Source organism: Amblyomma mixtum, chromosome 7 (genome assembly GCF_055824585.1).
Source record: "Amblyomma mixtum isolate Tamu chromosome 7, ASM5582458v1, whole genome shotgun sequence".
NCBI classification, from domain to species: domain Eukaryota; kingdom Metazoa; phylum Arthropoda; class Arachnida; order Ixodida; family Ixodidae; genus Amblyomma; species Amblyomma mixtum.
The window spans coordinates 103753442-103825530 of NC_143018.1; the positions used below are offsets into that span (position 1 = coordinate 103753442).

Below are 72089 nucleotides of genomic sequence, written 5' to 3' on the forward strand. Positions count from 1 at the left end.
GGAACAAAGTACGCTGAAGAAAAAACTGTAGTTGTTGAAACATGAGTGATTAAGGTGTTCGAACTTATTTAGGTCAGATTTTGTGGCGATGTCTGTTGGTAAAGCGTTCCATTTGGTTATTGTGGGCGGTAAAAAAGAATAATCATAAAGGGACGACTGGCAGTCAATGCGTTTAACTTTGTAAGGATGATTACGACATGGAAAGATAACTGGCGGTGGCTAAAAGAATTCACCATGAAGAGGAGGATGGGGATAAAGCTTATGGAAAAGTGATAGGCGGGAAATTTTACGGCGTAGTGCAAAGCTATCTAACTCTGCTTTAGACTTCAATGAGGTGACGCTGGTGTAACATGAACATGTCGACGAAGACGACGTAACCTAGGGCGACATCCCAACGTCGACATACATGGGAACCATGCCGGCTATGGCCTTGTTGATACACTCCGGAGAACCACTGGTCTGCGGATAGTGGGCAGACAACCTCCGGTGGCTTGTTTGACTCGAGCAAAGGACGGCATTCGTCATCTCCGCAATGGAGGCTGCTCCTCCAACCGTGATGAGTACTTCGGGGCGCATTGTCACAGAAGCATGCATTCCATGAAAACCTTGGAGTCTTCCGCTGATGATCCGTTCAGCACGGCTTTTCCTCGGCGTAGCACGTCAGGCATTGAGTCGGTTCGATGATCCCCTTCGGTCCACATGTTCACTTCGGGAAAGGGCTAAGGAGTTCCATACCAATTTGTGAGAAGGGCTTTGACGGAGGTTCAGTAGTGTTCAAGAACGCAAGTATCGGCAGAAAACCTCAAACGCAAGATTAGGACGGCCAAGATCATCAACTGGGACGCTTTCCGCAAGGATTGCCAACAAAGGGAGGGAGGAATAACCTCCATAGATAGCTGGTTCCAACAGCTCAAAGACATCCAGCAAAGGTACACCCAAAAGGTAGAAAGAACGGAAGAGACACCGGAGGTGGACTCACGACTCCTCAGGCTATGGGAGGCAAGAAGGGGGCTCACCAAAAGGTGGAAGAAACAACGATTAAACAGGAAGCTAAAGGGGAAAATAGCGGAGATTACCAAGGAGGCAGAGGAATACGCGACGCAGATCGCAAGACAAAGCTGGCAGCAGTTCAGCACCTCATTGAATGGCACACTTAGCACAGCGAGAACGTGGCGAATCCTCAAGGCCCTAATGGACCCCACCAAAACAAAGGCAGAAGGCAGCAAAGCCATCCAGCGCTGGGTCCACATATATGAAGGCAACAGCGAGGAGCTCCTAGAAAAAGTCAAGACAAAATGCTTTGGAACAGAGAAGCCCGAGGCGTACGCGGACGTGTATAGTGGCCGAGAGAACCCCCACTTGGACAGGCCAATAACCAGGTAGGAGGTTTTCGCGGCGGTCAAGGCATCAACCCGTAACACGGCAGCGGGGGCCGACAGAATCAGAAACGCGCTTATCCGCAACCTAAGCGATGAGGCGATCACGCAGCTGACAGAGTTCCTCAACACGCATTGGGCGGCGGGCACGGTGCCAGAAGAATGGAAACATGCAGAGGTCGCCGAAGCCCGGGAAGAAGCTACAAGTGGAAAACTTACGACAAAAATCGCTTACATCCTGCCTAGGAAAGCTGTACGAGCGAGTGGTTACGAAGAGATTACAGCAATACATGGAAGACGAAGACCTGCAGCCACATAGCATGTTCGGCTTTCGAGCGAAGCTGTCCACCCAAGACGTTCTCCTACAGATCAAGGAAGAGGTCCTCAGTAACATCCCGTACAACGGAGAAAACGTACTCCTGGCGCTGGACGTCAAAGGGGCCTTCGACAACGTAAGCCACGAAGCCATCATGAAGGAGCTAAACGACCTCAACAGCGGTGACAGAATACACAGCTATGTTAAGGCCTTTCTATCCAACCGCACGGCCAAGGTGGGACTGGGCGACCTGCGCAGCGACAAGTTCCATACCCCCAACAAAGGAACGCCGCAGGGATCGGCCATCTCACCCATACTTTTTAACATCGCTATGATCGGACTGGCCCGCAAGCTTGAAAAAATCGAAGGCATCCAACACGCCATCTACACCGACGACATCACAGTCTGGACCAGTCAGGGCTCGCTCAGTCAAAAGGAACAATGCTTGCAGATGGCTGCCACATGCGTGGAAGAATACGTCAGAGAAAGAGACCTCACCTGCTCAACGGAGAAGTCCGAACTTCTGAGAGTAAGGAGAGGAAAGAAGACGGAGGAAAGCCTCAATGCCATCCTCGAGGGACAGAGGATACCGGAGAAAGACCAGATGAGGATCTTGGGAATGTGGGTGCAGAGCAACCAGTAGTGCTCTCACACGCTCAGCCTCCTCAAAAGAGCAACAGCGCAAGTCGCAAGAATGATAACCCGAGTCTCGCAAAAGAGAAGCGGCATGAAGGAGGGAGACACGATCAGGCTGGTCAGGAGCCTCGTGATCAGCCGAGTCACGTACTCCCTTCCGTACCACAACACCAACAAGGGTGAAAGAGATCAAGCCGACACCCTCATAAGAAAAGCGTACAAGACAGCCCTACATCTCCCATCCAATACAGCAACGGAGAAGCTGCTCAACCTCGGGGTTCACAACACCTTCGAATAGCTCAGGGAAGCACATCTGGCAACGCAGCGAGAGAGACTCCAGAAGACTCCCGCTGGCAGAGCGCTCCTATTAAAATTATGGCATCCAGAAATTAAAAGACTAGAACGAAAAACTGCGAGCATACCAGACGATATCCGCTGCACGCTTAAGGTAAGCTCTCTGCCAAAAAACATGGATCCGAACCTACATGAAGCCAGGCGAAACGCGCGAGCAAAATATGTAGAAAAGTACCTGGCAGGCAAGGCGAATACGGTATACACCGACGCCGCGCAATACCCCTACAAAAGGGGGAAGATAGAGCAGAAATCCGTAGCTGTAGTGATAAATTCGGACTATAAGGAAATCACTTGCGCATTGGCATGGAATTGCACGATAACCGAAGGAGAAGAAATGGCTATTGCTCTAGTGGCCGTGGAGAGACAAAGCGCAAACAGACCCCCAGTAATCCTCACAGACTCCAAAGAGGCATGCCGTAACTATATGAACGACAGAATCAATCGGAAAGCACTTCGCATTCTCCTTCGCGCAGACTTTCCCAAAGAACCAGTCAGACACACTATTTTCTGGATACCGGGACACACTGGAATCGAGGGCAACCAGAGGGCCGACGAAGTAGCTCGCGAGCACACGAACCGAGCGCTTCAACACGCGGCCCATGAGGAGTTCTCCCGGGTAGCCCCGGAGTATTCGGAGATATTGAATTATTACAGAGGAATGAGGGCAAAGTATCCTCCCCCACAAAACCTTTTAAATCAACAAGAAGCAGTATACTGGCGGCAACTGCAAACGGGAACCTTTGCGAACTTACACATACTAAGCAAAATGTACCCGGATCAGTACAGGGACATATGCCCATGCTGTGGGGCCAAACCCACCCTATATCATATCACGTGAGAATGCGAAAGAAACGAGGCTTTCCATAGAATACAAAATCCGAGTGCGGAACAGTGGGAGAGTTTGCTCTCCAGCGGTAACCCGGTTCTACAGAGAGAACTGGTCATCCATGCCCAGCGAGCAGCCAAGCTCAGCGGTGCCCTGGAATAGGGGCGCCGACCTCTGCCGACCATAATTCAAATTCAAATTCTTTATTTCTGCCTTGTAAACATACAGACAGCGGAGGCGCAGAAAAAGCTGAGAAACAGCTTGACTAAGCCGCAGCCCCCTTTCGCTTGGCAGCAGCTTGACAGCAAGGCTTTTAATACAAAAGGCAGTTGCAAAGCGTGATAACAAGTATACAATACAAGAGAAAACGAAAGAACATTATACAATATTGACACAATATTCACATTGGGTAGACACAGGTAATGGCAGCAAAGGAGAAAAAAAAAAGAGAAAGAAGAAAAAAAAACACAAAACAAAAATCCTACATGCTAGCATACAAAGCACGCAAAGACCTGTTTGACGAACTGAAAAGGTCAAAATTATTATATATATACGCGTTTAGCAGGGACGGAAGAGTGAACTGCAGGCGTTCTCTACCCGAGTTTAACCGTGGGGTCGGGACTATCCATGTCTCCGCATGCCTTGTTGTGTAGCTTGCATCTCGGGTATGTAGTTCAGCAAGTTTACGTATGTGGTTTACATTTCTACGTGTTTCGAGTTTAAACCGGACACTCAAGCGATATTTATACAAGTTGTGTATTTTTAGCACACCACTTTGTAGAAAGAGATCTTTGCTTGGCGAGTCCCAGGGGACATTGTAAACATGACGAAGGAACTCTTTCTGAAAAATGTAGATACGCTGAAGACAGCTAACCGTAGCTGTGCCCCACACTAGATGGCAGTAGTTTAAATAGGAGTAGAAAAGTGAATTGTAGAGGAGTAACTTTACTGTTCTTGGAATGACGTATCTGAGCCGACTTATGACTCCGGTTATTTGAGCCAGTTTCGTGACAATATGGTCCGTGTGGTGTTCCCAAGACATGCTGGAAGAAAAAACTACTCCAAGGCATTTAAATTGTTCAACTATGTCTATACGTCGCGAGTTTAGTTTAATCTCGATGGGGGAAGGAAGTACTTTGTTTTTAGGACGAAATATGACAGCTTTTGTTTTCTTCTCATTTATACGCATGTATCTGGATTCGGACCACTTTAGTAATTCACTCAAGGTGTCATTTCATTCCCGAACAAGGAGATCAAGATCATTTCCAGTAAAAAAAGATGCTAGTGTCGTCAGCGTAGATAATAAATTTTGCGGCGGAGTTAATGTTGGAGATATCATTTAGGTACATATTAAAAAGTAATGGTCCCAATATACTACCCTGGGGAACGCCAGAAGTAACAAGTTTTAGTTCAGATGTCACATTGTCTATGCTTACAGCCTGTTTTCTATGCGAAAGATATGATTTCAGGATCATTTGAGCCAGTCCACGAATACCAACGCTCCAAGTTTTTCAGGAGTACACTGTGGTTTACTAAATCGAATGCCTTCGAGAAGTCCACGAAGACACCAATAACAAAGGCCTTATTTTCAAACTGTGTTAGTATATATTCCTTTTGTTCGAGTAGTGCTAACTAGGCAGATTTATTTTTACAAAACCCAAATTGATTAGGTGACAAAAGGTCATGTTTATCAATAAAATCAGACAACCGTGTATAGAGAACTTTTTCAAAAGCTTTCGAGAATATTGGGAGTATCGATACTGGTCTATAATTTCCTAAATCATTGCGGTCTCCTTTCTTATACAATCTCCTTTCTTATAATGACTTGTAAAATAGAGCAAATAAAGTTTATCCTATCCTATCCTATCCTATCCTATCCTATCCTATCCTATCCTATCCTATCCTATCCTATCCTATCCTATCCTATCCTATCCTATCCTATCCTATCCTATCCTATCCTATCCTATCCTATCCTATCCTATCCTATCGTATCCTATCCTATCCTATCCTATCCTATCCTATCCTATCCTATCCTATCCTATCCTATCCTATCCTATCCTATCCTATCCTATCCTATCAGTAGCGTTCAGGAATCCTTCTGGTCAAGTGGGAGGCGTCTTCCGTGGCTGACAATTTGAACAGGTTTTTCACATAACCTGCGATATCGGCAGATAGTCGCAACCAGTAATGCCTCGTTTGAATTCGGCAGAGGGTGTGGGCAAAACACAGATGGCGAGCTTTCGGCTTGTCGTGTTCAGCGTCTAGAATCTCTTGCCGAGACTTGCACGTAAAACAAAGACAAGCTGTTTTGTTCGGTGTGAGGCTCTTCACGAGGACATAATTCTGTACGCAGAGCGAAGACAATCATGACTTGAACGAGGCGGGGTGTGAGGAAGCCTTGCCTTACAAATAAATACTCGATGCGGCGTTGGAGCTCAGGGTCCGAGCGTTGCTGCTGTAAATTGATAGGTTCTAGGAAGGCGCCATTATCGTCGTCTTGCGGCGGTACATCTACAGGGGCTTGAGACAGGTAATTACTGTTGGAGTTCTTGCATCCGGACTTGTAAAGGACAGTGATATTCACCTTTGGAGTTGTAAGCTTTATTAAGCAAGGCGGGCAGACGGGTCTTGCAAGTTGCGGCCTTGGGAGAGCCGGTCGTTCCCCTATGAGGTGGAGAGTGTGAACCCATATCCTATGCCCCTAAGTTCGTTGAGAAATGCAATCGTCGTGCCTTTGTATAGGTGCCGTAATTCTTCACCAAAGTTTGTTAGCAGCGCTTCAATTTGGCCATTGCGAAAATTGGCGATGACTATTTCGGCGCCGATTCCTCAGTCTACAAGCACCTCCCTGTTCCCGTCGGTGGCGTCTTCGATGTTCTTGGCTTCCGTTGCACCTACGGTGACCACGACACCTGATCGCAATGGGACACTCACATGTTCATGCAGGACATTCAGGGAAGCGTGACGCTCCAAGGCTCTCATTGAAGGGATGGATTCGTCCGTCGAAAACATGATGAGCTTGGATCGAAGATTAATGATCGCATGATGCTCACTAACGAAGTCCATGACCGATATCACTTCGCGGGAACATTGTTGTAATACTACGAAGGTCGCAGGGTAGGTATGCTCCTCGACGGTTATGCGCGCTGTGCATCGTCCCGATGGTAGAATAAGATGATCCCTTGTAATGCCAACCGCATGCTGCACTTCGTCGCGGACAATTTCCGCGAAGACCGCTATGCGAGCTGGCTGTAAGACGGTAACATGGAACGCAGCTCTTTCTGTACAATGGCACTGATAACATTCAGCAGGTTGCCTCTGAGTCTTGGGCCATTGGAGAGAGTTGTCGAGCTGACTTCGAGCGCACGACTCAAATTACAGGCTCGCGCTTCCAGCGTTTTCTCAATGGCGGCCGCTTTGCTAGGGAGTGATTGCTGGTAAGGCTAGTGAAAAGTGCTCCATGGCACCTTGCATCGAAAGCACCACTTTCTTCTGCTTCCTCATGTCAGGATTGGCACTCGGAAAAGGCTCTTCGTTTCTTCTTCGTGTGTGGTGACTGCCTCATTCTGATATGTAAGCGTGACTGCAGAAGAAGCTGCTCTCTTTCATTCGCGACAATCCGTGTAAATGTCTTGAGGAACTTTCGCTTGAACGACTCGCAAGTCGTCAGTGAAGCTTCGTGGTTTTCGAACCAACATCTTTCTAGGATTTCCAGAGTGAAGAAAACGTGCCTTACTTACGTCTCTTCATTCGCTTTCACGGAATCGGTCTTTTAGGCTAGTTGCAATAGTTTTTGCTCGAGTATTTGCTGTACGACACGAATTGTTCGAACCGAGTCAGGAGGTTCAGCACCTCCTTTTGTCTTGCCTCGTGGGCAATACCCGTATGTTGCCCGTAGGAGACATAAACAAAAAAAAATTCAGTTTTTGTTGCAATTACGCTATTGTGAAAGAACACAACGCGAATAAACAGGATGGAAGACGAACACGCAGACTAGAGCGATGGCTAGGAACTGATTACATATTTTGCACGAGTGCATTAATAAATGTGAAGAAATCTTACGCAAAAGCACAGAGATACGAGGGCAACATCACCAAATGCCCGGGGCTCGACATTGAAGGATTGGAAGTACGCCATCTCGTAGCCGGACAGGGAAAGTGAAGATCTGGTGACGTACAGGATCGGTTCTGAAAGAAGTAGGACTAAATTTTTTTAATAAAATTTATTCGAGAATAGTACAAACGATTAGAATTTTTCAAAGTAGCACCCTTCCGCACCTAAACGCTGCTGCCAATGAGTTTTCCAGTTTTCGTACGCCTCCAGGAACGCCCGGACCGGAATGCTGTTTAGCTCCCTAGTCACGGCATGTTGAACCACCTCTACCGATCTGTGATGTTTCCCCTTGAGCGGCGATTTTATTTTCGGGAATAGAAGAAAGTCTGGCGGGGCCAAGTCAGGGCTGTAGGGGGCTTGAGGCAGCGTTGCCGCCTTGTGCTGGGCAAAAAATCAGGGTCCTCATTCACATGATGAAGAAGATCCTGGCAGATCGCTTTCCGGTTGGCTTTTGCTCCTCTGACAACACTCCCGGCACCAACTTCGCGAACACTTTCCTCATAGCTAAGCTTTCTGTCACGATCTCAAAAACTTGGGTTTGAGGAATGCTCATGCCATCAGCAATCATTCTGATACTCATCCTACGATCACTGTTCAGTAAATGTTTCACTCGCTACACATTTTCGTTGGTCTTGATGGTCGAAGGGTGTCCGGAGCGGTCGACGTCTTCCACTCTTTCCTGACCTTCTCGGAACCGCTTGTTCCACTCAAAAAACACCTGATCTACCCATGGCAGCGTCACAGTAGGCCTCCTTAATCATGTCGTGAGTCTCTTTGCCCGTTTTACCAAGATTTACACAAAATTTGGTCCCGTATCGCTGATCCAGTAAACGATTTTTGCGTGACGAGACGTTTCGACAAGGGTTCACAGTACAAGCGACCTGCTCTCTTCAACGGCCGAGAGCCGACTGCCGATTTTCCCCAGCATTCCCAATATCCCCTTTCAGCGATCCTGCACGCGCAGACCGCCTCTCGTCCGCCCGTTCGAACAGGAAAGAACCAGTCCTACTACTTTCAGAACAGACCCTGTATGATGCCTCTCTGCGCCCTATAATGCGGGGTTCAAAGATTTCCCTTACCAGTCTCAGAGCATGACCTGAGGTTGGTACACCACTGAAAAAGTAGAAAACAGGTCTCGCAGGTTTTGTAATGGAACGGAAAACGCCTGATCTACCCATGCCAGCGGCATCCGTGGACTAAGCATGTTCTGTGAATCGCCTCATTTGATAAACATATCAGCCTCTGCACGAAGGCGGAACTTCATAAACAACATGTGTGCGGCAGACAGCAAAACTCTCTTATCTCAAGCGGCACACCACCCTACGAGGTCCTGAAAAGTTCGCCTTTCTGCGTAAATGATCTAGCTTGCATGGTGAAGAAAACATAACATGTACCTAACCCTGCCAGAAAATAGCTTCAGCTTGCGAGGTACGTATTGTAAATAGGGCACCAGGGAGAGAGGCACATAACTCAATCTCTTTACTGACTGTTTTCTGAAGAGGCGATTCAGTTACAAGAAACGATGATTGCGACAGTTTCCTTCTATACAGATTATACATATCTATTCAATGCAAAACTTGCTGTTGGGCGAGTTGGTTGGTTTGCGTGCTTAGAGGGTAGAGCACGAATGAACGGAACACAAGAACAACCAGTAGCCCTTTGTTCGGTGCTCTCAGTCACGTGTTTATTCCGTCCCCTGTCTTGTGGAAAAAGTACATTGGTCAGAACGGTGCCTGTTTAAATGAGACTGAAGGAACACAACCAGCAGCCCTTTGGTCAGTGCTATTTGGTAAGCTATTTATTCCTTTCCTCTGTCTTGGTGCAGAAAGTACATCGGTCAGACTGGTCGCTGTTTAAATAAGAGACTGAAAGAACACACCTACAATGTGATTGTTCAAAAGTCGCGCCATCTTGGCATTCACTAGACTTCGCGAAAGAAGCTTTGACAGGGAGACATGTTGATAAGCTAACCCGCGAGACTGTGAAAGCTGCCACCATACAAACCTTGAATGTTTAGTCCGTGAGGGTGCCTTCAATTTCGTTGTCAGAAAAAGCAGCCACTCCCACATGAAATTATAGATTTTAGCAACATTTCGTACCAAGCTAGTTTTTACCAGCTTCTAAGCTTTTTTTTTTGTGGATTAAATTCGATCATCGCTTTTTACCTGTTTTTGTCGCTTTTTTTGTTCGGCTTTTATTCTGTTAGTGTTATGCCTACCAGTCATGTTTTTACCCATTCATCGCTGCTTTTACTTTTTCGCCATGTCCTTTGTCTGGCATTCACATGTTTAGTTTTCATACTGTTAACCGGGATTTCATTGCGTTTTTTACAGATTTAAATTTTTTAGCCATCATTGTTTTATCTTTCTCTCCATAAAAAGTTTTGATTGGGTCTTTTTTCAACCTCGAAATATGATCCTGTGCTTTGCTTTGGGGGTCTGTTCTCTTGGCACTGATGCATTCTTGGTGGTGAAATAAAACGTACACTCAGTGGCTCAGTGGCTACGGCACTCGGCTGCTGGCCCGAAAGACGCGGGTTCGATCCCGGCCGCGGCGGCTGAATTTCGATGAAGGCGAAATTCTAGAGTCCCGTGTGCTGTGCGATGTCAGTGCACGTTAAAGAACCCCAGGTGGTCGAAATTTCCGGAGCCCTTCACTACGGCGTCCCTCATAGCCTCAGTTGCTTTGGGACGTTAAACCCCAATAAACCAAACCAAAACGTACACTCGCCAAAAGATGGTTTACGTTTTATTTCACCACTATGCCTCTCCCTCGCCAGACAGGATTCTGTCGAACCCTTGATTATGATGCATTCTTGGTTCTTCTTTAAAGAAAAAAAGAAGTTCGTTTAAAGAAGAAGGTTAAAGAAGTTCGTTTCTGTATGCGGGAGTGTTGGTGGTAGGTCTCGAGCTATCACCGAAGCTGCAGCTTTATCTCTTTTCCTCAGCTTCACCCTGTTAAGATTTTAGTGTACCTGTGGTCATGACATTTTTTTCGCTTCAGTCACGGTTTTTTTTGCAGCTGGGTTTTTGTCTTCATTGTTTGTTGGTTTTCTGGAGCCCATTTGCGTAGTTATGTGGTGTGATACGCACCTCTTAAGTACAGGTGCGCCTTTTCTTCGAAATAAAAGTTGTTCAGCGCTCCATCCTGCCGTCCTCCTTGTTCTTGTGTTCCACTCATTCCTGCGCTGTGTCCTGCAAGCTATGTAATGTTAATTTCAAAGTTACCACTGGGCAAATGCAAAGAGAGCAGAGGAGAGAATACGGACTAGTAATGAGTGCTTTATTGTCTGTTTCCCAAACAAGCCTTGCTTTTTTGCTTATCATTGTAGAGGATACTAAGAATGTTGTGTGTGCAATAATATGTCACTGCACGCACACATGCCCTAAAACCTGCGCTTTTCTAACTCATTGGTGTTAGAATTGCTGCATAGAAGCAGGTTACCGCGGTAAAAGCTTCGGAGACTGAACCGTCCGCTAAGCTGAAGCCCCTGGCGGCAGCGTCCATTGGATCTCCCGAAGGTGTGGCGCAGTTTCAGTACAAAGTGTGCCTTTCGAAAACTGGAAGAAATCATCCATGCACTAAGCAGAAAACAAAAAAAAAACAGAAACAAGAGCGCGATTTTGAATTCCTGAAAGTGAGTGAATACATCGATTAAGTCCACAGGACAGCACAAGCTGGCCTACGATTACAAATAAAACAGCACATGCTTAAGCGCAATTTAATAAAAAGACTGGTTGCATTCAGGACATTTCCGTGTTATATTTGAACACGTTACGTCTGTAGCTGTCACATTGCCTCAGATGGTTTTAAGAGAGTTCGCACATTTCTGCACCTCATGCAACATGGGATTGATCTTCTCGGCAGTTCGCGGATGAAAACTTTTCTGGTGGTATACTTATTTTGCATCCGCTCAATACACAGCCAGATCCCTTCTTTGTATTATGGGGCATGTAGGGTGTAACATCCTTAGAGATGCCTTGTTGGAAGACTTCGGATTAATTGCGACCAAGCAGTAAACTGCGCGAGATCAGTTCACATGTGGACTAGTTCAACAAAGCTATTCACCATCAGTCTCACAAAAAAAGATTCCGTATTAGACAAAACTGACAAGTAGTGTGGTCAGTGAAAGAATTGAAGCATCAACGGATCTCCATTCGTCAAACTACAACGAGAAAAACTTTGAGATCACTGCAGGGACCCGCATTGGAGCAATGCGAAAGCAAAACGTCCGCATACAACATCGACGTACGTAGCTGTTCTCATGTTCAAGTGCTAAATCGATGTCCATGGCTATTTTGACGGCTTAGTGTATTTTCTCGCGTTCCTTTCGCGTTTAATTAATCAACTAATTACATCTCATCCTCATCCACAACAACATTTTATCACACACTCTCTATCAAGGTCACACTTTCACACATTTATCTTAAGAGAACGACGTAATTCTGCGGACGAAATGTGCGGAAACCTTTTGGGACACTTTTTTCTGACGCAACGTAGCCATATAACGCTATCGCATAAATAAGTCATCGCAGGCCACGTAAAAAACTAACTCGGCTGAGTTAAGAAAGTGCTGCACTGAACAGCCTGGGAGTTAGAAAGGAAGGAAGTTGTAATAAGAGAACTAAGAAACACAGTGATCAATCTCGAACTTTAGTCTCGCCGGCTGACTATTGGAGTAAATGGAATTGAGTAGACAGCAATAAAAAGCCTTGTAGCTCGATTGAAGACACCTTCTAATAAGAATCAGAGCTCGAAAAAAAAACTCGCTGAATGTGGAGACGCCGTGCATAGATTGCCGGCTAAAGATGGTAAAGTACTCTTAATAACTGTCAAATTCCAGTTAATAGCTGGTAGCAAATTTTTGTTTTGAAGCCACAACGCACTGAGAGAGAAAAATACGTAAATGGGAACATAAGAGCACACAAAAAAAGATGTCCTGGCTCACCAAAAATGACGCAAAAGCTAAATCGTACAAATATGCTCTGGGAAGAAATGGACAGATGTTCGTGAGGAGAGTTCAGAGCTCTGTTGTGATAAGGATACAGAATGGAAATGATATCGGCAAACTCTCATAACCGTGGGCGATAGAATGAACACGGAGATCCTTTTCTCACAAACTCATGCTCAAAACCTCTACTTGATCTCGTGCACGTAAATAACAGATATTAAGACGCACAAAATTTTGGTAAATGTCCACTTGTGCGAGGAAATAAAAAATTCCGACTTGGTGCTGTTAACTGAAATAAATATAAATGATATAGAATCTAAGAGGTTTATATTGAAGGGTTTACAGTCATTTTCGCAATGTCGTTCCTCGCCTAGAGGTGGCGTCGTTTTTGAGTTCGTTGGAGATTCATTGTTAGTTGACGAAACTTGCACGTTCACGGCAGGAGTGGTTCTTGTGCTTTCTGTTAGTAATCATGCTGAGAAATTTGTACTTATGGCTGTTTTTTGTCCGTCTAATTCTCACATGCAAAAGTTTCATTCTAAACTGACCTGCTTGCTATCAACCATCCTCCTATCAATATTATGCCAGCAGGGATCTTATCGTTAACGTTTCTCAAAACAAAAAAGCGTTGTGGAGAATTATCTTGATTTAGCATCTTGTTATGCTATTGACAATATTATGTGTAGTTATACTTGCGCGGAATATTCAGCTGCCTGGTTTACAAAGACTTGTACTAATCACATTGTTACAAGATATCTTACTAAGAGCACTTGCTGCTGGGATAGTTGGTTTTGGTTCATATTTGAATAGGTTTTAGGCGCAAAAAACAGACAGACACATAGGTAAATAACAGGACGAAGCGCCAACTTCCAACTGATTTTATTGCATGCACGAAACGTACTTATAAAGCTTGCCGTAACATGCGCAGGCGGGTCACCTAAAGATCAAGAACGACTTGATAAGGCGCGCTCCAGGAATTTCTTCTCACAGTTAAACAATACAACTGATGTGTCGCTTACGCACATGTCGCCTTTCTTTTTGATAAAAAACGCTTCTATCAGTTCCCTAGCCGTAGTGTCTTTGCTTTTGCCCAGAATACGCACATCAGTGAAGCATGGCTCACAATTGCGGGACGGGCACTTAATAATGTGTTTAGTTAGATGTGTGCCTTCCTTTTTCTGTTCTACATTTCTCTCATGTTCCCTCGTTCGCTCATTCAGGCACCTGCCTGTCTGACCTATGTAGGGGTGCCCGCAAGACAGGGGGATTTCGTAGACAACCCCTTCAGCACATTTCACCAACGGGCTCCTGTGCTTTGTTCCGCAGCCTCGTTACTTGGTGTTGTCTTTATCAGTACGGGAACAAAGGCCACCCAGCTTTCTTGGTGCCGAGAAGGCGAGCCGTACAGCATGGCGGCTGGCAACTTTCTTCAAATTATGGGCCACACGATGCACGTATGGTACCACCACAGGTCTTACCTCTTCTCGAGGGACCTCTGGCCTAGCTCTACCAGTACTATTCTTTGTCTTGTTAACGAGACTTTCAACCACCGCAGTCACGAGCGAACGGGGGAACCCGGCTGCAAAAAGCCTAGCCAATTGGTGATTGAAACTGTCCCGCATTTTGTGAGGGCATGACTTTTTGAGTGCCGATTCAAGGCAAAGCGAAGCAATACCACGTTTCACAAGTTTAGAATGGCAGGAGTCAAAAGGTAGCAGCTGCTTTTTTGCACGCGGAAAATATGACCAACAGACCCGATCATCACAGAACTCAATTTTCAAGTCTAAAAACTGTAATTCGCTTTGCCTTGAATCGGCACTCAAAAAGTCATGCCCTCACAAAATGCGGGACAGTTTTAATCACCAATTGGCTAGGCTTTTTGCAGCCGGGTTCCCCCGTTCGCTCGTGACTGCGGTGGTTGAAAGTCTAATTAACAAGACAAAGAATAGTACTGGTAGAGCTAGGCCAGAGGTCCCTCGAGAAGAGGTAAGACCTGTGGTGGTGCCATACGTGCATCGTGTGGCCCATAATTTGAAGAAAGTTGCCAGCCGCCATGCTGTACGGCTCGCCTTCTCGGCACCAAGAAAGCTGGGTGGCCTTTGCTCCCGTACTGATAAAGACAACACAGAGGAACGAGGCTGCGGAACAAAGCACAGGAGCCTGTTCGTGAAATGTGCTGAAGGGGTTGTCTACGAAATCCCCCTGTCTTGCGGGCACCCCTACATAGGTCAGACAGGCAGGTGCCTGAATGAGCGAACGAGGGAACATGAGAGAAATGTAGAACAGAAAAAGGAAGGCACACATCTAACTAAACACATTATTAAGTGCCCGTCCCGCAATTGTGAGCCATGCTTGACTGATGTGCGTATTCTGGGCAAAAGCAAAGACACTACTGCTAGGGAACCGATAGAAGCGTTTTTTATCAAAAAGAAAGGCGACATGTGCGTAAGCGACACATCAGTTGTATTGTTTAACTGTGAGAAGAAATTCCTGGAGCGCGCCTTATCAAGTCGTTCTTGATCTTTAGGTGACCCGCCTGCGCATGTGACGACGAGCTTTATAAGTACGTTTCGTGCATGCAATAAAATCAGTTGGAAGTTGGCGCTTCGTCCTGTTACCTACCTATGTGTCTGTCTGTTTTTTGCGCCTAAAACCTATTCAAATATGAAGATATCTTACATTTGGTCAAAAGATAGCAATGATATGAGAGAAAAGAGCAGGTCATTATTTTGAGGCTCTCTGTGTAGTTAACAATGAATCTGAAACATCAAATACAACACGGCAAACAAAGCCATCCTTAATGTGCGACGCGTAAACGGCCCAAGCCTAAACATTGATTGGGGCACTCTAATAGCACTAACGCTTATGTTTGGCTTGTTGTAAAATTCAACGACATTTACTCGAGTTCCATGCGGCAGGTGAAGCAAAGAATAAGATGTGCTTAAAAAAAGTGGATTTCAGATGATAATGTTGCGCTATCACGCGAAAAATGAAGCCATAAATTAGCCCTAAAAATTAAGACTGTAGATCTAATTCATCAGAAGTAGAGTTACGAAAAAAAAAACATCGCACAGTTCGGAATAGACTTACACCAAAGTTGTAATTAGACAAGTGGTGTTTTTCTACCTCAGTCTTCAAAATGTCGTGGCGATATGAAGCAAATAGGACGCTCCCATGAACTAATCGCAAAAAAGAAACAACATTAATACAGATAGTGAATGAACATATATCTCTGTCATGGAAAGCAGTCGATCTACAGCAGACTCGGTCAGTGAACAGTTCACTACATCCATCAAGGAAATAAACGCGCAGTGCCAGGACCCTCCGGTTTTCTATAAGGGGTAAACTTGGCAAACTGTGCCTTCTTACCGAGAGTTGACGACATTGAGGTATGCAATATTACAAAGTTCTCCCAGTGAACAAACTGGTAATGATACGACTGGATATGATAAAGTATGGTAACAAGAACTAAAAAAAATCTGATAGAAGAAAATACCGCGCAATTGTAATATTGTCTGCAGTTACTGGTTCAAAGGTGAAAAGTTATGTCAGAGTGCGGTGTCGTTGTGTGATCATCCACTGTCATCAGTTCCACACAGTATAGGTTATTGCGTGAGCCTACACTGTACATCTCTTTGACTATCGCTGCGACGAGATTAACATGGATGTAGATATAAACGCCACTGTTCTCGAATTATTTTGAGAATTAACCAAGGTTTTCTACATAGTTGGCCATAATTTTTTGCTTGAAAAACTGGGAAAGATCGGAATTCCCGGCCCGCACCAAACTTTTTTCTCTAACTACTTTTCAAATCGTGTCGAGCTTCTGAGGGTCAAAGATGACTTCTGATATTTCAAACTTGTTTTGCATGGCGTTCCAAAAGGTTCTCGTCAAGAAGCCTTCCATTTTAATATTTACGCCTATGATTTAGTGGACTTTACACTTTCTATACTTTACCAGTAGGCTGGTGACACGGCGTTGCTTGTCCTGCGTGAATCACGCAATGAAGCGGCAGAATTGATACGAATGGATATTACCAAAATGGGTGATTGATTTTCATTTAGCCAGATTTATCATCATAATTAAAAGATGGCCATTTTTCTTTCGAAATCCTCACAGAAGCGTTATCAATGCGAACGCATTAGTAGCCGCATTGTTGAGCTTCGGTGGATCTGAATTGGTAGTTACTCCCTTATGGTGAATCATCACAGTTTTCTGAGAGAACACAATTAAGAAAAAATTAGAACCGAAGCCATGTACAAAACCATTAATCACAATGCTGTATATTAGAGAGATTGATTCTGTTTGCTTTTGATAAGTGGCGGCTGCATATTGGTGTGCAGCGTTCCCAGAACGATGCTGGTGGTAAAAGCGACGTGTTTGTCCCAGCATCCGTGGTCCTGCATATATTTGTATGCGGGAACTGTCCTTGTTGAGATTAACTTCCAAGAATTTGCGAAGCCACGTTCGTCACTATGAAAATAGTACGGCATCGACTGATAATGCGTGGTGGTCTTCTAAAGAGCACCAGCAGTGATTGCATGTAAGCAAAGGTGTCGGCGCGTCGCACACTGACAAACCGGAAAAAGGCTTAATTTGTTATCATCGTTATAGCTCGCCCGTCATATGTGGTCCGTCCATCGGCTGCTTGTCAGCGTGCCCGGTGCGAGCAGTTCTGCACCGTTGGATGAGGTTTAAAAATGTTGGAGATCACCGCGGCGACCCGCACTGGAAGAATGCGAAAACACTGATGCCTCCTTCACACTCGTCGCCTGTCTTTGCCTCACTTTAGACTGCTTGCCTCTCTTTTTGGTTCTTCTCCTCTCTTTTGACTGTTTGCCTTTCTTTTTACTTCTTCCAATTTTGGCGTGTACCGCTATTTTCACGTTCTCGCACTATATGCACGGCAGAGGCCGTTTTGGAGTAGAAATTACCTTTTGACCTCTAAATAATTACCTAATTACTCCAGATCAATGAAATTTGGTGTACAACGACATTTTACCATCCTCTGTCACGTGGTTGCGTTTTTTCACAATTTCGACATTTAGTGTTGTTTTTCACGTTCTCGCACTATATCAACGTCCCATACAATTTTGACACCGAAGTAACATTTTTGGCTCTAATTAATTAAGTAATCACTCCACATCTACCAAAGTTTGACGTGCAACATCCTAACATCCTCCTCTACCAATAAAGTAATTTTTTTCGCCTAACTCCCACACGAACGGACAAATTGCTGCCGACACGTTTTGCAGACACGAAATCATCGACGTGGCCAAGTAATGCTTTGGCATTAATAATTTCATAGGCTGCAAGTGCCTCCGGGCTCTAAACCGCAGTGCAGATTGGACACTAGAACACAGAGGCACTCTGGTGATCGACTATGGCGGCTTCATACAGCAGCACGCAAATGAGAGAAGGCAACCGGGAGCATCACTGAGGGCAAAACACTGACAAGTTTGCTGCTCTTTGCTTAAACCATGCAGAAGAATACTTAAACTGAGGCAATCAAAGTGCAAGTAATATGTAAATTGACATGCAGAAAATGACGTACTATTAAAATTCGCCTGCTATCCCGAATTGCAGCTTTAATTACGAACCGCTAAATTCAGCGATAGCGCAAATATAGCTAATTTTTCTTAAAACCCCTGCCGCCTTTGCCTCCTACTTATCCCGTCTCGAGGGAAAAGCCAATGTGGACGCCTACCGTTAACAGTTCCCCCGTGTCTCTCGTTTCCTTATGCCTGCTTGTAACCCGAAAGCAGAAATGGGCACAGACTTCCGGGCAGCGTTCCATGCATTCTTTCGTGATGGTGGACACAACGCTTATGTTGCGGCTCTGGCCATCCGCCTAAATGCAGAGAGGTCGAGGGAAACTGTACCTGTACCTGTAACTGTACCCCACGTGATATACTATATACGACCGGCCTTTCGAAACATCTGGCAGTGCCTTACGACTGCGCGTGCCACCCAATGAAGGCGAAGGCTGCACGAGGCACAAGGCATAGATTGCGTACACAAATTGGTCACATGATCGCGGGTGAGCGAGCTTTCCTCCCGAAGATGGCTTAGGTAGCGCCAGGCACGTGCGGGATAACACGTTTTCTCCTGCACTTGCAGCTGAGGCTGTGCTGCACTCTCGCCTAACTACGCTGGAAAAAACTTAGACGACACTTAAGGTCACCCCACAGTATGATGCAACAGCGTTAAATGGTCCTTACGTCCATTTGGACCCCTGGGGACCAAACGCTGCTTTATTATGTATCATCGTTCATTACAATTGCTGACGCTCATTAGTAATCTAAATCACTAAATGCCCTTGTATTGTAATTTGCTTACTCTGCGATGTGAGGCGCTCGTAAAGGGCTTCTATTTATACCACTGAGCGAGCGTTTATCATTGGTACAAAGGTAGCCTGCCCCGCTCTCGAGTCAAATAGCTGCGGCTCGATTCTGCTTGACCATCTTGTTTTTTTTTTTTGAGCAAAACTGCTTTTCTGCGTGATTATCAGGATTTTCCAGCCACGCTAATGCCGGGTTTTCTCCCAAACGAAACTAAAACGCAAAAATCCCGTTACAGACGTATACATCTATTTTGGCTATCTGCAACTATGGCCTATCCTAGAATGCAGCCACGCTTCGGGAATACGACGCTTCTGCGTCTACCTTGATGATCTTTGTCGCGAGGCGCATGGAGGTTATAAAAAGAAGCTCTCTACCACACCGTATACTTCTTGCAGAATTGTGGTGCTCGATTTGTTATTTCGCCCGAATTCTACCTTTTACGGCTAGGAAACCAAGCGACGACCTTTCGTTCGCATGAGAACATCTGCAATTTGAGACAGGGAGACAGAATTGGCTATTAGGAAAGACACAGTGATTCTTAACGGCCTGACGTCACGCAGCGAAGTGACCAGTCACGCGTGGTGAACCGCGGAGAAGCGAGCTGGTCCCATAGCAAGACGTTTCGTGGATATACCATCTGATCTGCTCGCTCCGCGGTGGTTTGGAATCCCAGTCGCGGCAATATTTATTAAACATGAAATGTTAAGCATGAAATGCTTTTAGCTCCCATTGTCGGTAGTGTGGTGACGTCACGCCGAGACCGACAGCCAACATCCGGGCACTGAATCCTACTCATCCGGGCACTGAAACGAGAGCATCCGGGCACCGTACGAGATTTAACGAGAGAAGACGATAACAAGAGGGGAGCTCCAGGGCGAGAAGGGCTTTTGGCTGAAAAACTGCTTCCGCGCCGTCCCCAAGGATGGCGCTGCGGTCCCACACTCACGCATGTAAAAGATCGGCCACTTGGCCTTCAGACGCGCTGCATATGCATTCTTGTCAGGCCTGCGTCTCATCGTGTCCGCGTTCGATTCTGCATCGTCCTGCATTCCAATACCACCACCGTCACAGGTGCTTGCTTAAGCCGAGCAATGGAGCCTGATGAAAGCAGAGGTAGGAAACGTCTTGCGGAAAGCAGTAGACTGCTCGCCCCTGCCGACAACGCCATGATTATGCGGCCGCTCCCGAAAGCGACAAGGCCGCCACGGTTCGCGGCTGCCTACCTTAGCCCGCACTATTGCAGGCGATCGCTTTGACGCAACAAGAAGAGTGTGGTGTGGTGTGTTGAACACTAGACCCATTTCAAGATTTTGACTAGTACCATCTACAACCAATGTGTTATGCCCGTAAACATTTCATGCTTACTCTACTCTCGGTTACGGGAGAGGCAGAGATTTTTTTTGTTTATTTAAGATGAATTCAAGGTCAGGCTTCAGCTATGGCCACCCGGCTTTTGTTGCATTGGTCATGAAATAAAGCTGTCGCTCTAAAGGCCTGAAAGCTGTCATGACTATGCGGCTGTGCAGAGTGTCAATATTTTGTTGTACTTCTGACTCTTACTCAATGTATGCTAACCCACCGAACTACAGTCAGAATGCATCATCATCATCAGCAGCAGCCTTACTACGCCCACTTCAGTGCAAACGCTCTCCCATGTCTCTCCAATTAATCCTGTCCTTTGCGATCAGTCAGAATGAATTTTATCCGAATTATGGCTTCCTGTTGAGGTTTCTATGTGCAGATGCCGTCCGCGAAGAAAAGCATCGATGTCCAAGCATGTCAAGATTTGGCCCAACGGTCCCCATGGCGACAGACCCAAGTCCCGGCCATGCCTTCGAAGTGTGAAAGAAGCCAGCCTCCTCTGCCCGCTCACACCTTTCCATCGCCCTGTACCACGTGCAACGCGTAATAAATGTTCAAGCAATGAACTTTCTGTTTATTAATTTCCGTGCATGCATACTCGTGGCATGTTAGATTTTTACCTCGTCGCATGGAAAATAGGTGCTAGCAGTGATATCGCCGATTGGAAACATTCGGCACAAACGGACTTGGCAGTATATCTAAAGGGATAGAAATATTGGAAATGCTGATGCACAACAATTAAAAACGTGTCTGGATGTCAGTGATGAAGCTAGTGAGTAAGATTGGGTGGCACAGATTTGGCACCAGTGAGTGTGGCTATTGCCAGTGTAGAAGAAACCAATGGACAAGCATGGGTGAAAGATGTTGGGTAGCCAGTGAGCGTGGTTGGATGCCAATGAAGCTGCAATGCCATCACTGGCTGCTGATTGTAATGCCAGCGCAGTACACTGGCTCAAACATTCGATTAAGTAGCGCCCCGGCGAGACGCCATTACAGTGCCATTATAGCTGCCAGTTTTACCAGATATCCGGCTAATGCCGGTACACAGTGCAGTTCTGGAAACAAGGAAGTAAAACTGGCGAAGTGTTCAGTGCCTGCATTCGAATCAAAGTTCCTCCGGCGTGCAGCCAATAGCTAGATGATTGCGGGATGTCTTAGAAGGGAGCTATACCTTGTGAAATCGACAAGTTTCGAAGGCTGGAATGTATGCAGCTGATATTAAAAGGATGCGTAGAAATTTTCCGCCACCATTTGAAGCACTACACAATTTTTTGCACTGTGCATTGTCTGTAAACCAGTTCAGTGATTTGATTTTAAAGAGGAAACACAAAATGTCATTGTCAATGTCAATGCACGTTAACGATCGCCAGGTGGTCTAAAACATTCCCGAGTCCTTCATAACGACACCTGGTTATCTATTTTTTCTTTCACTTCATGCTTCATTCCTGCTCACAGGTGTCCACTGAGAGCTACATAGTTATGTGATTTTGGTTTGCTTCGGACCATTTTTTGAAAGTTGGAATTATATTACACTTATTAATGGTTTTATAAAACCTACAAATGTCCAATTAACGGTGAGTTGCCTATGGCTGCGAGCAAATTAATTGAATTGCATTGTACCAGACGCCCTTTAGTAAATAATGCTGACGAGGTTAAAGCGAAAGAAGCGTATTACCATTTGTTACTGCGTTCGTATACAAAACCGTTACTGCATTTTGTTGATGTAAGCTGCATTTGTGGAAGTCTAATTGAAATTGCCTAGTGTAAGAGACGCAGCGAATTAGGAACCTTTAGTACAGATTGCGCACTCAAACAACTTCAGCGGCTCCTTGCGCGGAAATGGGCCCACAACGCAGGAGTTATGAATGATGAAAAAGTCACTATAGAGGTACACTTCTTGTACAACACCGGAAATATAGCGCCTAGCAGTGAATGTTCGGAGGATGGAACGCACGATACTGCGCACCGGCACTCGACGTGGCGATAATTTTGCGTTCATCTGTTTTAACTGTATTCAATGGTGTGGCCGCTTCTTTGCTGTGTGATGAGAAAACAGAAAGTGCCAAATTTACCTACGAACACATACAATTGAGAATACTGATCCCTTTCAGCCTTCTTGGAAACAAAAGCCCTTTTCCGCATTTCTGCTATTAATAACTCCTCTAAAACTGCAACGCGGTGACACACAATGGACGCATAGAAATCGAGCGTGTTGCTATCGCCTCTTATCGCTTATCGCGTCCTTGGGTAGGCGAAAACATAGAAAGGGTTACAAGTGTGATAGCTGTGACTTCTGCTCTATCACACACGATAGACGAGCACGGCGTACGTTAGTGCGCCTGGAAAGCAAAAACAGCAAAACAATGGCCAAGGCAGGCGCGCACTATTTTCGGGTATACCGGACGGCAAATGGGCTTCATTTCAAGCGGGTGACCCTAAAGTCACAGAATAATCAAAAATTTAATAACAAACATAGGTTCTTAATGCGATTTTCAGAGAAATGCACACGGAGACATGAAATATTTGTAATAACGACAAATTGTTTTGTAAAATTTGTCACCGACAGGCGGTTCCTAGGTACAAAGTAGAATTTTTCTGACGACTGTATTGTAGAATCCACTGGCCTAACTCAAGGGACACCTTTTGGTAGTAAATTTTACATTTATGGCTATAAAACTTTTTCTGGAAGAAAAAAATCGCTGACATTTTTCAACATTTTGATGAAAACAAAACTGCATTCTGATAATTTCTGTTCTATTAAAATTATGAAATTTTCCTTTTTCAGTGCCTTTTGGTGTATGGTTTGTGGGAGTTTAACGTCCCAAGGTAACTCAGACTATGAGGGACGCCGTAGTGAAGGGCTCCGGAAACTTGAAGGGCTCCGGAAGCCATCCAGGGTTCTTTAACGTGCCCTGACACCACACAGTACACGGGCCTCTATAGTTTCGCCTTCCTCAAAATTCGAGCGCCGCGGCCGGGATCGAACCCGCGTCTTTCGGGTCAGCAGCCGAGTGCCATAACAGCTGAGCCACAGCGGCGGCGGTACGTGTGAAGGAGGACGTGCCCAGGCCGGAAACGCAGGCTAGCGTAGTGAAGGCTGACTTACGGCCTAACAGTATTATATGATGTTAGATATGGAGAGGAAACATGTGCAGGTCAATAGCGGTCTTGTAGGGTGCAGACATTATATTTTGAGTGACAAAAATGGTGAACGCTCTTGCGATGTTACGCGTTCCCAAAGCCTTTTTCTTAGCCTCCCCCCTCGCCCCCCCCCCCCCCCCCCCCGCTCACACACACACTCTGTGCTTATTGCCCTGCCGGCTGCTATAAGGCCTCTGCATATTTCAGCAAGATGAGAACAAACGGTTAATTCTCTCCACTACGTTTTTCGCGAAAATACTGAGAAGTTAATCCTTACGTAAGTATATCCTCAGCATGTTTTACGGCCAGGTGCTTCTAGGACACAAGTAAGCTGAACTGGGCTAGTCGGAGCAATTGCATCTTCGAAAAACGTAGCGCGAAACACAAGACACAGGTAAGGTGAAGCGCTCGTGTCCTGTCTTCACCTTACCTGTGTCTTGTGTTTCGCGCTACGTTTTTCGAAGATGCTTCTAGGACAATGGCCTTGGTGAAAACAAACGAAAAAGAAACAAATTGAAACAGCCTGAATGGGCACGAACTTGCATCCTTGAATAAACGGCTGTTAAGGTGCAGTCTTGTGCGGATAAGGGGAAAATACAGAAGAAAGCAATTAAGACGTGGTCCCATATCACTTTCGTCATTAAGGCAGTAGGGACTAAAAAAAAAAAACACGTCGGACGCGTGTAGGTGGAAGGTTCACACGCTGTGCCGCACTTTTTTTGTCATCCGATGTATACAAATGAGAATGATTCATTAACGTTGTTATGCATGCATCACAGTACTGCAAGCACATTCCGGCATCCTATCTGTTATGAAAAAGCATTGCCACAGCTGGAAGAGCTCCCGTACTTTCTGAGATAAGCACGATATTGAAAATGTTTACGCTTATAGATACAAGTGGTGTTTAGCAAAGGGAAATGCGTGTATGGCCCTATCATCTGTTCAGCGCAACTGTGCTCGTCACTGATAACTGGTAGATATTTTCATCTTCCCCGCGACTTTCGAACAGCCTTCACCTTTATCGGGACGGGCGGGTTAAGGCCTGAATGATGCAGTTCGGTAAGGGGAATCATGTTATTGCGCACATCGCTGCGTGCTCAGTTACTCCAGTGATACCAGCGCTCCGGGCACCTAGAACGTGATCAAGCGACGAGATAGGCCCTGCTGATAACAGGAAGGTGAAATAACAGTGTTTGCGAATGCAAAGCTTCGTGTTACATCCAGCGCATTGTGCAGCGTTTTTTGTGGAGAAAGCGAACGCGCTGTATACGGCACTCGTCCCCGAGTGCAGTGCTTAGGAGGAGGCCAGCGCTTACAAGTCTCTATCGCCGCATTTCAACATGGACATGAAAATTTTCTCATCCGACGAGCCTGCTTCGAAAGGGGTGAGCATTAGTTTTTCTATTACCTCTACAATCAGGCGGCGGTTATGGTAAACTGTGGGGAACATAGACACCAAGTGACAAGTTGCAGAAACTTTACATATATTGAGCCGTTTATAGCAATATAAGCATCGGGCCTCTCCTTCATTCCTTCAAGGCGGGAGCAGGAGTCATGGATAAGGATCCGAGGTGGTGTTCGGAATGGGAACAAGGTAATACTATGTACAGGTTCCTAACACTAACATATCAGTTAGATTTAAGCAATGTTCTGAGTGTTGCCAAATCACAGTTGCATCATAATTTAAGCTCGCAAAATTCACCTCACCGTCCATCAGGATGTGGCAATGTTAGCGCTCCATGGTTGGAGGAGAAGAATGCAGTATCAATTCCTGACCTTATGCTGGCTCTTTAGGTCCGGAAATGTGTTATTTGTAACACGCTTGAATTTCCCCTTTAACAGGAGTATTCTTATGAGGCAAGGTTTCAGCCTTCTTGTTCATTGGAGAGAACTGGGTCCACGTCACTCAGGTATACGGATAATATTGTCGCCTCCTACATTTATATTTCAAAGCGAGAGGGAGGAACAGAAGATTTTTGCAGATAATGCTTCAAGATAAGATGCGTATGTACCGCTGGCGTGTCGGCAGTGCTTAGTCAAAGATTTTTTCTCGTAGACAATGAGTGCTGGTAGGTGAACATCGGTTACGGGAGTTGGCTTTGCTCTCTTATATTTTTGCGGGCTGAGATAAAGAAAAAGAGGGGCTACACTCAGTGCATGCTGAATGTGGGAAATTTCCTCTGGGCGTTTTATTAGTTGGACGAACAGTTGTGGGAACAGGACTCAAGGCACTGTAGCCTGAGTTCTGATTATGATCTGCTCAAGGTATCACCATCTTGCACAAGCTGTAGCCTACGTTGTCCGCATCGGCAAATCTGCGTGGGACGGGAAAAAGATATTCAAGGTAGAGCGGGTTATGAGCGCATAAATCGCGAATTCGCATAAATGGCGTATTTGATTTCCTTGTGGGGATTCTGCCTCACGGGCCAGAACTTGAGGACTTTGGCCTCTTTCACCTTTCCGCCTGCGAGACCACACTTGAGAATCTTGCAATCTTCCACGGGCGTGTTGGAGCTCGAGTAGCCGCACGTTGGGGCTCGTAATCCCTGTGCGTTCGTCCTCAGCGCCTTCGGAAAAAAGTACGCCGCTACACCCACCTGTAACGTCACCGCATCTTTCCCAGTTGATAGTACTAAGACTTTAAAGCACAAGATTCAAGAAGCAACGGCGATAAAGAGAGGACATGGCGTTAGTGTCTCGTGAACAAGATCAAACGAACGCCATGTTGACATAAACTCGGGTCGGCACTCCGCCGCACTGCCGCGGTGGCTCAGTGGTTAAGGCGCTCGTCTACGGAGCCGGAGTACCCGGGTTCGAGCCCGACCACAGCGGCCGCGTTTAGATGGAGGCGAAACGCAGAAGGCGCCCGTGTGCTGTGCGATGTCAGTGCACGTTAAGGAACCCCAGGTGGTCGAAATTATTCCCGAGACCTCCACTACGGCACCTCTTTCTCTCTTTCTTCTTTCAGTCCCACCTTCCTCCCTTCCCTTACGGCGCGGTTCAGGTGTCCGCCGCGATATGTGAGACATACTGCTCCATTTCTTTTCCTCAAAAACCAATTTACCAATTGATCAGTTTTACTACGCCGCGAACGCACGCCGCATGCCAAAACTTCATTTCGGCGCTGCAATAGTCTGTCTCTGTGTGTTTGTAAAACTTTTTACACGCACTGGCTATTGGGACGCCGAACGAAAATGTTGGCAAGCGGCGCCCGTATGCGACGTACGAGCGCTTGATGTTGCAAGCCTTGACTAATATGGATAGGGTGGGAGCCTTTTCCTTAGCATTTAGCGCTCTAATAGTAATTTTGGTTCTCCTGCAGCCTATATTATAATGCGTTGTAATCATTATCGGCACAAAAATCTCTCCGTAACTCTAATTACTAACAAGATCCAGCGAATTGCCAGTGGTTAGAGATTTGCAATGCATACAAGAATGGGCCAGCGTCGCTTGCCTTTGATCTGAGTGACTTATACCCCTGTCACACGGGCACTGTAAATGTATTTTGAACTAACGCTCCATTACGCTACCAAAGGAGCACTACTTCAAGGGAGTTCGTCTGTGCTGCACGGTCGCGGAACGAGCTTCGGAAAAAGTGTTTAGCGCCCTCATCAATGAAAAACTGGATTAAAATTGCAAACTTCAGTGCACATGAAAATACAACAGCGTCACATATTTTTCATAAAACATTGATTTATACCAATGTTATGCTCAAGCAACGCAATTTCAATTGCAGTAACGACATGATCTGCCGAGCACAGAGCATATCATCATAGTGCTGGCCACACTGAACCCAACACGCTCAGCTTGATTCTTCGGTTTTTCCCTTTGGTTTCTTTGCTCTGTTTTTTCTTGCCTTGCGATCGTTGCGATTCTGGTCACGTTTTTTTGTGTGTCTTGTGTTCGGCGATCTCCATCAAGATGAGTGATGATCCAGGGATCGTCACTCAGGATCCACTCAGGGATAGGGTCCACCGCAGATTCACCGCCACTCATATTGTCAGAAAAAAAATAAACAAGCCCGAAATTGTACAGACAGAAAAAAACAGTGCAGTCTCGGAGTGCTGGTAGCGTAGGCGAGTAGCGGCAGTAGTGGCAACCAGTGAGTCGAGTGGCAACAGCACCGCAGATATATCACTAGCTGCTGTCTGTCACTGCCCCTACTCGCTGCAAACAACAGACAACATGGCCGACATGGCGTCGTAGTTACCGTGGCGCTTGTAAATCCGTGACGAGAGTATGGCGTGGGGAGACCGGCACAAAACAAATAATCTTGTATTTTCAAAGACCAGTAATTTTACGAAGCAAATTTAAGAAAAGAATATCGAACGTTTCTTATCCCCATTTATATTTGCTGTTAACTTGCCGGGAGAGAGAGTGCTACCTTGCAGCCTCAAAGGACAAACTCGAGCTGCCTTGATTCGAAGTTCCTTTGAACTAGGTGTCCTTACGCGCGTCCGTGTGGCAGCGCGCGTTCTTCCTTGGAGTAATGGAGCATTACTTCAAAGTACCCTTACAGTGCCCGTGTGACAGGGGTATTACACAAAGAGCGAGATGCCTTTACTAACTACCTTAATAATCTCCGGTTCTCTGATGACATTGTCTTGCTGAGTCTATCAGAGGATGAATTGCAAAGCATGACCAATGACTGAGGCAGAGCAGAAGGTGGGTCTAAAAAGTATTATGCAGAAAATGTTCAGTTCTCGCTCAAGGGAACAGCAGTTTACAGTTGGTAGCCAGGCGTCGGATGTGATAAGCGAATACGTGTGCTTAAGGCAGGTAGTGACCGCAAAATCCAATCACTACAGAGAAATAAGTAGAAGAATAAGAATGGGGTGGAACGCATATGGCAGGTTCTCTCAGATGATGAATGGTAGCTTACCAATAGCCCTCAAGAGGAAAGTATGTAGCAGTTGTATCATATCTTTATTCACCTATGGGGCTGAAACGTGGAGGCTAACGATTAGGGTTCAGCTTAAGTTAAGCGCAATGCAGCGACTATGGAAGGAAAATGATAGGTGCAGTACTAATTTCAGAAACTACTCACTACCTAACCCCCCCCCCCCCCCCCCCCCCTCAAGAAAAAAAATGCTGGACAAGCGACGTTGAAGATATAGACCAGAATTTTGAGCCTCTCCCGGGCGCGGCCATTTTGCACCGACTGGCGCGCCGCGGTGCGGGCGTTTCTTTGGGGACTGCGGGGCTGCGGCAGTTCCGCGGCCGCGCCTGCATATAGCCGCGCTTCGGGCGCTAAAAGAACACTGCCTAGCATACTTCCGCTGCGTGACTATGTTGCAGGAAGTATTTACGTTATCAAAGCGATAACAGTGATGCGTTTTAATGACATTTAGTTTGACATTCAGGTTAATTCTGCCGGCGCTTAGAACGCGCTGGTGCTTATATCGAATTCCGTCTTTGTGCTCCATCGCAAAGAAACTTTTTGTTCAATATCACTGCATTAGGTGTGAGGCTAGCATGCAGTTTCAATTCCCATGCACTCTTATTCCTTCCTGCCGGCCGGCCGTAAAGCCCCCCCCCCCCGCCCCCCCCCCCCCCCCCCCCCCCACCCGCCTCCACAAACAGGGCATTCTTGTCGCCTTGCCAGTTTATCAACAAATTACCGCTGTGAGCTCAACTGAATCGCAGCGCCAACAGAAAACAAATTTTGTCATGGTTTATGCAACCTGGTGCATAAAAACGTACTTTCGCTTAATTTATCGAAGCTTGAATAGATACGAGCACCTAATCCAGCTTTCACTAATTCTGAGGTCCGAAGTCGCGTCATTTTATTCAGGAGCTCTCGCCGCGTGTGAGAGCGTTGCGTAGCCGTTTGGCTAAGTGTGGAAAATGTAATGAAATCGCGCATAGTATTTTCCTATGAATAATGTAGAAGATACCGCACCGCTGCGGTTGCTCAGTGGTTACGGCTCTCGGCTCTGGCCCAAAAGACGCGGGTTCGATCCCGGCCGCGGCGGCCGAATTTCGATGGAGGCGAAATTCTAGAGGCCCGTGTACTGTGCGATGTCAGTGCACGTTAATGAACCCGAGGTGGTCGAAATTTCCGGAGCTCTTCACTACGGCGTCCCTCATAGCCTGAGTCGCTTTGGGACGTAAAACATTAATAAACCAAACCAAACTAGTGTAGGTATACCAACAGCAGAAAGATACTATAGATAAACCTTTACCGCCCAGATCCCTCTGACATGCGTGCGGCAAAAGCAGCTGAAATCTGTAGCGGTCGTGCTTACAATCCTGTGCATGAAATGTGTTTAATGGGAAAAAGAGCAAGCTCAGCACAAGGATGCCGAACACGTACTGGTGATCGAAAACACGCGCTCCGTCGGGACAACCTTCAGTCTGCAGCTCGCCTATCCAGTTACTACTCCACTGAGTCAAATCAATAGATCTACATTCTGATGCATAAAATTATCATAGATGATATCGCACGTAAAAGGCGACAACAAACGACACGAGTGCGCAGAAATCTGCTTAGAAGTGCCGGTTTCCAGTCGGTACACTACCTGGTCGACTACCCTCGGATGTCACGTTAACGAGTAACTGCGCACAAGATAACCGCAGTACTGTCTGGAAGAGGGAAAATGTGAGTAGTGACGCACAGCACACACCCTCATACGTTAGCTGATGGAGCACAACCACGGCAGAAGCGAACACATAAACATGCGTTCAACGCGCGGCGCCGGCGCGACCCGCAGTCCCTCGGGCCGCGCGCGCCGACAGATGGCGACTAGTGTCGAGAGTAGGAGCGCGCACGCAGCCTGCGTGCGAGGGTAAAAAAATCTGGTCTATAGACGACGGCTAAACCTAAATTTAAGAGGTGAAACTTTTTCAACAACTGTAAGGCATATGCTTTACTTTTGAGGGTACGCCGATGTGCTTGAAGAAAAAAGTGCTACCGTCAAAACTTCAATGCCATGAACTACATTTCCTCTTGCTGCAAGCAAGATAGGAAAACTACCGAATATATTGCACTAGAAAACCCTTAGTGAATGATGCCGCCCAAGAGATCCGAAATACATTGTGATTTATAAACAGCAAGATGGTCAACTTTTAGAGAAGTAGAAGTAAAATGAGGTTAGAGAGAGTATTGATGGAGAAACACAACAAAATAGTTAAGATGGAAAGGAATAAATGGCAGCGCAAGTAGACGAGGACTAGACGAGACAACAAGGACGGCGCTCTCGTCTCTTCTAGCCCTCGTCTCCTTGCGCTGCCATTTATTCGTTCAAGACATGTACCAACACTGCCAATTTTCCACGTTAATAAATGTTTCATTTAATCAGAACAAGCACGAAAGGGACGCCGAACCTACAGGAAGAATCAAGTGAGCGTTGGCACTCACAGCTGTAGTTTTGGTTGCAAAACATGGCGTTCATTCACAGGAAACAAAATGGCGTGAAAATGTTTCACCTTTTTTGTCCTCTTCGCTTTCAGGTACATGCACTGTTTCTAAAATGCATCATACACGATATCATTAGCTATGATGTTTGTTTCTACTGCTGCCAGTAATCCCACCTCCCCCATCTTTGCCCTGCTGCAAGGCCTCCCGGCCTTTAAGGGAAACACAAATAAAACTAAACCATGTTCATGCTGATTACATAGAAACATTGGACCTGTTATCGGAGGACGATATGCTGAGGGATGTTATGAATGATAACAACGTCACAATGAAACAGGGTGGTGGCGGACATAAAAGATATGCGACGATAGCGCACGAAGATAACATAGAAAGTCAGAGCGCTCAAACTGCCCTTGATCTCTTTGCTGCGATTAAATCTGCCTGTAACGCCCCCGCGGTGGCTCAGTGGTTATGGCGCTCGGCTGCCGATCGAAAGACGTGGGTGCGATCTCGGCCGTGATGGTCGAATTTGGAGGCGAAATTCTAGAGGCCTATGTACTATGCGATGTCTCGGCACGTTAAACAACCCCAGGTGGTCGAAATTTCCGGAGCCCTTCGCTATGGCGTTCCTTATAACCTGAGTCGCTTTGGGACGTTAAATACCATAAACCAAACCTAAATCTGCCTGTAACGTCGGTCCGATATCCTGATATCAAGCTATGTTTGTTTGTAAAATCGTGAGGGCTATTGTCTGCGCTGCTAATTGACGTGATTTGCAATTCGCTTGACCGTTTGCATGAAACCTGCACGAATGAGCAGTCCGGTGCTTGACCCACTGCTTTCCCTCACAGCACAAGTTTTTTTTCTTTTTTGCCACCAGCGATGTGAACATTGACAAGCTGTACTGGTAAAGGTTTCAATGACTTTGTAGCCATGATCTTTTGGCCATGATTTTGTGGCCATAATAACTCTGTGGCCATGAAGGTATCAGCATAAATATATTAAAAAAAATTCGCTCTGGCTTAGCTTGGTTAAGCCCGGTAATTGCGAAAGCAATATCCGTACCTACGCCATGGTTCAGCTGGTAGTGTAGCTGGTTGTGGTGCTTGTGGTTAGACTTGTGCCGATGCATCTGTTATAAAATCCAATCTAATCCAATCCAATCCAAGGTAATCTAATGTAATCAAATCTAAACTATTCTAATCAAATCCAATCCAATCAAGTCCAGTACAATCCAGTCCAGTCAGGCCGCCGTTGATGTGCACCGCCGTCGCACACGGACGACGCGAGATCGCGAAGCAATGTTAAGCCGCTGGTGGTTTGCACAGCTACTGCTTTCTAGCGACGTGAGTCGAGCCTAATCTCTTCAGCGTAATGCCACAATCGCGCTCTTAGCGGAGAGCGCAGGAGTTAGGCGCCGCCGGTGGCACCGCCGCGGCTTGCGACGGCGCGAGTAGGTCGCCCTTCTCCTCGGCGTGATGTCACACATGACGTCACACAGAGGTCAACTAAAGGTCAATGGTGGCACCGCCGCGCCACGGCAAAGGCTGAAAGTGCAAGTAGTAAAGCTTTCGCTTTAAAAATAAAACCAGAGGGGTCCGCCGGAACATATAGCTGCTCAGTAGGAATGCGTGCACGTCTGAGAAATCCTCACAGCTTCTTTCGTGGGGCGAGCTTAACCTTTCAGTGAATGTGAAATCTGCGTAGGGCAGCGACAAGGTAGACCGGACAGTGGGAGTTGTACCACCCCACGTGATCTCCATGTCCGAGGCCGGACCCGAGGCGAACTACCGCAACTGGTACGCCGCAAAGAAGAGTGTGTCCGAGGGCCTGTTCGACGTGGCGCTGCTTTCGGCAAACGGAGCGCAGCTCAAGCATGTACTGCAGCTGGGACCCGGCTTCGAGTTTTACGTGCCCGTCCTCGTCCTCGTGTCGCTCTCGATCAGCCTCCAGGTAAAGGCATCACAGGTCCCACAGTATATTTATTTATTTGTTTTTATTTTTTATTTATGACTTACTGCAGGCCGTGAGGCCCAAGGATACAGAAACTGATCACAAATTGAGCAATAGTACCAAAGTGCAAAAAGAACACGAGCAGTGGGAAATGACATGGAAGAGAAAAAAAACTCCCAAAACAAGCCAAAAAACCAAGCGAACAATGGTCATTATCAGGTCAAGAGACCGTACACACGAAGCTGGCAAGCTGTTCCAGTCATTGATGGTCAGTGGAAAGTAAGAGTGCTGAAGTAAGTTAGTCTTTTCAAAGTACGGGGTAAGAGAAAGGGGGTGGGAGTATCGGGTTTGTCTGGTGTTTTGTTGATTAAGATACGGTAGATTAAGATATAAGGGCAGAGGGTGGACCCAATACTCCCCATGAATTTTGAGGAATCCTCGAGACTCTTTTCCTCAGATACCGCAGAATATTTCTTATTAATATATTTATTTGATTGCCCAGTCACTCTTTTACTGAAGTAGAAATATGTTTTGTAGCACATATTCACATTTTGTTACCGTTTTTGTGAAATGTACCATGTAGGTTTTGGTTGGTGTTTTCATATAATAGAACACTAACATTACAGGTTTATGTACAAAAATCTTGCAAAAATTAGAATATATTTAAGGTTAGAGGTGAATATTTATGAGTAGACACAAAATGCGCATTCACTTAAACTTTTTTCTAGGAGAAACATGCACGCTCTTTTTTGTTTTGCCTACCTCCCAGTGATGTGCTTCCGATGGCGGTCCACACTACACTACCATATCATGATCTAGCACCCTGGTAATATCCAAAATACCTCGGGACAACAGCGAGGATATCGCAGGATGTAAAGACTGGCACTGCTGCCACTAATGAGTGCAAGCGCTCGGTTTAAGATTGTAACTAGGAGATGTACACCTTAAGGAAGCCATGCTAAGTCCACACTCGCAGAAGACGCATGTAAATGACTCGTGAGCATATCGGATTCACCCACGGAGGTCTTTCACTAGGAGGCCTCGCTGAGCTAGTCGCAAAAACAGCTGGTACGACAAGTCGGACTGATTAGGACGGGCGGGTATTTGCGTACTAAAGGCTCTCTCGTTGACTGAATGTGGTAGAAACAACCACTGTCTAGGGGCATTTCAGGCACAGGCGTGAGAAGCGCAACGTATATAGCAATAAACGTGCAAAATATGCGTCCCATGCAGCCTTTACCCATGTGTTCTGAGTTTCTTACCAGGACAAATCGAAAACTTTCTACAACATGATAGAAGCGAGCAAACCGCGCGCTTCAGGTGAACTAAGAGGTACACAGAGTAAAACATGGAAACGTTTAATAAAATATCTGTCTGAAAAACTTTTTTACTCGCGGATAACGGGGAGGAAGTTTGAGGTGTCCCGGAAGGGGCCACCTCTCACAAACACTAGGTGGGCTCCTCAGTGCAGGAGCCCATTGGCGACCGCCGCGGCTCGGGCTCGGTCGACCAGGACCTTCTGGCTCACCAGGTCGGAGCAGGCGAGCAACGCTGCTCCCCAGTCCTCGCGAGTGGGGTTGGGTTTTGGGGCTAGGTTCGGGGTTGACTGACATGCCCATACCATGTGGAAGATGTCCGAAGACTTCTCCGCACAGGGCGGACACTTTCCTGTACAGGCAGGATTAAAGTGCTTTAAAACTCCCGGCAACATCAGTGTTTTCGTGTAAAGACGGAGGAGTGTGCGTTCTTCTGTCTTTGTAAGGCCCTTACAGGGCTTAGGATAAATTGCGTGGCCGGATTAGTATAATTGAGTACTTTGTTGAAAAGTGAGGCCGGATTCGGTGCAGGATCCATTTCGTAAAGGTGCGGGCGGCGGCATCTGCCGTTTCATTGCCTTTGAGGCCCATGTGAGCAGGGGCCCATACGATCGTTCGAGACGCGGGGGCCACGAGGTATTCGCTATTTTGAAGGATGCGATACGCAAAAAGAATGTATCCATGTTGAATATTTCTCGAGTCGCTGATGATGACTGAGAGTCCTGGTCTGCTTAGGCTAGCGCAATGGCGACCTCCTCCGCATGTGCTATGTCTTGAACTCGGAACGTTAGGGCGTTTACCACGACGTTTTGGTGGACGACTGCGGCCGTGTACCCCCCTCCCCCCCCCCCTCCCCATGGTGATGGCCGGAGGTGTCCACGTAGAAGATTCCGCGTTTGTTTCCATAGTGGCGGGTCAGTGCCTCCGTCCGCGCAAGGCGCCTGCCACTGTGGTCGTCACGTGTCATGTTGGCCGGAAGAGGACACATGTGCAGGGCTTAGATGCAGATTTTCTTGTGTATTGAATGGTCAAGTGTGCCTCCCGGAGCACCGCGAAAATGTTTACCATCCCCAGGCCCATGAGGCGCTGGTTGGACGTGTTCTCCGGGAGTTCGAGGGCACGCTTGTAAACCTTTCTGAGAATCACCTCGAGGGTGTTCTCGTCAAACTTGCGCAGGTGAAGGTAAGGAGTCGAGTAGAGGACTCGACTGGTCACGAAAGCATGCGCCAGCCGCAAGGCCTTTGCAACGAAACCCCCCGCGTTTGTTGGAAACCCGGCGGACCATCCGGCCAACCTGGTCCTCCACTTTGCGCAGTTTGGCTACTGTTGTATCAACCCGTCGATGTTTGTGGATAAAGAGACCAAGTACTCTAACCTCATCATGTTCGGTTACCGAACCGCTGGACAGAGATAGTTCCATTTTGGTGGTGCTCTTAGGCGACAGGCGAATGTGCTCAAATTCGGATTTGGACGGGGATCATTGAAGGCCACAGCGGCTGGCGTAATCTTTCACGATCTCCGCCGCTTTTTGCAGGTTGGCTTCAATGTCTCCAACTGATCCGTGTTTGACCCAGATGGATATGTCGCCAGCATACAGCGCATGCTGGACGCCTTCGACCTGCGCCAACTGAGCCAGGAATTTCATCATGGCCACGCTGAAAAGTAACGGCGAGAGGACTGCGCCCTATGCGGTTCCTCTCGTTCCCAGTTGATAGGCGCCGTGTTCTTCGTCTTGAATTCGGATGACAAATTGTCGTTTCGAGAGAAATAGCTTGATATACAGAATTGTGTTATGGCCACAGTCGGTCTGAGAGAGATCGTGCCGGGTAATTTCGTGTGTGAGGTTGTCGAAAGCCCTCTTCAGGTCTAGGGTGAGTACTGCCTTATCGTTGATCGGGTATTCGACAGGGTTCAGTATTTCTCGATCGAGTTGAAGCAGAACATCTTGCGCAGACCGGTGCGGGCGGAGACCGAATATGCTGTCTGCGAATCCATTTTGGTTTTCCAAAAAACTCGGACAGCCTGTCTCGCTCTATAGTCTCCGTCAGCTTTTCTGTACAAGACGTGAGGGAGATGGGGCGGAGGCAGTCTGTGTTTATGGCTTTGCCGGCTTTCGGAATGAAAGTTACCAGGGCTGTCTTCCATTCCGTTGGGAGGGGTGCCTCACCAAGCCAGATTGAGTTGATGAAAGCGAGGAGGGTTTCGTAGGCGGGGTCGGAAAGATTGGCAAGGAGTTTCACAGTTATCTTGTCGCGGCCTGGTGCCATTCTTCGTCTCATTTTAGGTAGTGGAGCTGGAACAGCTGATCCAGCTCCGTGTTCTCTCAACCTGCACACGAGTACGCGGGCCATCGGGGGTCCTGTTGAGTGCAAAGACACTGGTCGCGAAGTTTGCACGCTAATTTTGAGGTATTTTTATCGAAGCTATGAATAGCTCGTTGGAGATGTTTTTTGTCTCGGCGCGGGTTTGAGTTAGGTCAATAAGGGCGCGGAAGAGGCGCCACGTGCCCCGGCTAGACATTTGTACGGCCGCCGTGTTACAGCGGTTCACCCAGTTTGAGTCGGCGAGTTGGGCCGCGTGCTCTGCCGCTGGCTGGGTGAGCTCGGTGATAGGAATTTTAAGCTTTATATTACGTTTTTGGCGGCGCCATCCGCGAAAGTGGCTGTGCCGCGCCTCCCAGAGGGGCCGAAGGTGGTTGTCCACCTCCGGCGTTGCCTCCGAGAGTTGAATTTGAGTTTCTGTCGAACGAAGGTGTGTACCCAATCCTTGTGCGCACGCGTGATATCCTCGTTCGCGGGTAGAGGCCGAATTGATGTAGCTTTGCCGGAACTTATTCCAGTCGGGGAGCCGAGCATGTGCATGGGGTCTTGCCAATGTTTTAATACTTACGGTGGTATTGATAAGGCAGTGGTCACTACCGAGGGTTTCCTCCGTGTTGGCCCACTCTGCGTGTGTGGGCCAACGCGCGGCTCTTACATTTCTGCGTTTCGCGGCGTCGCCGTTGCCGTCGCCGTTGTGCGTTGTAACCAGCAGTGGTCACCCTTTAAGCTGCGAAAGCAATGGAGCGGGAGCTTGGAAAGGAGGAAGTGCCGTTGCAGTCGACGTCTCGTTGCAGACGTCTCGTTGCAGTCGAGTGAGTGAGACGCATGGCTCCGAAGAGGCCCAGTGATTCCGCTCCAAGAGAGAGAGAGAGAGAGAGAAAACTTTATTTACACAGGAATTCGGGGCACGCCCCAGGGTCCCCGCACGACCCCACTGCACTCAAGTGTTTATGTTCCTAAGGTTCATATAACACTGGCAGCCCGGCAGGTGGCGATGGTCTGCACGGCCGGGTCCTCCGAGCGCAGCAGGGTCTCCCAGTCCTCCCAGGTCTTGAGGTTCTCTAGGTCCCGCGGGGGAGGGTCCGCCGGGCAGAGGGAAATGATGTGGAGGGAAGAGGCGAAGGGTTCTGGGCATAGCGTGCATGCCGGAGTGGGGAAGGAGGGATGATAATGGGCTAGGTTAAGGGGTGAAGGGTGTGTGTGTCTGTAGTCTGCGCCAGAGTGTTGCGTGTTTGTTATCTAGGGAGGGGTGGGGCAGGAGGTAGAGCTGGCGTAAGGCTCTGTGCTCCTGGGTGAGCTCACTGAATGAGTGCATGCGCTCCTTCGTGAATCCCCGATCAGAGGCCACCTGAGCCCGGTTTAAAGAACCTCGGGCTAAAAGGTTGGCGGCCTCGTTTCCGGGATTCCCGGAGTGCGCGGGCACCCATATCAGCTCCACTTGGCGGGGCGAGGGTGCATTGGGTGAGTCCAGTATGCCAAAAGCAGGGACATGGACTCGGCCTCGAGCAAAATTTAGAATCGCAGTTTTAGAATCGCTTAAAATGTACCGGGCTTCCGTGCGGGTGATAGCAAGTGCAATGGCGGCTTCCTCTGCGGCTTCTGGGGAGGTGTCTGGTTCCGCTCCAAGCGGTTCGGGGAAGCAGCAGTGGGTTGAGCACAAGGCTTTCGTCAAACGCACTTTAGAATTTCCAAAGTGTCTTCGGTATTTTTTGAGGAAAGGAAATGCGCAGTATCTGCCTTCCACAGTTGCGGAACCAATAGGGCGGGGACTTAAAAAGCCGAGGGTAAAATTTGTAAATTGGTTCTTGAGGAAAGGAAATGCGCAGTATCTGTCTCACACATCTCGCTGGACACCTGAACCAGAGGGAAGGCGCATAACTGCCCTCTTGGAACAGTGGACACCTCAATCGTGCTTTAAGCTACGTGGTGGTAGTGACAGATGTGCGCTGCATGCTTTGGCATTGTCAATGTTGTGGCAGAAACGCTGCCCTCTGTCAGGGTGGCAGGGTTGGTGGGACTTTAGTGTGGATATAAGGACAACTGAGAATTTCTTAACACTTATGCGGGAGAACATCCTGTTCCTCTCACTCGTAACGGCTCTCACAGCTGTGACAACCTCGCGAAATACTTGCGCAGACGTCGTATTTGAGAATCAGGCATTGGTGCAGCAAGTCGAGCATATATAAATCTATTTCTCCGTCAACAAAGCTTCTTTTATGACAATCAAGAACTGTTAGCGGAGTGTTTCTTGAAGAAAGAATATGTGTGAAAAATAACAAGTTGTCTGTAATTGCATATACATGTCTTACTAGAATTCTTTGCCTCAATTTATCGAAAAGCTGAAATAGCTGATGAGCAGCGCTCAACTTTTGCATTAGGAAGTGACGTAATCGTCGGCTATTTTTTAGTCGAACAACAAATGCGAAGCGCGAACTAGCCTATTCGACGTGTCAGCGTTTAGGCTGCTCTAAATCACAGAGCTACTGGCGTTCGTGTATACTCCCCCCCCCCCCCCCTTTTCCATAATGAGCTCGGCAGGATTTTGTCCAAGTTTTCTGCAATTTAATTTGGCTTTGTCACAGCAATGCAACGAACAGCCTGCCTTACAGCAGTCTTTTTGAAGCCAACCAGACAATGAGCAAACTGCCCAACGTAGCTGGTTGTAATTAAATTAATGACTGGTCACCCGGAAACAGCAACCTCAGCCGCTCAAGGCCCACCGCTGGGAACACATACAATCGCAGGGCAGTGGCGCATCGCTTAACGGCTGGACCACTGCGCGTGTAGGGGTATGACGGCTCCCGAGGAGAATGTCCTTCTGCACATATGGGAATTAACCCATTACGCTATCGCGTCATACACTTAAGGCGGAGCTTAATTGCACCCTACAATTTTTTTTCAGGTTATCCAAATGGGGCTTTTAGTAGTCATCGGCTGCTTGGATCTGTCCAAGGAGTGCCACCAGAGGCGCGCGGAGGTACTGACAAACCTTGCAACCGCCATCGCCACCATTGTGGCTATGATCAACGTTGTTGCGGCTGCCTTTACCATGAGGTCACCAGAAGATGGTGGGCTTCTACAACAGAAGGATGTACTCTCCACCCCTTCTCTACAACGTACACGTTAGCTGCTCTGCACTGAAGCCTGCTTGTTGACAGTACCAGAGTACATAATTCGGGATGACCTTTCGTTTTACAGACCACGGTGTCATTGCGATTTCTGGGCGCGAGACGTCTCATGTAAAGCAGCACTCACGCTTTTTCCCCGTAAAGAGTGCAGCTTATGAGCTGTAATGTGAGCGCACAAGGGCTGAATGACAGCTTCAAAAGTACGGCTTGGTGACATAACGATACAGACTGGCGAAGCGTGTCTCAGGCGCTGTCCTGTTAGCGTTGCTGGTCGCAAGCCTCAGTATCTAGTCGCTCTGTCGGCGCTTCCACCAAGAGAGACGTCAAGTCGAGATCTTTCAGTATTGCGACTGCGTGGACGCTTAGTGCTGCAGCGTCACTGGGAACTTATGCAATCGATTGACCTAACGATGTACAGAATATCCATCGTGCATGGTTTTCATTACCACTTTTTAAGTTTACTCAAGAATCATGGGCTGATACAAGCAGCGATCAAAGCAGATGCAAGTTCCGCTCAGCTTGCCATCATCGCATTGCTTCATATATAGCAGCAAAGACGACGACCTCATCACCGACAACCTTACACTTACACTACGAGGATATTGAATGCAATCATTTCACCTGACTAGCGAAAAGTGTTCGCCGCTGTACGGATCCATACATGGACATTTGTATGATCAAGACCGGTGTACAGTGCTCTGAGCACACCATTCAGTGAGCGTTAGAAATGCATCAGCATGACCTGTAACTCATGATGGTACTTCTGTTTCAGCAACTTTGACCTCAAGTGATGCGCGACCGTACTTTCTAAGCAGTCTAGATATGTATTTTTGAACAGCGTTCGAACGTCGGGCGCTGCGGAAGCGCTATAAGTACTCGTGGAAGAGACTCTGTTAAAGAAGCTTTCCTTCAGTACGACTGCAGCTGTGTGATGCAGTGACACAGCGAATTGCGTGATGTTACCTGTGCTCGGAAATAGTTTCAATCCTGTGCTTTCGCTGTTGTAAGTGACTGGCACTTTGTATATTGCGTGAGACGTTGTTCCTGTCACCAAGCTTGCAAAACGGTTTTTTCGTGATAAATGTGTGCAACTATGTATTTACCGCAATAATGGCCACTAAAGCCATGCACCGACATCCGAGTATGTATTTTAGTCCTCAGCGTTAACTTAAATTTTAAAAGCGGCCGTGACCATGATGTACGCCGATGGAGAAAAGTCTTCGGGCCACAAATTTTTTTTTTTCAGTTTTGTAGTGAAGCTATTCTGAAACCGCCCCTCTCCAAGTCTTCGCTGGATGATGACAACACTCCTCCAGACTTTAAAAAAACTTTTGGCCTTCACGGGCACTTTGAAGGCTCCAATTCGCACACACAATGTACACAACGTACACATGAAACTCATGTTGCTCGAGGGCTTTTGACAAATGCTCTGTGTTTTATAAGAGTGAGATTTGTCGATTCTTTCCAGCTCGGCTAGATTGTGTTCCCTTCATTAAACAGGGATGTGCATTGCTTTGAAAGGAAGTGTACGCTCGTTGTGATTCTTAAACTTTGCCAGATTGTCAGCAAATATTTTTGTATTCTATAAGAAGTATTACTACGTTTTGTCTATAAACACTAGGACGTCGTTGATAAGTTTCTTGCGAAATGAAAGAAAAGTAACATCCAGTCAATTTGCACGGTCCCAGCTTGACGCCAGAGCCCATCAAATGTGACATAAACGTCACAAAAAAGACAACCAGAAGCTTACCATTGAGCTTTAACTGCTTTTATTGCATTTACCATTAGAATCAGGCATCCTTAACACAATTTGAAGCACGCACTGTTTAAAACCAAGTTCACATTTCGCTTAAATTAATATTTTCTGCTTGCACGGTTCCTACCTTCTAGCTAAGCGGTTTGGTTTGGTTGGTTTGGTTTATTGGGGTTTAACGTCCCAAAGCGACTCAGGCTGTGGGAGACACCGTAGTGAAGGGCTCCGGAAATTTCGACCACCCGGGGTTCTTTAACATGCTCTGACATCGCACAGTGCACGGGCCTCTAGAATTTCTCCTCCAAAGAAATTCAACCGCCGCGGCCGGGATCGAACCCGCGTTTTTCGGGTCAGCAGCCGAGCATCATAACCGCTGAGCCACCGCGGCGGCGCGCTCTAGCTAAGCGTTAATGATGTGTACTTAGCGGGGATTTCATCACATGTAAGTCTTTTCTTTTTTGTTCGTGAACTTGTTCTGAGTGCAGTTATTTTGGTTATTAATTTAATTTGGATTAATGACCTGCCAGTAAACGTCTCATCTTGTATACGCATATTTGCTGACGACTGCATTATTTCTGGAAAAATAAAAAGTACTAATGATCACCTCTCACTTCAAAGTGTCCTCGATCGCATTACCATCTGGTGTAAAACGTGGCTAATGACTAAACATTTCTAAGTGTAAGATAATTTCTTTCAGCCGAAAATCAGTCAATTCGCATTTTCCGTACCACATTAATAACGATACATTGGCTCGAACTACGCAGTATAAGTATCTAGGCCTCCATCTTTCACCAAACCTTTCGTTGGCTGAACATATAACCACAATTTTCGCTAATGCTTCCCGGTCACTAGGTTTCCTTCGCCGTAATCTGCAAAGCACTACCCTTCACGTGCGTAAACAAGCCTACACAACTTTTGTCAGACCGCAGCTAAAGTACGCTCCATCCATCTGTTCACCTCATCAGAAATACCTAATATAGAAGCTGGAAGCCGTCCAGAATATAGCTTGTCGTTTCATTTTGCAAAATTAGTTATCAGTTAAGTGTAATTCAACTAAAAACCGAACTGTCGCTCGAACCGTTTAAAATTGGTCACGACATTGCCCTTTTATCTTTCTTTCATAAATATGTCTATGCCACTGATTCACTGCCAGCACATCTGCAACGTCCTTCCAGCTTATCACATATATTACATAATAACTACAGCTATGCCCGCATTTATGGCAGCACTCATGCTTTCAACTTCTCGTCACTCCCGCGCGCCATCCGCCTCTGGAACGACCTTCCGGATTGCATCGCCCTGACGTGTCATCATGACACCTTTCGCGATATCTACTCAAACACTTCGCTGATAACGCTTAGCACGTCATTTATATACTCATGATTCATATAGCTCTGTTTTAAGCTACTTGAAAATATTGTCTCATTGGCTGTGTTCATGCGCAGCTATCCTCATGTATGCCTGAAATGTTTTCTTTTGCTTTTGTGTAACTTTGTGCATTTCATCGATTTTTGTTCCATGACGCATAGTTGCCTTGTAGCCTTACCTTTTTTGTGAACTGTGATATGTTATCTGAACTCACACGTGTTTGTCCGTTTTGCTGCAATTTTACGATGCTTTTTGTTTCTAACCTATTTTATACGAACTTCTGTATTCGACCCCCCTTACACAGTGCCTCTCCGGAGGCCTGTAAGTAATGTGTAAATAAAATGAATAAAAATAAAACAAATAAATATTGGCCCTATTACAAAGCATTTCTCAAATTTTGTGCTCATTAGTATCTTGCGCAAATTTGTGGCAATAAAGCGAAGACAAAATCTTCCTTCTTGCCTCATAACCTCGGCGTCAAATAGGCTTCGCTGAAACGATGACAACGGTCAGGAACAAGAACGAATTTTTGCATTACAATGTCTTGTAGAGCACCTAACTGCTCAAGATTTTTTTTAACATAACGGGCACCTGTTCTGTCGGCCACTGAGAAACCTTCCGACAGTTCGCAATCAATGCAGGGCCAGCTTTGAGGGCAGTTTTGATAATGTTTCACTGCAGTCACCATTACACAAGGTGGGGCCAAACCCCCACTTCCCAAACATTCCACCCCAAATAAGCCGAGCATCAGGCAGAGGAAAGTTTGTACCCGTTGTATCACAGGTGAGTACCTGGCGGCACGGGGGGTGAACCCCATACTTCCCGCTTGCACGGCGGGTGCCCAAATTATTAGGCGACAGCTGCGGTGGAAATAGAGAATAGTTTATGGAATAGAACAGTGCTGCTTGAATCGCATCATTTTAATTTCAATTATATTACGTACAGGCGCGGACAAAAGTAAACGCAGCGCGCTATTGCCTTCTAACATTGTTCACGCGATGCTTAATTGAAACTGGGAGCTCTGGCACGTCAAGGCTGGCAACGGACGCGAGGGCACTTGCTCATGGACAATGAACATTTCTTCATGTCCGATAGGGAAGGCGCGACTGGAATTATTACGGAATAGCATGGTCTGTTTACTTATGTCAGTACCTGTACATGGGTGCAGTGACCTTGTTTCGAGGAATCAATTCTGAAAGCGACAGCAATTTTTGGCTGAAGAATGGCGTGACGACGAGATGTGTACACCAGATAGCGACGATAGGAACGACGTTAAGTAACGATAACAATGTAATTAATGATTAATGAAGTAAACAATAATAGGTAATAATAATTAGTAAAATTGTGGCAGTCGTAATAGTGAGAGTAATAGGTTGTGGTAGTAATAGTGACCGAATTAGTGAACACAATAATAGTTAGTGACAGCAACAATAGGGGTAATAGTGACTGGCAGTAATAGACGTAGTAATAGGGATAGTAATGGTGATAGTGACGTCAAAAAACCAGTCGCGTGATTAGACCCAACAATCGACATGAACATGTCTAAACTCAGGGTTGTCCACGAGTTCATGACGTCACAAAAGATGAAAAGAAAAAAATGCGCCACCGTCTGGAAGACGTTGAAGTAGCGGGCGTTAGCTGTTCGGTAGCGCCATCTACCGTCCATGTGATGTATTGCCACGTTATTAGGCTACTTTTCCACACCTTACGGCGAGCGGGCGCCTACCGCATTGAGGTCGAATATTTTTGACCAATTTGGGCCGAAAAAGTTGAAATTTCGACTCTTTGGAGGGCAATTTTTCCTTACCCCAAGGCGGTAGGTGCCCGGTCGCCATGGGGCATGAAACTGCGAGCTGCCGAGTGCTGACGACATGGCCGCCATGGTAAGCCTAACAATAAGTAAATATTAACCTAATTAGACAATACTGGTGTCTAACATGTCCTACTCATCGAGCCCGTTACGAATCTCTGTTAGTTAGATCATGACATTATTGGTTAGTTGATTACAAGCAATTAAATATAAGCATAACCAGAGCTAAATATTAACTTCATTAGTCAATTTTGGTGTCTAACCTGTTGCACTCATATAGAGGATTCCAAATATCTACTTCGTTTTATGATCACTCATTAATTGTTGAGCTAAAAGCTATTAAACACAGTCATGTGACTAGTTAATTATGACCACAAAATCAGTGACGTCACCAATAAATCACCAGTTGGATTGCTATATCGATTTACTATGGAGCCGCCATTTAGAATTCCTCGGACTTGGAAAATTTCACGCCGAAGGGAGGTGGTAGCAGACCGCAAGAAATCGAGAAACGTGATAAATAGGAGCTAACCCTCTAACAAAACATGTCTAGACAAGAAATTGCGTCGCTCCCTTTTGTCTCATTCTTGGATGCTCACTAGTGCGGCACTCCGGGCGCTTTGGCATTTCCGCACGTAAAAAGTGTTAAGTGAACCCCTTAAATGTTTTTGTTAGAAGCATACCACTTGTGTTACATTCATGATCTGAGCCTTGCAAAGAAGCACTGCCGAAACACATTCCTCGTAGTATCACCGATCCGAACTTGTGATATCTATTAAACTTCACTACCTAAGTGACCTAAAAATGCAGCAACATGTTTTGGAAATGGTACATCAGAGAGAACAAAGTTCCTTCTTTCGATGCCTATAGATGCACTGAGAAAATAAGCACATCGCGTTACTGATGGAACACGCTTTATCTGTAAGTGAACGGGCCTGTTATGCAAAGTAGTATGCTTTTAATGTGGCTGGATTTCGAATTGTGGTAGACTATCGCGGTTTATGAGAACGAGAGCTCTCCCGTGAGGATACAACAATCTAAAATACGAGAGCTCTGTGTTGAGAGTAAATAATAGTGAGTGTAGAATAGCTTAGCGATTTTATGAGGCAGAAAACAATTGCGGAGCAGCATTCACACTGGAGATACAAATATTATCTGCAAAGCTGCTGTTTTTAATGTTGCACTTTGCTATGACACAAAAAAATTACCCTTCAGCTTGTAGGCAGTATGTGCTGCCAGTTATGAGGAGTCTAAGTGCATGTTCGTAACAGTATTCGTGCATTTCAGGGTCCTACACCTGAAACACGATTTATGGCTTGCTACGCTTTTGTGTGGCCAACCTTACTATAGAGGTCTTGGAACCCTACACAAAGGTCAATATACACAAATTATCAACGCTTAATGAAGCAGCGAGAGTTAGCTATAACTTCTATGGCCGCAAATCTATGACCGGTCTAAGAAAAGTTGTACACTGCTACTATTAGAAACCTTTATTGTCGCTCGAAAATGTTTTTCCATTTCATCATTAATGTTGTCATCTTGTAGGTAATCAGTTTTGCTAGTCATTTCGTTACGCACTGTCGACATGGTCTGTCAGTAAAGCACTGTGAAAAAACTAGCTGCTACAAATATTCCTATTTACCAAGAGCCTATGAAGAATAAAAAATGCCTTGTAGATATTGTGGCAATAAAAAATGACTTGTCATGGTTTGAAAGACATCTGCACTCATTAGCGGGTCTTTGAGTGCAGATAAACTGGGTCAGTTTTATTGATTACTTGAAATTACTTCAAGAAAGTTTTGTACTCTTTTTTGTGCGATCAGATAAATCGGTTGGTCTAACTTCAAATAAATACCTTTGTTGTCAGAGACGTCTAGGCTTCTGTACTGCTATTTTTGTCGCCTTGTGTTATGTTTGAAATACGCGCACCCACATGCCACGCTCTTGTTTTCAGGACCAGAGTAAATGAAACCAGACCGCCAAAAATAAAAAGCCAAAACATTTCTGCCCCAATCATCTGTTGCGGTTCTTTAATTCCACGAGCTGAACTATTGTAGAATATCTGGGACTATTTAAGCACCAATAGACAAGTCTGACCTCAGTCTTGGCGCAGCAAAGGATTAATTGAAGAACAAATACTACAGCCAATGTCATGTTAGCTATGCTTGACTTTATAAATGGAGATTACCAATGACTTTTGGGAGGCCAGACTTCTTTAAGACTTCTTAAAGCCCTGCCCCAACCCTTGGGGTGGTCGGTTTCTTCATCTGTCAAGTCCGTGTTAATCGATAAACGCATACAGGTGAAATGAAGGAGCTTAAGGAAATAACCGTAAACAAAAAAACAAACAAACTGACATTTACATGTGTGCTTATCTAAAATGCATGCATTGCTTTTGATTGGTGAGCCACTTCGCTAATAGAGGGTAATGGATGCAGCTCTAGCACCACTGGTGATAACATGATTGCCCTACTGTGAGGGACAGACGTGAAGATATGGCGTAACTGCAGAGAACAGTTTGTGCATGCAGGATAGCTATACTGTGGGCTATGGGGCATTTGGTACAGCATAATTCAGGATAATTTCCGTCTGCATGAAGTCTTTTAACGTGCATAGAAGTGCCACAATGCGGGTGATTTGGACTCTCCTTAGAAATACGAGCGTCGCTGCCGGGAGTTACCTGAGATCGTGTGCTGAGTAGCAGAATGTCATAGCATAGCAAATCAGCCTCATCGGCGGACAGATTTCTAATGAGAAAAAGGCTAATTACTTTGGTCGCAGATTTAATTGCTTCGAGATTTTACTGCGTTTAACGTCCCATAACTGCGTAGTAAACATTTAAAACTCGTGCCGGAAGTGTTAAGGGGCTTACGTATAGCGTCAAAATATAACAAGGCTGAATGGGTGTAAAATGTGAAAAAGTCGGCTGTGGTTTCTGCAGTGCACAACAAAGCCGTGAATGAAAAGTCACTTGTTATACAGTTTGAAGAACTCTAAAGCTGCTCTTTTTAATTTGTAAAAGGTAGATTGATCTTGTACTTTCCACAAAAAATGCCAGTTTCTCCTGTTCACCTCGCACCATGCATTATTTTCGATGGCGGAGTGCTCCGCAGGCATGTTCAATGGATCTGGCTCGTCCTTGCTTACAAACTAGGTGTTCATAGTACGGGAGCTTATAGAATAGAAGATACTTTGCAGCATCTGCACCTTGACCAAATGCTGCTCTGTAGCGACGACAAGGTATTCCATCTCATCCATATCCCTATGCTGCACAGATATCTCCCTTCTCAGGCAGAAAGCAGAACCGTTTATAAGCAGACCGTATACAGGTTCGCAAGAAAAAGTAGTAAAAATTCAGGGGGCACTTTGTCTGTCTAAAGTGCGTAGAGGCGAAAGCGTTTTCCGCACCACTTTGCCTATGTGACACTGGTGACGTCACCACTAGATGACGTCACACATGATTGATGACGAAGTAATGACAAATTACTAATTAATTACTAATTACTAATTAATAACTGAGCACTAGTTGACTGCTAATTAATGGCGCTTAAGCTTCACCTTTAGGACTGGAACGCGACAGCGTGTTGTAGCGCTGCCAGGGAGTCCACGGAACGCCACCATCCGTTCGGCGCGATGCCTTATAAATAAATTGTAAATTGGTTTTTGAGGAAAGGAAATGGCGCAGTATCTGTCTCACATATATCGGCGGACACCTGAACCGCGCCGTAAGGGAAGGGAGGAAGGTAGGAGTGAAAGAAGAGAGAAACAGGTGCCGTAGTGGAGGTCTCCGGAATAATTTCGACCACCTGGGGATCTTTAACGTGCACTGACATCGCACAGCACACGGGCGCCTCTTGCGTTTCGCCTCGATCGAAACGCGGCCGCCGCGGTCGGGTTCGGACCCGGGTACTCCGGCTCGGTAGAAGAGCGCCTTACCACTGAGCCACCACGGCGGGTGAAATGCCCTTTGAGGAAAGAAAATGGCGCTTTTTGAAAAAAGGAAATGGCGCTGTAATTCTCAGTCATCTCGGTGGACACCTTAACCGCACCTTACAGGAAGGTAGGAATAGGCAGTGAAAGAAGAAAGAGGGGCCGTAATGAAGAAACTGAAAATTGTATTTGAGGAAAAGAAATTATGCAGTAACTGTCTCACATATCTCGGTGGACACCCGTCAAAACGCGGACACATCTGTCGACACGGCTGTCGACACGGACGCAGACACGGCTGCCGACACGGATTGCTAACGACAGCATGAGGCATTAAAGGCTTTCGCCTTAAAACACGCTACATTGTTTCGAGCTCCGAAGGCTCCCTACAGGTGCTTCACGAGCAGGGGTGCGTAAGTTGTAGTGTGCATGCCCACATCGCTTCTCGCTGCCGATTGGATTGGATTGTAAAACATTTATTGCGTCGAGAGCAGGTTGCGGAGGCACGTACTAGATGGCCGCTAGCCCATGGCTAGCGGCGATCTCGTTGCCGAAACTCAGAGGAGAGAGAGAGAGTGGTAAAAAAATAAATGAAAGCGCAAGGTCAGACGTCAGTTTTCGGCACTGTTCATTTGCTCCGCTTGCTATCCACGCACATACGCATTGTTCCTGGCAGGCTCGATAGCAGCATTCATCTTTTACAATAGCACATCAAAAAGCTAATCTGAGGCTTCATCCAATTGCCACGACGAATATTTGTGTCAGCAGTCCAAAAAACTGGTGAGTATAGATGCATCCGAAAAAAGACGAGCAGATCTTTTTCTCGAAAGATTACCTATCATCACTGAGTGACCACCACTGGCAACGAGCCCCGGTGGTGTCAAAATCGCACATGTCAGAAAGGTGGTCAGCGAAGCCTCCACGCATTCAACAATATTCATCATCATCACCATAATCAGCCTGACTACGCCCATTGCAGTGCAAATGCCTTTCTCATGTCGTTACATTTAACAATTTCCTATGCCAGTTGCGGTCACCATGTCCTCTGCTAAATTCTCTGAAAAAAGTTCTCAGCCCACACGGCGCATTCGCCTAATTTGGACGCTTGCGCATGCCTCCCTTGCTAGTAATGAGGCGGCTCATAACCTAGCTCGAGAGTTGGGTCATGCAGCCCGGCCGCCCTATTCTCCGGCAAGGACAGGTTGTTTTCTTACAGAGAAATCCTGCAGCACTACAGGCTTGCAAGACTCAGATTTCCCCCAGCAGATAAAACGCTCTCCAAACAAAAGGCTAAAGCCTGGCGTAAACTTCAAACACCTATCCCAATCCCCAATTCTGTAGCTTCTATTCGGAAGGACTCTACTCAGACAAATGCAAAAAATGTGATAGCAAAGGCGAACTAAATCATGTGATCTGGAACTGCCCGCAGTCCCTACCCGCGAGTCCATTACCGACTCTGATCACTGGGATGCTCTAATGCTCAGCCCCGACCCGGGGACACAGACCAAGCTTCTTCAGCAGGCTGAAGACGCTGCCGCTGTCCAAGGGGTAGCGGCCGTCGTTTAAGCGGCGGCGGCTTCGGGTCATACCTCTGTGTCCGCTGGTAATCGATACTGGCTTTATTGATACTGGTCAACTTATGTTTGTCCTCTGTGTGACTTTAAAGGCAAATTTTTACGGATCCATTTCACCCATTGTATCTAATATGCATGTGAGCTACACTCCAAATAAAATATTAGTCACCATAATCATCATCCTGAATACGCCCACTGCAGGGCAAAAGCCTGTCCCATGTCTCTCTAATCAACCTTGTCCTTCGCCATCTGCGCCCTGTGTGTCCTCGCAAACTTCACCGCATCTCCCCACCTAACTTTCTGCCGCCCCCTACTAGGCTCGCCTTCTCCTGAAGTCCACTCCGTTACCCTTAAGGACCAGCGGTTATCTTGCATTCGATTTACATGCCCTGCCCAAGCCCATTTCTTCCTCTTGATTTCTACCAGGACGTAATTAACCCGCGTTCGTTACCTCATCCACTCTGCCCGCTTCCTGTCTCTTAACGTTACACCTATAATTTTCGTAGTTCGCTGCGTGACCTTAAAATTAAGCTGAATCCTTACAAGAATATTACGACGCGGATATGAGCTTTTGTATGTGTTTCATGAGACGTTTAAAGATTCTATAGGGAAAGAAGGAATGGTTAGCGATATATACATCTACAAATTTGAAATAATATGGCTTCCTCCGCCTTGCCCACCGTGCTAATCCTTCTTCCTTATACCACACAGCTGAGCGGAAATGCCGGAGAAGTAGTGGCGGTAGCTACAGGATAACCAGAGGAACTATCCTAGTAAACATTATTAGTATTTGAGCCCTTACTTAGGCGCGAGCGGAACATTTGTGCTATGGCGTGAACTGGCGCCTCCGGGGCAGAAAGGGTTAAGGTTGAAAAGCGTGCTTTTATTTTGATACGACACGCTGAGATGTACAGTCTTGAATTAGGACGGAAACACAGAGTCTGGTGCTCCTGTGTAGGTGTGTGAGTTGATTTATGATCGCCATGTTCAGTACCAACAGCAGCATAATTCGTGCATCTAGCTTATGCTACGAGCATTGTGACCTAGTTAATTGGGTAGCTATTACTGAACGGCTGTTTCGAATTAAATGAATGCAGGTGCCCTAGATTTTTGTTCTTGCTGTCTCTAAAAATTTCATCATGAAGTAGAGTGTGGGGTGATGAACCCATCCTCCCGTGATCGCGTTTTTCTATATCAGCGTCCTTTTACGCGAACAATGCATCCAGTTGCTTCAGACCACAGCATCAGCAAAATATCACCGGAACATCGCTTCTGCTCACCGGCAAGCCTATTCACAAAAGTCGTATGGGGCCCAGATCTAAATCTGGGATAAGTTAGCCTTGGAGTAAAAGCCACTTCGCCGCTGTAGCATGGTCCTGTTTGCATTGGACATCCACATCCTTAGTGTCCCGCACCGGTTACCGCACTGTCCTCCTCCCGGAAGGCATGGTTGTCTCGAATTGAGAGGGCTGTGTTGGGGAGGGGGGAGGAAAGATTTAAGCACCACTCTGAAATGACCTCGATAGAGAATAACTCCTATGTCTTCATCAGCATAACTGGTGGTCTTGAACTGTGATCTATACCCTCAGTGGATCAAGCCAATCAGTGCAGTATGGCACCGTCTTAGTAGAAGGTTGGATGGCCGCTGCTGTAGCCCTGTTGGTAGACCATAGTACGCGACGTAAGTCATGGATTAAATCCCACTGGTAGCATGTACTTGTCTACTCTTCTTTTACAACGATGGTTGTTAAGCGCTCGCTCCTGGGTTTCGCGTCGTAGTAGTAGTAGAAGTGGTAGCAGTCGGTGTAACCGGTGGGTACGTTGCCATGGAAACCACTCGTATGGTAGTGATAGTGGAAGGAGGAGTGCATGACGGGAGCGGAGGAATTCATAACATGTGGGTGGTTGCCGCTGAAAACATTCTTAGGGTGCTTACCGTGCAAGGAGTAGGGTATGGCGAGGGAGCAAGCAGGTACAACTGGTGGGTGGTCGCCACGGGAACCCCCCTTAGGGTTTTTACCGTGGAAGGAGGAGGAGCGTTACAGTAAAAGGAGGAGGGTATTGCGGGAGTGCAGGATGGCTGAACCGCATAGTGATTACCGCGTAAAACGTCCGGAATGGGTTCACTGTGCAAGTAAGAGGGTGTGGCTATAGCGAAGGAATTGCCAACCCGACGATGCTTGCCGTGGAAGGAGTAGGGTACGGCGAGAGAGCAAGCAGGTGCAACTGGTGGGTGGTTGCCGCGGGAACCACCCGTAAGGTGTTTACCGTGGAAGGAGGAGGAGCGTTACAGTAAAAGGAGGAGGGTGTTGCGGGAGTGCAGGATGGCTGAACCGCACAGTGATTACCGCGTAAAACGTCCGGAAGGGGTTCACTGTGCAAGTAAGAGGGTGTGGCGATAGTGAAGGAATTGCCAACCGGACGATGCTTGCCGTGGAAGCAGTAGGGTACGGCGAGAGAGCAAGCAGGTGCAACTGGTGGGCGGTTGCCGCGGGAACCACCCGTAAGGTGTTTACCGTGGAAGGAGGAGGAGCGTTGCAGTAAAAGGAGGAGGGTATTGCGGTTGTGCAGGATGGCTGAACCGCACAGTGATTACCGCGTAAAACGTCCGGAAGAGGTTCACTGTGCAAGTAAGAGGGTGTGGCTATAGCGAAAGAATTGCCAACCCGACGATGCTTGCCGTGGAAGGAGTAGGGTACGGCGAGAGAGCAAGCAGGTGCAACTAGTGGGGGGTTGCCACGGGAACCACCCATAGGGTATTCACCGTGGAAGGAGGAGGAGCGTTACAGTAAAAGGAGGAGGGTATTGCGGGAGTGCAGGATGGCTGAACCGCACAGTGATTACCGCGTGAAACGTCCGGAAGGGGTTCACTGTGCAAGTAAGAGGGTGTGGCTATAGCGAAGGAATTGCCAACCCGACGATGCTTGCCGTGGAAAGAGTAGGGTACGGCGAGAGAGCAAGCAGGTGCAACTGGTGGGTGGTTACCGCGGGAACCACCCGTAAGGTGTTTACCGTGGAAGGAGGAGGAGCGTTACAGTAAAAGGAGGAGGGTGTTGCGGGAGTGCAGGATGGCTGAACCGCACAGTGATTACCGCGTAAAACGTCCGGAAGGGGTTCACTGTGCAAGTGAGAGGGTGTGGCGATAGTGAAGGAATTGCCAACCGGACGATGCTTGCCGTTGAAGCAGTAGGGTACGGCGAGAGAGCAAGCAGGTGCAACTGGTGGGTGGTTGCCGCGGGAACCACCCATAGGGTATTCACCGTGGAAAAAGGAGGAGCGTTACAGTAAAAGGAGGAGGGTATTGCGGGAGTGCAGGATGGCTGAACCGCACAGTGATTACCGCGTAAAACGTCCGGAAGGGGTTCACTGTGCAAGTAAGAGGGTGTGGCTATAGCGAAGGAATTGCCAACGCGACGATGCTTGCCGTGGAAGGAGTAGGGTACGGCGAGAGAGCAAGCAGGTGCAACTGGTGGGGGGTTTGCATTGGACATCCACATCCTTAGTGTCTCGCACCGGTTACCGCACTGTCCTCCTCCCGGAAGGCATGGTTGTCTCGAATTGAGAGGGCTGTGTTGGGGAGGGGGGAGGAAAGATTTAAGCACCACTCTGAAATGACCTCGATAGAGAATAACTCCTATGTCTTCATCAGCATAACTGGTGGTCTTGAACTGTGATCTATACCCTCAGTGAATCAAGCCAATCAGTGCAGTATGGCACCGTCTTAGTAGAAGGTTGGATGGCCGCTGCTGTAGCCCTGTTGGTAGACCATAGTACGCGACGTAAGTCATGGATTAAATCCCAATGGTAGCATGTACTTGTCTACTCTTCTTTTACAACGATGGTTGTTAAGCGCTCGCTCCGGGGTTTCGCGTCGTAGTAGTAGTAGAAGTGGTAGCAGTCGGTGTAACCGGTGGGTACGTTGCCATGGAAACCAGTCGTATGGTAGTGACAGTGGAAGGAGGAGTGCATGACGGGAGCGGAGGAATTCATAACATGTGGGTGGTTGCCGCTGAAAACATTCTTAGGGTGCTTACCGTGCAAGGAGTAGGGTATGGCGAGGGAGCAAGCAGGTACAACTGGTGGGTGGTCGCCACGGGAACCCCCCTTAGGGTTTTTACCGTGGAAGGAGGAGGAGCGTTACAGTAAAAGGAGGAGGGTATTGCGGGAGTGCAGGATGGCTGAACCGCATAGTGATTACCGCGTAAAACGTCCGGAATGGGTTCACTGTGCAAGTAAGAGGGTGTGGCTATAGCGAAGGAATTGCCAACCCGACGATGCTTGCCGTGGAAGGAGTAGGGTACGGCGAGAGAGCAAGCAGGTGCAACTGGTGGGTGGTTGCCGCGGGAACCACCCGTAAGGTGTTTACCGTGGAAGGAGGAGGAGCGTTACAGTAAAAGGAGGAGGGTGTTGCGGGAGTGCAGGATGGCTGAACCGCACAGTGATTACCGCGTAAAACGTCCGGAAGGGGTTCACTGTGCAAGTAAGAGGGTGTGGCGATAGTGAAGGAATTGCCAACCGGACGATGCTTGCCGTGGAAGCAGTAGGGTACGGCGAGAGAGCAAGCAGGTGCAACTGGTGGGCGGTTGCCGCGGGAACCACCCGTAAGGTGTTTACCGTGGAAGGAGGAGGAGCGTTGCAGTAAAAGGAGGAGGGTATTGCGGTTGTGCAGGATGGCTGAACCGCACAGTGATTACCGCGTAAAACGTCCGGAAGAGGTTCACTGTGCAAGTAAGAGGGTGTGGCTAAAGCGAAAGAATTGCCAACCCGACGATGCTTGCCGTGGAAGGAGTAGGGTACGGCGAGAGAGCAAGCAGGTGCAACTAGTGGGGGGTTGCCACGGGAACCACCCATAGGGTATTCACCGTGGAAGGAGGAGGAGCGTTACAGTAAAAGGAGGAGGGTATTGCGGGAGTGCAGGATGGCTGAACCGCACAGTGATTACCGCGTAAAACGTCCGGAATGGGTTCACTGTGCAAGTAAGAGGGTGTGGCTATAGCGAAGGAATTGCCAACCCGACGATGCTTGCCGTGGAAGGAGTAGGGTACGGCGAGAGAGCAAGCAGGTGCAACTGGTGGGTGGTTGCCGCGGGAACCACCCGTAAGGTGTTTACCGTGGAAGGAGGAGGAGCGTTACAGTAAAAGGAGGAGGGTGTTGCGGGAGTGCAGGATGGCTGAACCGCACAGTGATTACCGCGTAAAACGTCCGGAAGGGGTTCACTGTGCAAGTAAGAGGGTGTGGCTATAGCGAAAGAATTGCCAACCGGACGATGCTTGCCGTGGAAGCAGTAGGGTACGGCGAGAGAGCAAGCAGGTGCAACTAGTGGGGGGTTGCCACGGGAACCACCCATAGGGTATTCACCGTGGAAGGAGGAGGAGCGTTACAGTAAAAGGAGGAGGGTATTGCGGGAGTGCAGGATGGCTGAACCGCACAGTGATTACCGCGTAAAACGTCCGGAAGGGGTTCACTGTGCAAGTAAGAGGGTGTGGCTATCGCGAAGGAATTGCCAACGCGACGATCCTTGCCGTGGAAGGAGTAGGGTACGGCGAGAGAGCAAGCAGGTGCAACTGGTGGGGGGTTGCCACGGGAAGCACCCGTAGGGTATTCACCGTGGTAGGAGGAGGAGCGTTGCAGTAAAAGGAGGAGGGTATTGCGGGAGTGCAGGATGGCTGAACCGCACAGTGATTACCGCGTAAAACGTCCGGAAGGGGTTCACTGTGCAAGTAAGAGGGTGTGGCGATAGTGAAGGAATTGCCAACCGGACGATGCTTGCCGTGGAAGGAGTAGGGTACGGCGAGAGAGCAAGCAGGTGCAACTGGTGGGGGGTTGCCGCGGGAACCACCCGTAAGGTGTTTACCGTGGAAGGAGGAGGAGCGTTACAGTGAAAGGAGGAGGGTATTGCGGGAGTGCAGAATGGCTGAACCGCATAGTGATTACCGCGTAAAACGTCCGGAAGGGGTTCACTGTGCAAGTAAGAGGGTGTGGCTATAGCGAAGGAATTGCCAACCCGACGATGCTTGCCGTGGAAGGAGTAGGGTACGGCGAGAGAGCAAGCAGGCGCAACTGGTGGGTGGTTGCCGCGGGAACCACCCGTAAGGTGATTACCATGGAAGGAGGAGGAGCGTTACAGTAAAAGGAGGAAGGTATTGCGGGAGTGCAGGATGGCTGAACCGCACAGTGATTACCGCGTAAAACGTCCGCAAGGTGGTCACTGTGCAAAAAAGAGTGTGTGGTGATAGTGAAGGAATTGCCAACCCGACGATGCTTGCCGTGGAAGGAGTAGGGTACGGCGAGAGAGCAAGCAGGTGCAACTGGTGGGGGGTTGCCACGGGAAGCACCCGTAGGGTATTCACCGTGGTAGGAGGAGGAGCGTTGCAGTAAAAGGAGGAGGGTATTGCGGGAGTGCAGTATGGCTGAACCGCACAGTGATTACCGCGTAAAACGTCCGGAAGGGGTTCACTGTGCAAGTAAGAGGGTGTGGCGATAGTGAAGGAATTGCCAACCGGACGATGCTTGCCGTGGAAGGAGTAGGGTACGGCGAGAGAGCAAGCAGGTGCAACTGGCGGGGGGTTGCCGCGGGAACCACCCGTAAGGTGTTTACCGTGGTAGGAGGAGGAGCGTTGCAGTAAAAGGAGGAGGGTATTGCGGGAGTGCAGGATGGCTGAACCGCACAGTGATTACCGCGTAAAACGTCCGGAAGGGGTTCACTGTGCAAGTAAGAGGGTGTGGCGATAGTGAAGGAATTGCCAACCGGACGATGCTTGCCGTGGAAGGAGTAGGGTACGGCGAGAGAGCAAGCAGGTGCAACTGGTGGGGGGTTGCCGCGGGAACCACCCGTAAGGTGTTTACCGTGGAAGGAGGAGGAGCGTTACTGTGAAAGGAGGAGGGTATTGCGGGAGTGCAGGATGGCTGAACCGCATAGTGATTACCGCGTAAAACATCCGGAAGGGGTTCACTGTGCAAGTAAGAAGGTGTGGCTATAGCGAAGGAATTGCCAAGCCGACGATGCTTGCCGTGGAAGGAGTAGGGTACGGCGAGAGAGCAAGCAGGTGCAACTGGTGGGGGGTTGCCACGGGAACCACCATTCACCGTGGAATGAGGAGGAGCGTTACAGTAAAAGGAGGAGGGTATTGCGGGAGTGCAGGATGGCTGAACCGCATAGTGATTACCGCGTAAAACGTCCGGAAGGGGATGTCAAGTAAGAGGGTGTGGCTATAGCGAAGGAATTGCCAACCCGAAGATGCTTGCCGTGGAAGGAGTAGGGTACGGCGAGAGAGCAAGCAGGTGCAACTGGTGGGTGGTTGCCGCGGGAACCACCCGTAAGGTGTTTACCGTGGAAGGAGGAGGAGCGTTACAGTAAAAGGAGGAGGGTATTGCGGGAGTGCAGCATGGCTGAACCGCACAGTTATTACGGCGTAAAACGTCCGGAACGGGTTCACAGTGCAAGTAAGAGGGTGGGGCTATAGCGAAGGAATTGCCAACCCGACGATGCTTGCCGTGGAAGGAGTAGGGTACGGCGAGAGAGCAAGAAGGCGCAACTGGTGGGTGGTTGCCGCGGGAACCACCCGTAAGGTGTTTACCATTGTTGAGAACGGGCCACAATCCCACCGCTGGAACCAGTGTTAAAGATGGGGCTTCTATCCCACCGCTGGAACCAGAGTTGAAGACGGAGGGGTCCTGGAGATGACTAACTCGTTTAGCCCCGCAGGTACCGGCTCCGAATGACGATGTCGGACTGCGCTATCGAGGAAAACTGTACAAAAGGGTTTATTCTACATATTTACAGATGAGAATCGAATCGAATCGAATGCTCCGATCACAAACAACGTCCCGTTAAATACGGTTTGCGTTCCCCAGATCCCTGACTGGGGAACTTAGTTCGAATAACGTTGTCCAATCGGATGGGCCATTGATGACGCTGGCGGTACCACCCACGGCACGGGGCGGTGGTGAAGCTCTCTCGCTCTCTCACAGCTCGGGGGATGAGAAGTGGAAGACAGTCATCAAACACAGATGCGTCACCTTGACCACTGCTGCAAGTTTTCTGTACGTTGCCTCCGTGGGAAAGCAGAATCCCGCAGTCTCCTCGCAGGTGGTTGAACCTTCTCGAACTCCCCCGCCGGATGGCCGAAGCACGAGACCCCTTCGACACAGCGTCTTTCAATTAGCAGCCTCGCTCAGCGTGACCTTGCGTAGCATCATCCCGTCCGGTGACCCGAAGGCCGACTCGGCCAACGTATACCGCTGCTTCCGCCGTGCTGCTGTGCATCTCTGCTTTCACCGTTGCCGCTGCTGTCGCAAGCTGTCGCCGCATGTTTGCCTAACGACGACACTCGTCTGACAGTAATTTCTCCCAGGTCCGTGGGACACAGCGCCCTTCGATCGGTTCGGAGGTTCGGTGATTTGGAGTGCAACAACCCCGTCCGTCGTCGTCAATGCTTCTGCCGCCGGCGCCAGGCCTCGTCATATCCCTTGCTTTGCGATGAGTCACACCCGGCTCCCAGGACCACGTTGTCCACTCTTAACACCATGGAAGGAGGAGGAGCGTTACAGTAAAAGGAGGAGGGTGTTGCGGGAGTGCAGGATGGCTGAACCGCACAGTGATTACCGCGTAAAACGTCCGCAAGGTGGTCACTGTGCAAAAAAGAGGGTGTGGTGATAGTGAAGGAATTGCCAACCGGACGATGCTTGCCGTGGAAGGAGTAGGGTACGGCGAGAGAGCAAGCAGGTGCAACTGGTGGGTGGTTGTCACGGGAACCACCCTTAGGGTATTTACCGTGGAAGGAGGAGGAGTGTTAGGAGGAGGAGGAGGAGGCTATTGCGGGAGTGCAGGATGGCTGAACCGCACAGTGATTACCGCGTAAAACGTCCGGAAGGGGATCACTGTGCAAGTAAGAGGGTGTGGCTATAGTGAAGGATTTGCCAACCGGACGATGCTTGCCGTGGAAGGAGTAGGGTACGGCGAGAGAGCAAGCAGGCGCAACTGGTGGGTGGTTGCCACGGGAACCACCCGTAGGGTATTTACCATGGAAGGAGGAGGAGCGTAACAGTAAAAGAAGGAGGGCATAGCGAGAGTATAGGATGGCTGAACCGCACAGTGATTACCGCATAAAACGTCCGGAGGTGATCACTGTGCAAGTAAGAGGGTGTGGCGAAAGCGAAGGAATTGCCAAACGGAGGATGGCTGCCGTGGAAGGAAGGTATGGCGAGAGGATAGCATTGCGTAACTAACGGGTTGACTGGCCGCGATGGCTCAGTGGTTTGGGCACTCGGTGGCCTCCGCGAGAAGTGGACATCTAGCGCAAGGTTTTTCACTTACGAACGATGAGACAGAATTGCGGCAGCATCGGCTGCCTTACATTGTGTTGACGCCGACGGGGACGGCGGCGACGACGACGACAACGCCGGCTTATCCGCTTCACGAGCTCCTTAACGTCCTCGCGTTAAAGAGGGCGGCTTAGAAATATAGTTATGAATTCGCTCTCATATTTTCTACCTGAGCAAACGTGTGATATAAATACATTAACAGCAACTTTCGAATCTGGCATTAGATGCCACTAATCGTCCTGTGCCATTATTTGTGAAATTGTCCTCTATCTAAATATCTTTACAATATAAATTACCGGGGTTGATCAACACCACCATTTCATTATGCTTCGTTTAGTTTGTTTTGACTTGGTTTCTTTAATAGCCGTTGATTTCCCAAACCCGGCTAGTAATACAATCTTGCGTTTTCGTTGAGCGTCGTTGCGTGAAGTCCGCCTTCCCCTGCCTCATGAACTGTACTGTCAATGCTACGGGTAAGTTCAAAGAAAGTAAATTGTTTCTTGGTTTGCTTACACTACACGAAGCGGCAAATGTTACAGGTATGAAACAAAGGACAACAAGCCTGACATGTCTACAACTAGCCCTGCCGCGGTGGCTCAGTCGCTACGGCGCTCGGCTAATGGCCCGAAAGACGCGGGTTCGATCCCGGCCGCGGCGGCCGAATTTAGATGAAGGCGAAATTCTAGAGGCCCGTGTACTGTGCGATGTCAGTGCACTTTAAAGAACCCCAGGTGATCGAAATTTCCGGAGCCCTTCACTACGGCGTCCCTCATAGCCTTAGTTGCTTTGGGACGTTAAACCCCAATAAACCAACCAAACCACCCCAGAAAGAAAAAAAATGCGCAGTGGCCAGTGAAGCGTTTCTGGTCGCGCCACCGCGGGTTCGAATCCCAGTTGCGGATACCTATTTTATTTATATATTTCACTTGGCACGAACTCACAAGCATCGCAAAACTACAAACAAACCCACCAACATCGCAAGATCTTGCTCGGGGTTTGCCGTCCAAATATTGCTTTCGCATTAAGCGCCCTCTCCTGCGGTAGCCGTGGGCCGCCGATCCGCGCCAATTTCTTAATTTATTCTGCCACCTTTCTTTTGTGTTTCCTGCTATGCTGCAGTTCCCTCCGTATCGACGATGCATCCTAAATGATGCTTTTTCGCAATGCATGCCCTACTGAACTCCGTCTCCTCTCCTTGATTTCAACTAGGATATTCTTCGATTCTTCTAGGATTTCCGGGAATTACTCATGATAGGTGTCGTTTTGTAAACGTTGTTCTCTATGTACAGTCGCGAGCAAAAAATATTAGCACAGATCACTGGCGATTAGAATTCGTATATCGCACCACGCGGCGCTGCGGTACGCAGACCTGCCTGACGGGCCGTTTCCATGTTTGCCGCCTAGGGGGGGGGGGGGGGGGGTAGGGGGGGGGGGGGGGGCGTGCACCGCCTGAGCGTTGAAGTGCAGCACCCTACGTGACTGTGCTTGCAGCATTTATTTTGGCTCGGTTATCATGAGCAAAGATGGTTTCTTTTTATTACTGTTTTTTTATGTCCGCGATGGTTTGTCAAAAGGAACTCGCGACAACAATAGATAACTGCTTTTAGCCAGTAATCTTGCTGTCCGTGGCAGTCCGCTGAACCCCCCTAATACTGTAGAAAGGGAACGGCCCGGCACTCTCGTTATCAGCCACTTCGCCACCCGCAGCGTCACGCGTTGTCATTCCGGCGCTCTGGTGTTCCGTCATGTGTGCTAATCTTTTTTACCCGCGACTGTACTTATGTGCACTTTTGTTCCAAGAAAAGTTTTAACTATATGTGCCATCATGTAATGCGCCACTTATTAGGTCCTTGATTTATGCAAAAATAAATTTATAAATCAAGAAAAATGCTGCGTCAGGTCTCTACTCGAGAATGCTGACGCTTAAAGTACTTAGGGCGTAGTATTTCTTACTGCTCACTGCACTGTTCTCAACTTATTTCAAGTCTTTTATTAGACAGCGGCTTTCAGCGTCATGCCGAACAATCGGCAGGCGCAGCTATTTTCCTCTTCATAAGCGGTTATAGATATTATAACAGAAGGTGCAAAGTTATCGCACCCCATGCTTATCCGCCAAGTTGTTTCTTTGGAATCGCCTACGTCGGCGGCCATTAGTCTTAATGCCCGTTTAGAAAAAAAAACATCAAAGTGAGTAATTCTTTTCGCGAGCTTTTTTAGCAAAATGTAATATTTTTGAAAGGGGATGCTCATTTCAATAGATCCTCCGTTCCGAGCAGCTACATTATACGTTTTTCGGCTCAGGCGTCAAGGAGTGCGTTTGTGTTTAAAAGAGTTTAAATGAAAATTAGCTATATAAGAAGAATATTTGACGTAATTTAGCATTTGCTGCCGCGGTGGTTCGGTGATTGTGGCGCCCGGCTGCTGACTTGAAAGACGCGGGTTCGATCCCGGTCGTGGTGGTGGAATTAGGATGGAGGCGAAATTCCATACAGTACATCGCCCGTGTACTGTGCGATATCAGTGCACGTTAAAGAACCTCAGGTGGTCAAAATTTCCGGAGCCCTTCACTACGGCGTCTCTCATAGCCTCATAGCCTCATAACCATAAAACCAATCCTAATTTAATGTGCTGTTAAAGTGCTAACTTGTCTCGGTAAGGTGCAAATAGGGAAGAAAAAAACGTGCGCACTCTCAGAGATTACCTTGTGCAGGAGGTAAGCAGAGGCCGTTAAATCCTCAACCCCTATTACTGGTTAAATCCTCAACACGTATTACTCAACACCTATTACTGCTAATCTTGGGTTTTTTCCTGCGACCCTATATACACGAGTACGAAAGGTCCTCAAAAGATTCCATGGAGTTAAAAAAAATGTAAAGAACATTCTGGCCTGGTTGTGCACAAAAAAGAAGCTAAGTATCTAAATGTAAAAAGGTTACATTGCCATAGTATACTAATGGGGCTTGGAAAAGCGTAAGATGCTTACGGGCGTATCAAGCGTCCAGCTCATTTCAATTCGTCATTGATAGCTGGTAGATATTTTCGCCCTTGTATATACTTCCGTATAACCTTGACATTATCTGCGCATAGGTTGAAAGACCGCACGGATGCAGGTATCCCCGGGAACTACGTTATCATGCACACTGAACAGCGTGTTGTTGAATTCCATTGACACTGTTCCTTCGAGCGCTGAAAAGGCAATTAAGCGACCAGCTATGTCAGGCTGATAAATAGAGGGGAAACAAAGTAACAGTGCTTGCGATATGCGACGCGGCCTGCCTCATCATGTACTATCGCAATGAAAAGAAACGCGAGAAGTAGAAAGCCTGACCTTCCGCACAATCAGCGGAGCCTAGCGCCGGCCCAGGATCCGTCTCCAACTGCGATATGCCTTGGCTGTCGCTAGGCGAATCCGCGCGTTCAGTCGGCGCTGCCGTAAACGCTGGAATCTTGTTCGGTCCGGCGCTATCTTACCGCGTCGATGTTCACTTCACTTCACTTTATTACCTTAAAGGCTCTCACGATTTAGGGTATTACATAAGGGGTGGCTTACATACATAAAGCAGATTGAATAAACAAAGAAATTACGTGAAGGACATAAATTATTCGCTGTTAAAGATAGCAGCTAAACATTTGGTAAATGTTGGTAGGCAGGTCATTACGACGATGTCGTGTGGAAGGCTGTTCCAGTCCGTGGCTGAGCGTGGAAAGAATGACGATGCAAATGTAGTTCCGAGTCCCAGGCATGACTGGCGGATGATAAGCTTTCCTCGTCATTAGGACAAGCAAGTGAAATATGGCACCCTTTAATGATGTCACGATTACTGCGGTCAGAAGAGAACTGAAGCATTGACGTATTCGAGACCATATCAAATTTCTAAAAAGGATATTAAGAAGAATTCAAAAGAGAGCGCAAGCTGGTACAAAGTTTCAACTTATCAGAAAGCAGGCTTTCTCGACGAAACCATACTTTGCATTAATTAGTAATATTTGCTAAAAATCTCCTTCGAAAAAAATTCGCCTTGACATGGAGGCGAACAGCTCTGTGGCTATAGCCCAGTGCTGCGAAGCCTGTCCCTCTAGGCGTGAACAACATCCCAACGGAGTTCTTGCTCATTTTATAGAGGTGCAGTCCTGACAAGCGTCATTTAGTAAATCCCCAGTCATTTTCAATTGGATTTATGTCTGCTCCTTTAGCTGCTCACGAGAGTTTACCGATGGCAAGGTTCTCTAGCAAGGCTTCCACGGAACGTGAAAAAGGTAATACTGATAATAAAACAGCCTATTCTGGAATGGTTCATCCAAAACATAAGGTAGGACAACCTCCTCAATTACATTACAGTATTCTGCTGCAGTGAACCGTTCATATAGTCTCATAAGGGGACCCAACCCATCGGCTTTAATGGCGCCCCACACATTCACGAGGCCCGCTGAGGCTTGTTCGCTTGAAGCAGGTGGGATCAAAGCTGCATAAAGTAAAAAAAAAAGTTAAGAGAGTGTTTACGCGCTTCAAAGTTGTATAATGCACTCAGCCCAATCGCTGCTGTACCTAAACCCTTTTCTTGTATATTTTAGCTAAGTAGGCACCTGACACTAAAATAGGAACCACGTTGTGACTGTAGCATGGTTTTTTTGTTCATTCGCTTATAATGCACCTCGAGCCGTTAAAGCATGCATCAGCCAAAAAGCAGCCAAGCTAATCGAGAACTCTAATTTAGAACGCTGATTTGATATATTATGCCCGTTAAAAACACGGAGGTCGTATCCTCATGTCACATTCGTCGTAGGTTTATACTCGTTAAACTTTAACAGCAGCTCTAACAGCAGCCCTAACTGAACGAATTCGGTACCACATCTTTATAAAGAGCATCGCAATTGTAGAACACTAGGGTGCAAAGGCTTACCACTGATTGTCTTGACGCCACACTTTCAGTCTATCGTGACCATTTGTGGTGCTCTCATCTGTGAACATAATCTGGCCCCAATCCTCCACAGTGCAATCCTTATGCGATTGACCGAAATGTAGACGGGTGGCTTTGTGGTGATCTGAAAGCAAAGGCTGTCCTGCTTTGAAGGCCCGCTTCGTGGAGGCGCTGTCGAACCACTCGAACGTCAACGTTTAGTCCGAACACGTTTTTGATCTGTTTGGCTATTAAAAAAGGGTCGTCTACGGCAGCTGCAATAATCAGTAGGTCTTTTCCGTGGTCGCGAAACTTCGCCGTGAACCATGAGGAAGGTCCGAGAGTCTACTTTCAGTTTTTGTAGGCTTTCAAAACTCTGCTCACTGTTGAAAGCGCTCTTCGGGTATTCTCCAGAGTTCTCTTCTGGGGAATTTACTGGCGGTGCAAAGCGATAACTGCGATCCTCTCGGTGTCCAATGCTCGCGGCATGATTTTCTTGTCAAACTGAAAAGACTGAAGCCATGCGCAAGACGGTAGCTTAGCTGCTACGCCGTAGGAGAATAGCTCGCGCATGTGCAGCTCCACTTCCAATTATCGTTTTTATTTCTTGAAGCTTTTTTTTTCGACGCAAATCTAAGAAGCAACGACGATCATGGTCGCATTTAACTCTTCAGTTGTCTTCTGCACGCAATCAACGTGATAGAAAGAAAGTGTGTCTTATTTCACTTGCTTGGATTAATGACAAGGAAAGCTTATCATCCGCCAGTCACGCCTGGCACTCGGAACACATACGCGGTGCGATAGCGCCGGTCGAAACTAAATTCTAGCGCTACGGCGACGCCGACTGGAAGCGCCGATTCTCCTAGCGACTTCCAAGGCATATCGCAGTTGGACACGGATCCTCGTACTAGCGGGCCTAGAAAGCTACGATTTCCGTCCTTCGCATTTCTTTTCATTGCGATAGTGCATTGACGAGATTTTCTGCAACTAGCACACGCGTAGTTCTAGGCGTTCCAGAACACTGAGATTAGTAGTAACGCAGAGGTTCGTAACAGTCCGTTTCGCTAAACTATCAACATGGACATGGAAGTTTTTGAATCGGAGCAGCCTACTTCCAACGGGGTGAGCATTAATTTTTTGTCCTTTACAGCCAGTCCCGCAGTGATTACGGCTAGTTTTGACAAAGTAGGATCTAACTTCTAAGCCGTGTCGGTTTGCAGAGTCTGTTTTAAAATTTATCAAACGGGGAGACATTCTTCTTATCTTTTAGAATCGAGGGTAGAGTACTGCCGGATAGAGTATCGTGAATATAGTTACGTTTTCTAATTTCCCTTTATTTTCTAATCTCTGCCTTGACAATAGCTCACTTCACTGTAAATTAGGATGGTCCCAAGTTGATGGCCTGTAATGGGAAAAAGAAGAATGTAATATCTATTTCGGACTTTATCATCGCTCTTTAGTTGGAACGAAGTTCCGCAAGAGCACCATATAACGTTTTCTGCAAACAGGAGTAAAGTTTTACGTTAACGATTACCATCATATCGCTCCGATTGATTCCTCACAAAGAGTGCGCGGCACTCAGCAACGCGCACGACAGCGTCATCTCTTACATTTTGCCCTTCAAATAGAAAAGGAGGAAGGGAGAGAAGGATGGAAGGGAGAAGAGTTTGATGAATCATGTTAGGAGGCTGACGCTTCTTTGGCCTCTTGGCGGAGTGCGGTGAAAACCTTTCCGTGGCCGGTGAAAGCCAGCAGGAGAACGTTATTCATGGGAGTTCAATGTGCATTCAAGTACATCCACGAGTATTGTTTGAAGCTGATGGAAAACATTTAGTGAAGGCTGTCCGTGGGAAGTTTTTCCCTTGCACTTCTGTCGATTGTACCCATGATAGCATTAAGATAATATCGTGGCTCGTATTGTGACTTCGGTATCTGAAATCTTTGAAGGGTATTACCCTGCTGGGCAGGCTATAATCGGCGTCCTTCACATCGCCATGTACGCTTAGGATTGACAAGCAGCTCCCATGCATTCAGGTGGCCTACCGCACAATGCAGTGTGAGGAAGTTCTCCACAAAATCCTATAAGACACGGCGAATGTGTTCAATATCGTTTGCGGTAAACCATTTCATCAAGATATTAGTATGTACCAGAACGGGTCAACGTCCCTGGCCACTTACTTGCTTGTCACTGCGTCAGAAAAGAATGTGTAGTCTTTGACCATGAACCCACCGCTGAGTAGAGGGTTTTTTCACAATGCTTGCGTACATTTTATAGAAGCCAACAGTCATCCTATGATCTGCGTCTTGCTGCAAATCATGCAACACTTCTGCAGACTGGTAGCGCAGTTTTATTAAATTTCTGCACAGATAACAAAAATTTCTCTTGGTGTTAGTAATCTTGTAGATAACGCCTCCCTCAGGGTGTCCACAAAGGCCTGCAGCACAGATATTAGTAAGCTAAGCTAAAGCAAGACACACAGCTCCCGGCGCAGGCTTACCTTACAATGCGCATGGTTCTACTTCTGTTCGCCATGCCAGGAAACGGTGTCCTGTCACGCGTTCTTTGGTTTGGTTTGGTTTAAGGGGTTTAACGTCCCAAGGCGACCCAGGCTATGAGGTACGCCGTAGTGAAGGGCTCCGGAAATTTCGACCCCTTGGGGTTCCTTAACTTGCACTGACATCGCACAGTGTACGAGCCTCTCCAATTTCGCCTCCATCGAAATTCGGCCGCCACGGCCGGGATCGAGCCCGCGTCTTTCGGGCTAGCAGCCGAGCGCCGTAACCACTGAGCCACCGCGGCGGGTACGCGTTCTTCGCTCAGGAGATTTGTACCCTGCATGGTATGACGAAACGCAAACGAAGTAGGGCGCATGTAGAAACTTGACCGTCTTTTTCAAATGCAGCCAATCAAGGGCGTTTGTTTCTTTTCCATGGAGCATAACCCTTACTTTACCCTTGCGAGGAATACTAAGGACCGCTAAAGGAAATTATTCATCATCGTCACCAGCCTGACTAGGCCCACTGCAGCGCGAGCGCCTCTCCCATGCCTCTCCAATTAACCCTATCCTTTGTCAGCTGCGGCCACCGTATACCCGCAAACTTCTTAATCTCATCCGTCCAACTAGCTTTCGGCCGTCCTCTGCTACGCTTGCCTTCTCTCGGAATCCACTCCGTTAACCTCAAGGACCAGCGGTTATCTTGCCTTCGCAGTACGTGCCCTGCCAAAGCCCATTAATTTCTCTTGATTTCGACTAGGACGTCATTAACCCGCGTTTGTTCCCTCACCCGCTCTGCCCGTCTGCGATCTCTTAACGTTATGCCCATAATTTTCCTTTCCATAGCTCACTACATTGTCCTCAACTTAAGCCGAACCGTTTCATTAGCCTCCACGTTTCTGCCCCATAGGATGGTATACTTCACTTTGTATACTTTTCTCGAGGGTTAGTGGTAAACTGTCGTTCATGATCTGAGAGAACCTACCATATGTGCTCTGCCCCATTCTTATTTTCATTAAAACATCATTCTTTCCCTTTTCCTAGCTATGTTCTTGTTTTCGGGCACCAGGAGACACATTCACCCTCCAATAAAATCTGATTTAAAATCTTCCTGACAGTCGATTCAAACTCGTGACGTCCTTACCGACGACGACAGGTTGTCGCCGTTTTTAAGTAAATGGAGGTGTAGCGTAGGCTCTGAGATCTGCTCCCTAAAGTCGGTGTCGCCACATGCAGTTTACTTGCGCAATTAGCCGGTGATGGCGACACCTGTATTTCGTTTTATTCTTCCTTTTTTTTTGCTTATAAAAGCTTCGTCTTCGGTGAGAGTGCTCTATTTGCGATTAGAACACAATACCTTATCCACGCATGTCGTCTTCTAAATGTCATTATTATCCCTAAACGCTCTAAATCTGTTTAAGGCCAGAAGGAGCCTTGCTCTCCGCTTTCCAGACCTTCTGGTCTTTATGGTTCTTTAAGCGCTGCAGTATACAGCTACAGAGAAAAATTTGGTGGTGAGGTTTAACACTTCTAAACCTACTTATACATAGCGAAAGCTCTGTTTGGCTTGGTTTACTTGGTTATGCTTTCTGTAAGCTTAGCAGTTGAGCATAGGTTATAACGCCGGTTAGGCTCAAGATTCTGATGCATCTCACTAACAAACGAAGCCTTCGTCGAAGACACAGAAGCGGCAGCTTCCACCGGTAACCTTTTGGCCTTTCTCTGCTGGTCATGCTACCGTTGCGAAGCAACGGTAGCGTGACCAGGAGAGAAAGTCTGGAGAGGAAGTCTGGCTTCTCGTTCTTCATCGGTTTCAGCGGCTCGTTTAGCTCGCGTCTTCCGCAGTACATCTTCTCGGCGAGCTTTATCGAATGGATGATAAGGCTCGGCTCGACTGCGAAGAGTTGACACACTCGGTCCGGTTGCGCGCCACATTTATGGTGAAACTGAAGGAGAAAACGCCAACGTAGCAACTGCTATATCCTCTCCCAATCTCGTGGTATCACAGCGGTGGAGCCGGCGAGCGTCTGCCAGCGCTCCGCGGCCTCAAGGTCGAACTCGCATCAGGATGGACCTTGACAGACGTAGTAAAAAAGCTTTCTCTGAAAAGTAACTTTTATGGCATCTTTTCCAAAGACGGTAGCTACAGGTTCAGAACCACGGCTGCAAATTCGATCAAAATTATGCATTGAGGAAATGTGTGTTTGAATAAGAAGGTTTGAAGCTTAGCCCAGTAACAAGCACTGTTCTTTGTTAGCCTCAAGAAGCTATTCTGCTTGTGCGGAGTAACACACAAACGTGCTTTGTAATATCCTAGCCTGCAGAGAATGCCCTTCAAAGTATAGAAGGCTACTGATTCCATATTAATTTGTCCATGTCGTCCGTTTAAGCCCTATTATGCGCGCTGAGGGACGCAGTGTTTCCAAACTCGGTATTTATTTTTGCACAATCTGTTTTAAGGCGACTCGCTGCTTGATCGCTTCGTTTTATATTTATCTTGATTGAGCGCATCCAGGAGGAGCCGATTCTACGTTGTTCTAGAATGTTGTAGTAACTTTGGACGCCGTATCTGGAAACTTCGTCACCAGCTTTAAAACGAGCACGACCGAAAGTGGCGGGAATTCGGTTCGACGATGGTCGATCACGCTTGTTGCTACGCGGCCGCCCACTCATTCAGTGCTTCGCGGGTGCAACTCAGCCCAAATAAAGAGTTTTGTTTAGAAGCCAATTTCGCTGCGTGCCTGCTCTCCGGACTGCCGTCACCACTACGTGACAATATATTTAACGCTATATAGTAATTGCGAAAAAAAATATTTACTGTCGGAAAACGCAGCAGACGCGACAGATCCGTGGTTCGTTCTGGCTTTTTTCTGCATTTGCATGGAGAATGTTAAAATACATTTTGAAATGGTTTTCGTATATGCGATTCCTTTCCGCTTTTCCTAGTTAGCTACACGGCCCGACTTATTTAATCATGAGGTTTACGTTTCGCAATGTTTTCTACATGTGATCACAAGTACCTCATTTTAGTTTGTTGCATATATGCTTAAAAACAACTCCATAGGGAGGCGCTGGAACCGTTCTCAGAGGGTGTCATACATAGCGATGAGCGCAAATGAGTGGATTGAAAGCGGCCGAGGCTAAAGTCAATGGGAAGACAAGGGTGTAGTACAGGATATATATGGAGTGATCTGAGGGTCGTTCTTTTCGCTGTGGTAAATGGATCTTTGTTACCGCGGTATGGCAAACAGAAATTGAGGTAGGATTCCTTGAAAAATAATGAACGCATATGCTCTGCGCTCAGTATATTTGCTATTCTCTGCACTAATAATGGCGTAGGTCTTGAACTGTTCATGTTACCGCTTTAAACCTGCATTCAGGAAGCAGAGAGGTTTATGGTGATGTGCCTTTACTCCTTGAAGAACTCTGTTCATGCGCCATAGAAATGTTTCTAAAAATTATTCATCATCATCATCAGCCTGACTACGCCCACTGCAGGGCAAAAGCCTCTCCCATGTCTCTGCAATTAACCCTGTCCTTTGGCAGTTGCGGCCACCGTACCCCCGCAAACTTCTTAATCTCCCCCGCCCACCTAACTTTCTGCCCTTAAGGACCAGCGATTATCTTGCTTTCGCATTACATGCCGTGCCCAAGCCCATTCCTTTCTATTGGTTTCGACCAGGATGTCATTAACCCGCGTTTGTTCCCTCACCCACTCCGCCCGCTTCCGATCTCTTAACGTTACACCTATAATTTTTCTTTCCATAGCTCGCTGCGTTGTCCTTAACTTAAGCTGCAACCCTCCTCGCTAGCATCCACGTTTCTGGCCAATTGGTGAGTACCGGTAGGATACAGCTGTTGTATAGTTTTCTCTTGAGGGGCATTGGTAAACTGCCATTCATGATCTGAGACAATCTGCCATATGCGCTCCACCCCATTCTTATTCTTCTAGTTATTTCCCTCTCATGATCCGGATCTGTGGTCACTACCTGCCCTAAGTAGACATATTCTCTTACTACTTCTTGCACCTCGCCACTAATAGGGAAGTGCTGCTCTCTTGCTAGACTGTAGAATATTACTTGGGTTTTCTGCATGTTAATTTTTAGCCCCACCGTTCTGCTCTGCTTGTCTAAAAAATTATGGCAGGCTGCCTAAGAAAGTGCTCAGTAGGAAGGTGGTGGTCTCAGATCCTTACAGGATAAGCTCTCGCCGCTAAATAATGAGATGCCTGTGCAGGTGAGCGACAATAAGGATCACAAGGTGGAAGTAGTACCTCCCCTCGTGTCCCCCGTCACCGAGGGCGGACCTGAGGCGAATTACCGCAACTGGTACGCCGCCAAGAAGAGTGTGTCCGAGGGCCTCTTTGACGTGGCGCTGCTTTCGGCCAACGGAACGCAGCTCAAGCATGTACTGCAGCTGGGACCGGGCTTCAAGTTTTACGTGCCCGTCCTCGTCCTCGTGTCGTTCTCGATAAGCCTCCAGGTAAGGTATCGCAGGTCTGCTTCATCTCCTGCTTATACTACCGCCTAATCATATTTTTATTGCGAAAGCAATACTACTTGCACTTTCCAGGGTGACCATCATCGTGCCGCGGCGGTGACCACCATTGACCTTAATTTGACCTTGATTGCATTAGTTGGATTAGATTGGATTACATTGGATTACATTAGATTGGATTGGACTGGACTGGACTGGATTTGATTTGATCGGATTGGATTGGATTAGATTAGATTACATTACATTAGAGTAGATTACATTGGATTGCATTGGATTGGAATGGATTGGATTGGATTCGTTTGGATTTTATTTGTACCAAAAGTAAAAACTGAATAGGAAAAAGCCTCTCAGAGGCGACGCCATTTACGCATCAAGTAAGAGCGATAGCTGCGAGGAATACTGAAGGCAATACCGTGCAAATACTGTTCATAGCAAAAATTGATTATCTGTCTATTCATGGGAATACTGAGGTTTGAACCACAGCAAAAAAAAAATTATAGCTAAGAGAATTGTGTGAAAATTTTCGAAGAAATCGATGTAAACCGTTTCGTCCACACAATGGACCGACTGCCACAGTTTTTGAACTGGATGTTGGTTCGGTATAACCGGGGTTATACCGAACCAACGTGAAAATTTGTTCTGCACGGACACAACAATTTAGTCGCGAAACTGGCCGATAATGACGAAACCTGTTTTTTGTTTCTTGGTCTTTTCTAACTTATAACAGCTCCATTTTCATCAAGAGCTGCCTCCTTGTCTTTAGAATGCTACTGTCCACTCATTCAGTCCAACTTCTATTTGACCTCGGTGCCCGTTTAAGGTATCCACCTCCACACCAGAGCCTCCTTTGCTAGGCCGGCTTGAATCAGGCTGCAACGAGTACGATACCGTACTAGACACCACGGCTGGTCTGGCCACTGAAACTGGCTGGCTGTCATGTGCAGTGCT

At 47.4% G+C, this 72089-nt stretch overlaps 2 protein-coding genes across 2 annotated transcripts in view; both read left to right on the forward strand.

The window, feature by feature from the left end:
* Positions 1–24760: 24760 nt before the first annotated feature.
* Positions 24761–39731, forward strand: LOC149337071 (ninjurin-1-like). The gene is made up of 3 exons (XM_089554818.1): positions 24761–24805; positions 32485–32730; positions 39270–39731. The coding sequence occupies exons 1-3, from the start codon at positions 24761–24763 to the stop codon at positions 39492–39494; spliced, it is 516 nt and encodes a 171-aa protein (XP_089410944.1). The 3' UTR covers positions 39495–39731.
* Positions 39732–65226: 25495 nt separating this feature from the next.
* The window catches only part of LOC149337072 (ninjurin-1-like), an 11436-nt gene continuing 4573 nt past the window's right edge, over positions 65227–72089 (forward strand). The window contains exons 1-2 of the mRNA XM_089554316.1: positions 65227–65271; positions 70881–71126. Of these exons, the coding sequence (XP_089410442.1) occupies positions 65227–65271; positions 70881–71126 (291 nt within the window). The remainder of the gene's footprint in view (positions 65272–70880; positions 71127–72089) is intronic.

Bases quoted from the DNA above. Each gene is read 5' to 3' on its own strand.
- LOC149337071 (XM_089554818.1), top strand. From the start codon at position 24,761: ATGGACATGAAAATTTTCTCATCCGACGAGCCTGCTTCGAAAGGG. The intron at 24,806-32,484 runs GTGAGCATTAGT...AAATCTGCGTAG, and splicing joins ACGAGCCTGCTTCGAAAGGG to GGCAGCGACAAGGTAGACCG. The intron at 32,731-39,269 runs GTAAAGGCATCA...ATTTTTTTTCAG, and splicing joins CGCTCTCGATCAGCCTCCAG to GTTATCCAAATGGGGCTTTT.